General features: G+C 44.7%; 1 protein-coding gene across 1 annotated transcript; it reads left to right on the top strand.

The window, feature by feature from the left end:
• The first annotated feature begins 64227 nt into the window (after positions 1–64227).
• On the top strand, positions 64228–71815 carry IL1B (interleukin 1 beta). The gene is made up of 7 exons (XM_030837387.3): positions 64228–64360; positions 64860–64921; positions 65457–65505; positions 67591–67789; positions 68584–68745; positions 70168–70298; positions 71021–71815. The coding sequence occupies exons 2-7, from the start codon at positions 64875–64877 to the stop codon at positions 71231–71233; spliced, it is 801 nt and encodes a 266-aa protein (XP_030693247.2). The 5' UTR covers positions 64228–64360; positions 64860–64874; the 3' UTR covers positions 71234–71815.
• Positions 71816–72089: the final 274 nt, after the last annotated feature.

Genomic DNA, 72089 nt, shown 5'->3' with positions numbered 1-72089 from the left:
TAGTATAGCCATTTTCACATTATCGATTCTTCCAATCCAAGAACATGGTATATCTCTCCATCTGTTGGTATCATCTTTAATTTCTTTCATCAGTGTCTTATCGTTTTCTGCATACAGGTCTTTTGTCTCCCTAGGTAGGTTTATTCCTTGGTATTTTATTCTTTTTGTTGCAATGGTAAGTGGGAGTGTTTCCTTAAATTCTCTTTCAGATTTTTCATCATCAGTGTATAGGAATGCAAGAGATTTCTATGCATTAATTTTGTATCCTGCAACTTTACCAAATTCATTGATTAGCTCTAGTAGTTTTCTGGTGGCATCTTTACGATTCTCTATGTATAGTATCATGTCATCTGCAAACAGTGACATTTTACTTTTCTTTTCCAATTTGTATTCCTTTTATTTCTTTTTCTTCTCTGATTGCCGTGGCTAGGACTTCCAAAACTATGTTGAATAATAGCAGTGAGAGTGGACATCCTTGTCTTGTTCCTGATCTTAGAGGAAATGGCTTCAGTTTTTCACCATTGAGAATGTTAGCTGTGGGTTTCTCGTATATGGCCTTTATTATGTTGAGGTAGGTTCCCTGTATGCCCACTTTCTGGAGAGTTTTTATCATAAATTGGTGTTGAATTTTGTCAAACACTTTTTCTGTATCTATTGAGATGATCATATGGTTTTTATTCTTCAATTTGTTAATATGGTGTATCACATTGATTGATTTGCATATATTGAAGAATCCTTGCATCCCTGGGATAAATCCCACTTGATCATGGTGTATGTTCCTTTTAATGTGTTGTTGGATTCTGTTTGCTAGTATTTTGTTGAGGATTTTTGCATGTATATTCATCAGTGATATTGGTCTGTAATTTCCTCTTTTTGTAGTATCTTTTTCTGGTTTTGGTATCAGGGTGATGGTGGCCTCGTAGAATGAGCTTAGAAGTGTTCCTCCCTCTACTATACTTTGGAAGAGTTTGCGAAGGATAGGTGTTAGCTCTTCTCTAAATGTTTGATAGAAATCGCCTGTGAAGCCATCTGGTCCTGGGCTTTTGTTTGTTGCAAGATTTTTAATCACAGTCTCAATTTCAGTGCTTGTGATTGGTCTGTTTATATTTTCTATTTCTGCCTGGTTCAGTCTCAGAAGGTTGTGCTTTTCTAAGAATTTGTCTATTTCTTCCAGGTTGCCCATTTTATTGACATATTTTGTATGCATATTTTATTGGCATATATTGTAGTAAGCTCTCATGATCCTTTGTATTTCTGTGGTGTCAGTTGTTGCTTCTTTTGCATTTCCAATTCTATTGACTTGAGTCTTCTCCCTTTTTTTCTTGATGAGTCTGGCTAATGGTTTATCAATTTTGTTTATCTTCTCAAAGAACCAGCTTTTAGTTTTATTGATCTTTGCTATCGTTTCCTTCATTTCTTTTTCATTTATTTCTGCTCTGATCTTTATCATTTCTTTCCTTCTGCTAACTTTGGCGTTTTTTTGTTCTTCTTTCTCTAATTGCTTTAGGTATAAGGCTAGATTGTTTATGTGAGATGTTTCTTGTTTCTTGAGGTAAGATTTTTTTGCTATAAACTTCCCTCTCAGAACTGCTTTTGCTGCATCCCTTAGGTTTTGGGTAGTTGTGTTGTCATTTGTTTCTAAGTATTTTTTGATTTCCTTTTTGATTTCTTCAGTGATCTCTTGGTTATTTAGTAACGTAGTGTTTAGCCTCCATGTGTTTGTGTTTTATACGTTTTTTCCCCTCTAATTCATTTCTAATCTCATAGTGTTGTGGTCAGAAAAGATGCTTGATATGATTTCAATTTTCTTAAATCTCCTGAGGCTTGATTTGTGACCCAAGATATGATCTATCCTGGAGAATGTTCCATGTGCACTTGAGAAGAAAGTGTAATCTGCTGGTTTTGGATGGAATATCCTATAAATATCAATTAAATCTATCTGGTCTATTGTGTCAATTAAAGCTTCTGTTTCCTTATTTATTTTCATTTTGGATGATCTGTCCATTGTTGTAAGTGAGGTGTTAAAGTTCCCCACTATTATTGTGTTACTGCTGATTTCCTCTTTTACAGCTGTTAGCAGATGCCTTATGTATTGTGGTGCTCCTATGTTGGGTGCATATATATTTATAATTGTTATATCTTCTTCTTGGATTGATCCCTTGATCATTATGTAGTGTCCTTCCTTGTCTCTTGTAACATTCTTTATTTTAAATTCTATTTTATCTGTTATGAGTATTGCTACTCCAGCTTTCTTTTGATTTCCATTTACATGGAATATTTTTCCATCCCCTCACTTTCAGTCTGTATGTGTCCCTAGGTCTGAAGTGGGTCTCTTGTAGACAGCATATAGATGGGTCTTGTTCTTGTATCCATTCAGCAATCCTGTGTCTTTTGGTTGGAGTATTTATTTAATCCATTCACGTTTAAGGTAATTATCGATATGTATGTTCTTATGACCATTTTCTTAATTGTTTTGGGTTTGTTTTTGTAGGTCCTTTTCTTCTCTTCTGTTTCCCACTTAGAGAAGTTCCTTTAGCATTTGTTGTAAAGCTGGTTTGGTGGTGCTGAATTCTCTTAGCTTTTGCTTGTCTGTAAAGCTTTTGATTTCTCCATCGAATCTGAATCAGATCCTTGCCGGGTAGAGTAATCTTGGTTGTAGGTTCCTCCCTTTCATCACTTTAAGTATATCATGCCACTCCCTTCTGGCTTGTAGAGTTTGTGCTGAGAAATCAGCTGTTAACCTTAAGGGAGTTCCCTTGTATGTTATTTGTTGTTTTTCCCTTGTTGCTTTCAATAATTTTTTCTTTGTCTTTAATTTTTGCCAATTTGATTACTATGTGTCTTGGTGTGTTTCTCCTTGAGTTTGTCCTGTATGGGAGTCACTGCGCTTCCTGGACTTGGGTGGCTATTTCCTTTCCCATGTTAGGGAAGTTTTCGACTAAAATCTCTTCAACTATTTTCTCAAGTCCTTTCTCTCTCTCTTCTCCTTCTGGGACCCCTATAATGTGCATGCTGTTGCATTTAATGTTGTCCCAGAGGTCTCTTAGGCTGTCTTCATTTCTTTTCATTCTTTTTTCTTTATTCTGTTCTGCAGCACCAAATTCCACCATTCTGTCTTCTGGGTCACTTATCCGTTCTTCTGCCTCAGTTATTCTGCTATTGATTCCTTCTAGTGTAGCTTTCATTTCAGTTATTGTATTGTTCATCTCTGTTTGTTTGTTCTTTAATTCTTCTAAGCGTTTGTTCTTTAATTCTTCTAGGTCTTTGTTAAACATTTCTTGCATCTTCTCAATCTTTGCCTCCATTCTTTTTCCAAGGTCCTGGAACATCTTCACTATCATTATTCTGAATTCTTTTTCTGGAAGGTTACCTATCTCCACTTCATTTAGTTGTTTTTCTGGGGTTTTATCTTGTTCCTTCATCTGGTATATAGCTCTCTGCCTTTTCATTTTGTCTATCTTTCTGTGAATGTGGTTTTCATTCTACAGGCTGCAGGACTGTAGTTCTTCTTGCTTCTGCTGTCTGCCCTCTGGTGGATGAGGCTGTCTAAGAGGCTTGTGCAAGTTTCCTGATGGGAGCGACTGGTGGTGGGTGGAGCTGACTGTTGCTCTGGTGGGCAGAGCTCAGTAAAACTTTAATCTACTCGACTGCTGATGGGTGGGGCTGGATTCCCTCCCTGTTGGTTGTTTGGCCTGGGGCAACCCAACACTGGAGCCTACCTGGACTCTTTGGTGGGGCTAATGACCGACTCCAGGAGGGCTCACACCAAGGAGTACTTCCCAGAACTTCTGCTGCCAGTATCCTTATCCCCATGGTGAGCCACAGCCACCCCCCACCTCTGCAGGAGGCCCTCCAACACTAGCAGGTAGGTCTGGTTCAGGCTCCCCTGGGGTCACTGCTCCTTCCCCCTGCGTCCCAGTGAGCAGACTACTTTGTGTGTGCCCTCCGAGAGTGGAGTGTCTGTTTCTCCCAGTCCTGTCGAAGTCCTGCAATCAAATCCCAGTAGCCTTCAAAGTTTGATTCTCTAGGAATTCCTCCTCCCGTTGCTGGACCCCCAGGTTGGGAAACCTGACGTTGGGCTCAGAACCTTCACTCCAGTGGGTGGACTTTTGTGGTATAAGTGTTCTCCAGTCTGTGAGTCACCCACCCAGCAATTATGGGATTAGATTTTGCTGTCATTGCACCCCTCCTACCGTCTCATTGTGGCTTCTCCTTTGTCTTTGGATGTGGGGTATCTTTTTTGGTGAGTTCCAGTGTCTTCCTGTCGATGATTGTCCAGCAGCTAGTTGCGATTCTGGTGTTCTCACAAGAGGGAGTGAGAGCACGTCCTTCTACTCCGCTGTCTTGGTTCAGGCTCCAGAAGTTTATTTTAAAGCAAAAGTTTTTTGTTTGTTTGTTTTGGCCACGTGGCTTGTGGGATTTTAGTTTCCTGAACAGGGATCAAACCTGAGCCCTTGGCAATGAGAGCTTGGAGTCCTATCCACTGGGCCACCAGGGAATTCCCTAAAACAAAGTTTTAAAACACAAAGGCATACATATACATCTTTCATTAGCCATCAAAGCAATGACATCATCACATGTCATGTGGCTTCTGGACAGCTCTACTGAACACACTTAAAAAATGAGAGCGAAGAAAGCAAATAATGTCAGTACTGTTATAAAAATAGTTTTGACTTCACGGACCTCCTGATGCTACCTTAGACTTAAGTTTTCCACGCCAAGCTATTGCCCTCTACACCCCTCTGCCCCCAACAGTGCACGTGCGGGGACACACACACACACACACACACACACACACACACACTGTCATCCCCACCACACCTAGGGGAGGAATCACAACCATTGGCTCTCAGTCAGTACAAGGCAACCAAACTGCACATAGCTTGATAGACTCAATGATCATTATAAAGAGACGGGGCTGACATTTGCCTCAGCTCTGTCTGCTTGAAACATGAAAGATTTGCAAAATAAATGAATAGTGTAAACAAGATTGCAAGATTGGCATGGGCAAATAAACTGTTTTTACGCACCATCAGGCTCTTTGGAAACAGACTAGACACTGAGCACATAGTTGCTTGACCAATCACCCATCACCTGCAGGACCCATAATGACAAGGCACTCTCAGACAACCCAGCTAAATATCAAAGGTTGCAAATTGGCCACCCTTGGGAAAGATCAGTGCCCCAGACCAGTTCATTTGGCCCACACAGAATAATTTTAAAGTACCAATTGGTTCCCAACATGAAAAGCCAGGAGATTTCACATAAAAATCTGAATTTCTGGCTTTTCTTAAAATCTGGCAATACTAGGACTGTTTCAACAGCATGCTCGATAAGAGTGGTAAATGCCCCCTTCAGATGGTGCTTGGTTTCCTTTTGTTTCCCTAACCCACTTCTCTCAATTATATCACCTGCCACACCCACTAGATAGTGTATTTGGTGTTATATAATCTCAGAGCTAACACTACAGCCTTTGTTTTGAAAGTTCCTGGCTAGACTCACTTCATTTACACAAAGGTCAGGTTTGCTATAACCTCTACCATCCAGAAGCTCCTCTGGGAGCTGATGGGCATGAAGAAGACCTCCAAGAAGCCAAGAGAATGAGCAAAAAGTCAATGCAACCTCCTCTGGGTAAAGGCATCACACTAGGTTAATTTACTTCTATTTTATGCACAATTCTAAAAGCTTTTTTCAAATCAGATATTATAGTCCAAAGAGGACAATAATTAGAAGAAAAATATTCCACCTTCTGAACATAAGGAGGAATCCCTTCCCCTTCAGCCCCACTCAAAACACACACACACACACACACACACACACACACACACACACACACACACACAGTATAAGTAATTTTTAAATCAATATTAATGGTGGAAATAGGAGTAAACACTCTTCCCAATGTTGAGACTTATAGCTACAATAATCAAGAAAAATGGTATCGGTAGAGGAATAGACACATAGGTAAATGGAACAAAATGGAAAACCCAAAAATAGACCCACACAAGTATGCCCAATTCATTTTTGATAAAGGAGCTAAAGCAATTCAATGGAGGAAAGATATCCTTTTCAATAAATAGTGCTGGACAACTAGACATTCATAGGCAAAAAATTAACCTCAACCTAGACCTCAAACCATACACAAAAATTAACTCAAAACAGATCATGGACATAAATGTAAAACATAAAACTTTATATTAACCTTCTAGGAAAAAAAAAACTGGAGAAATTCTATGACACCTAGGACTATGCAATGAGTTATTAAACTCAACACCAAAAGCATGATTCAAAAAAGGAAAAATTGATCATTTGGACCTCATCAAAATTAAAAATATTTGCTCTGCAAAAGACCCTATTAAAAGAATGAAATATGAAATTACAGACAGGGAGAAAGTATTTGCAAATCATTTATCTGACAAAGAACTTATATCTAGAAGACATTAGGAACTCTCAAAACTCAGCATTTAAAAAACAAACCATGCAATTAGAAAATAGGCAAAAGACATGGACAGACCTTTCACCAAAGATGATATGCAGATGACAAACAAACACAAGAAAAGATAGTCAACATCGTTAGCCATTAGAAAAATGCAAATTAAAACCACACTATCACCCCCATACCTTTCAGAATGACTAGAATGAAAAAATGGTGATAACATCAAAGGCTAGCAAAGATGTGGAGAAACTGAATCACTCATACACTGCAGTGGAAACAAAATGGCAACAGCCACTCTGCAAAATAGTACGGCAGTTCTTTTTAAAACGAAAAATGAATCTGCATATGACCCAGGAATTGCACTCTTAAGCATATGTCCCAGAGAAATGAAGATTTAAGTTCACACAAAAACCTATAGTAGGGCTTCCCTGGTGGCGCAGTGGTTGAGAGTCCGCCTGCCGATGCAGGGGTCACGGGTTCGTGCCCTGGTCCAGGAGGATCCCGCATGCCGCGGAGCGGCTGGGCCCGTGAGCCATGGCCGCTGGGCCTGCGCTTCTGGAGCCTGTGCTCCGCGACGGGGGAGGCCACAGCAGTGAGAGGCCTGTGTACCACAAAAAAAACAAAAAACAAAAAACCCTATAGTACACAGATGTTTTATGGCCATTTTATTCATAATGGAAAACTATGAAACTGGAAACTATCCAAATATCTTTCAAGGGGGTACATCTATAGAATGGAATACTATGCAGCAGTAAAAAGGAAAGAACTACTGATACGTCCAACAACTTAGATAAGCCTCAAGTAAATTATGATGAGTGAAGAAAAGCCAATCTCAAAAGGATACCTACTTCATGATTCCATTTATATAGCACTCATTAAATAACATAGAGATGGAAAACAGATTAGTGGTTGCCAGGCGTTAGGGATGAGGGAATAAGGTGGGCGTGTCTATAACAGGGTAGCAAGAGGGAGTGGTGTGGGGATGATACTGTTGGTATCGTGATCATAGTGGTTACATGAAGCTACATGTGTAATAAAATTATGCAGAGCTACACACACACACACACACAAGTGAATGCATGTAGAACTGATGAAATCTAAATAAACTCTGTGGATTGTACCAATGTCAGTTTCCTGTTTTTGATATTGTCCTATAATAATGCAAGATGTTAACCTTGGGAGAAGCCGGCTGAAGTGTGCTCAGGACGCCCCTGTACATTCCTTTGCACCTTCCGGTGAATCTGTGATTATTTCAAAATAAAAAGTTTTTTAAGCCTACATCATTTTAACATTAGAAGACCCCTTTTACTGTTGGAACTCACATTTTTATAGTGATCAAGATGCAGCACCAGTGGTCCCTGGCCTCCCAGAGCTCACAGTTCCTGCTGATTTCTTGCATAACCCTGGCCAAATAACATCTCTCCTATGGTGCTCAATCTCCCATCTTCAAAATGAATAACTGTTAAAACTCTTGCATTCTTGAGATGAAGAGCCTCACCTAGACTGGGGAGGATGCCACGTAATATAAATGTGGGTTTTTCACTCAGTCAACCCTAGGAGACAGAGGGAAAATACCAGGATATGGCAACCAAGGAGACAATACACAAATGAGGACCACTAGACCCTGCAGCCCAACTGGTATGGCCAGCTGATGGAGGATGAAGAAATGGGAGCTTCTAGAAAAGATGGGAGTGGAGCTAAGGAGGGAGGAATGAAGAACACGTCAGGGCAGTGCCAGTCGCCGCTTGATCCAGCCACACGTACATGTGGGTATGAAAGACTCAGCCTGCAAGCTAAGCACCACCCTTCCCTCTTCAGTTCCTGTCAGCTGGCAAGATTTCATCATGGTCTTACCGCCTAAACTGGTGCCCGGGTACCAGCCTATTTAGGGCATCTCATCCAGTTCCATGGTTTCCAATATTATCTATTAGCCAATAACGTCCATAGTTCCATCTTTAGTCCTCACCTCTCCCATGAAATTGACACTTGTTTATCTAATTGCCAACAACACTGACACTTGGCATCTCAAACCTCAAATGGCCAAAACTCTTGCCTCCTTGTCACCCAAATTTTCTTCTTCCCCAATTTTCCTCCTCTGGAATCAGCACCCCTGACCCTCCATCCCTCCACAATCCCAGTGACTCCACCTCCAAGATATATTCCAAGTCTGTCCACTTCCCTCCACCCCCATTGCTACCACCAGCCCCAAGGCATCTTTTCTCCTCTGGGCCAGAGTCTCTGCTTCACCTCTGAATGATCCTTCTACTTCCCTGGTGGTCCAGTGGTTAAGAATACGTCTTGCAATGCAGGGGATGCAACTTTGATCCCTGGTTGGGGAACTAAGATCCTACATGCTGCGGGGCAACTAAGCCCACGTGCCACAACTAGAGAGAAGCCTGTGCACGAAACGAAAGCCTGCGCATGCCACAGTGAAAGATCCTGTGTGCCACAACTAAGACCCGACGCGGCCAAATAATAAATAAATAATTTTTTTGTTTAAATAATCTTTCTACAGCGTAAGCAGTGTAAGTTAGATCCGGTCACCGCCCCCCCCCCGCCCCCCGCCAGCTTAAAGCCCTCCAATGGCTTGCCACCTCACTTAAAACAAAATCCAAATTCGTCACCCTGGGGAATAAGGCCCCTTTTACCTCTCTGACGTCATCCCCTCCACTCCCCTTCTTGCCCACTCACTGTGCTGCATGGGGCTTCCTTTGGTTCCTCAGACACCACAGGGCCTTTGCACATACTGTTGCCTCTGCCCGGACTGGAAGCTCCTCCCCAGGTCTTCTCACACCTGGGTCCTTCTCATGGGCACCCCTCAGAGACCTTCTCTGACCAATCTTTCTCAGTTTACATGCCTGCCACCCTCTCCCACGTCACCTGTTTCATTTTCTTCAGACTGTGTGTCACTATCAGAACATTTTCTTAACTTATTATTCAGAGCTGGTCCCTTGCCTGTCTCCACCACGGGAACACAGGCAATGTGTGAATAGGTGCCCATAACATACCCTGGTACACAGGAAATGCTCAATAGTATTTGTTAAATGAGTGAATTACAGGGAAGCAGCCCCCTGTACCTCCCTGGCTGTGTACATAAGTTTGTCCAGGTTACCTGACAGTTCTCCCACTGCAGCCCTGCCTTGATTTATTGGACTGAAACGTAACCTCCAAGCTCACTCTTAGTTTCTTCCTCTTGGAGCTGAATCATAGTCTCTAAACCTCCAGCAAACCGCCGAGACCCAGTTTCCAACCAGATGGACTGCACTGAGATCCCAGCTCCATCTGTCGTGGTCCTCAGGGTCCACCAAGGTGCTCCCAGCTCATCGCTCAGGTCCCAGCTTCAATGTCAGTTCTTTGAGGAAAGCTGTCCTCATTCTGCCCCAACTGCCCTCCCTGAAGAGAGGAAGCTCCTCAGCAGTCATCACATCCTGCCTCCCCCACCACTGGGAGAAGTTGCTCATCTGATGCTCGGACATGCACTGGGGTACCAGGGACCAGGGAGCAGGCTAATAGCCCACAGCTGTGTGCATGTCCACTCACTCCCTGTGCCCAGGCAGAGTGGGCTCCCTTGCCCTGTGGCAGGACTCTGAGAAAGGTCATGGTTCCTAAGACAGATTCTGGCCATACTCTCCCTCTTGAGAAAAGTCCCAGCCATCCCCCTTTCTTCTCTCTGCTTCATGCTTCCAGGTAGTTAATTAATGCACCTGGTCAGAACCTTCTGGAAGGAGGCCCAGGCTAGTCATCACACTTTCTCCATAACAACTCTCATCCACGAGGCTGGCCTGTGAGTACTATTTCACATACCTAACCATCTAGATTCAGAGGGTAGGAAACTTGAGAGCGTTCCTTCTCTAGCCTTGAGCCGATCCATGGGCCCCCCCAACAGAGATACCAGAGAAGCCCTATGTCGGGGTGTCATTGGATGCTTGACACGTTATTCACAGAGCTAGTCCTCTGCTCCCTGCTGAGCTATTGTAATTTGCACTTACAGTTTCCTTTATAGGGAACCTAGAGGGAAGGAGACAGATGTGATGAATTCAGCCACCAAATCCTAGCCCGAAACCTCCCAGTAAGTAAGAGACGCGGCACGTGGTGTGTTCTCAACGCATAGTCATTGATTGATTGAGTTCGATCGGAGAGGACAGCACAACCTAAAATCCTAGAAGTGGGAAGACCCCAGGCTTGGTTAGGGAGACCGCAAGTGGGCTTCGTGGCTGAGAAAGTCTCACTCAGAACTCTAGGGGTAACAGTAGAAAGTCACCCCAAGAAATCTAGAGGTTGCTATTTCATTGCACTACTCTGCAGACCAACCCCCCACCCCCAGGGTCTTTCAGGCAGGAGAGCATTGCTTCAAGTGTTTCCTTTTACAGTGTTTCCTTTCATGCAGTGTGAAAGCCCGATCTGGGCAGAGAAGGGCTGAACTGGGAGATGAGATAGAAGGCAGAAGCCAAGGACGATATAGGATGGATAAACAACAAGGTCCTACTGTATAGCACGGGGAACTATATTCAATATCCTGGGATAAACCATAATGGAAAAGAATATGAAAAAGGATATATATGTATAAGTGTATCACTTTGCTATACAGTAGAAATTAACACAACACTGTAAATCAACTATACGCCAATAAAATTTAAAAAAAAAAAAGAAGAAAATCTTTACAACCTTGGGTTAGGCAAAGACTTCTGAAATGTGAAACAAAAATGCATGAAAATTAAGTAAAGGAAAAAGAACGCATGAGTTGGACTTCATAAAAATTAATACTCGTAATAGCTCAAAATGGAAACAACCTATGTGTCAATCACCAGGTGAATAAATAAACACAGTATGACATTTAAAAAAAAAAAGAAGCCAAACGTGATGACGGACAGCTGAACTTGGGCAGGTCCGGGGCCTGGAGAGAAGCAGGCATCTTCCTAGGAAGATTCCTAAGTAGAATCTAGGTAGTTGTTACAGACCTTTCCTTACCTCTGGACAGGAACAAGCCATCAGCACCAAGACAAAGGAGGAAAAACAAACCAAGACAGAGATGTGCATGGGACAAACCCTGGAAGCGTGTGGAGCCAGTGGTAGACAGTGTGACACTGAATACAACCAGAAAAAATGTAAACCTAACATTCACATAGTGCTCACTAGGGACGCTCACCTAAATAGAAGAAATAATGAGCCAGCATCTTAAATTCACTAGATTCTAGTTTTCTGGGTTTTGTTTTACATCAAATTGCTAAAGTATCAAATAAGAACAAAATGAAGAAATTAACAGAAGGGCAGGTATGGGCCCCAAATATCCCACCATGTGGACACACTGAAGTCTGATGGGCCAACGCCTCCACCGTGTGTTTGGCTGTGTGAAATGTCTTCAGTGATTCTCTACTGTAATACAAGGACAACTCTGTAGAAATTAATATATCTCGAAGGTGTTGGGGACCCTCACTCTGCAGTCTTCTCTCTGAGGGTTCACAGGCCAAATCCAAATATCGATACTTCAAAGACCATTGCTCGCAATCATGCAAATCAGGGCAGAAAAGAAACTTTTAAAAAGCCCAGAAATTACACCCTATGTGAGAAAACAAGGAGGATTTGGGGTAATGGAATTTTTTCCCCCCTCTATGGTGTTTCCAAATTTCCTCAATGAGCATTAAAATGCTTTTAAAGTAAGGGAACGAACAACCATTATATTTATGAGAAGTCAAGGTCGTGAAGAAGAAGGTATTTTGCCAGACGTTTCATTTCCATGAATTCGTGTTAACAGAAGCGGTAGTAATAAGACCAGAGAGACACCATTGTTGCACAATCAAGGAAACCCACATCACACTGCCTCTTGGCTTCCCAGGCCAGTGTCACAACTGAAAATACACATTGTAGTCAACCGCATGTCACAAATCAGAATGACGTGGTGAGAAAAGACAAACAAGAAGCCCCCTGATTGATTCATGGCAGCCGGCCCAGGTGGCTCCACCATGCTGGTCTTCAAAGGAAGGAAGAAGCAAACAGCTTCTGTGACCACAACAGGAAGGACTTTATGCCCTTAATGAACGACATCGAAATTATCCTACCCCATTTGCAAAGCTCTTGCCGCTCCTTACCTTATCTGACCGGACTTCTGAGGAGATGAGACAGATATCATCAAATCTGACAAAGAAATTGTATACAAAATACATAAAGAAGAAAAAGTAAATATGGAACTCTTCTGCAATGATTCTAAGACCCAGTTACAATGGCAGGGGGGTGTTCACACATATACCCACCAAGCAATTCTCTGCCACACAAGCTGGGTGTCCTGCGATTCAGCTCAGTTCTAACACTATCTCCCCAAGACAGCACCAGACTCCACAGGTTAAGGGCTCAGTCCCACAAGATGCTCCCACCCCACTTCAGATGCCCATCGCAAGTCGTAGGTCCCCAGGTCGCCCTCAACTTCTGTCCGACTTGGTTACACATCAGGGGTTCCCACGACCCCCTCCTCGGTTTCGGTTCAATTCATTTGCTAGAGCGGCTCACAGAACTCAGGGAAACACTTATTTATACTTACGAGCTTACTAAAGGATACAGATGAGCGGCCAGATGCGGAGATACATAGAGCGAGGTCTGAGAGGGTCCCGAGTGCAGAAGCTTCTGTCCCTGTGGAGTTGGGATGAGTCACCCTCCTGGGGTAGATGTGTTCGTCCATCTGGAAGCCCTCTGAACCCGTACCATTGGCGTTTCATGGAGGTTTCCCCAATGTGGGCATGATCAATTATGAACTCCATTTCCAGTGCCTCTCCCCTCTCTGGAGGATGGGGTGGGGCTGAAAATCATAGCCTCTAATCACAGTTTGATCTTTCCAGTGATCAGTCCTCATCCGAGAGTCACCCAGAGTCGCCTTAATAGAACAAAGAGACACTCCTAGTGCCCTTACCACTTAGGAACTTACAAGGGTTTTAGGAGCTCTGTACCAGGAATCGGGGGCAGAGAGCAGTATAAATATTTCCCATTATCCCACATCTTCCAACACAATAAGACAAACACCAATTTTTTTTTTAACGGGCAAAAGATTTGAACAGAAACTATCTACAAAAGAAGATATGTGAATGGTCCATAAGCACATGAACAAATGCTCGACATTGTTAGTCATCAGGAAAAAGAAAATTAGAACCGCAGTGAGATGCCTCTATATACTCACTTAGATTAGTCTAACATTCAATAAAACAAAGAGTATTGGCAAAGATGTAAGCAACTGAAACTCTCACACGTTCCTGGAGGGAATACAAAACGGCATCACCATCATAAAGACCTCTGGCAGCTTCTTACAAACTGCGAAATGTATACTTACCATATGACCCAGCAATTCCAGTCCTAGCTACTTAAACAAGAGAAACGAAAACATAAGTCCCCACAAAGACCTGTACACGGATGTTCATACTAGCTCTATTGGTAACTGTCAAAAACTGGAAACAAATCAATTGTCCATCAGAAGCCAAATGGATATGCAAATTTATGGTACATCTATACAATGGAAAACCACTCAACAATAGAAAGGAATGAGCTACTGTACTGACAAACACAAAAACATAGCCGAATCTCAGAAACATTAGGCTGGGCAAAAGAAGCCAGCTATAAAACACTACATCACGTATGATTCCATTTATATGAAATTAGACAAGGGGGCAATTGAAGCTGCAGTGGTAGAAAGTAGGTAAGTGGTTGCCTGGGGTGGGAGAGGGACGCTGGCTGCAAAGGGGCATAAGGGAACTTTAGGGGGTGATGAACATACTCTAAGACTTGGTTGAGGTATTCATTTCACAAGTCTTTTTATTTGTCAAAACTCTTCAAGGTGTACATTTAAAAATGGATTTTTGGGGACTTCCCTGGAGGTCCAGTAGTTAAGCCTCTGTGCTTTCCACTATAGGGGGCAGGGGCTCGATCCCTGATGGCGGAACTAAGATCCCGCATGTCACGGGGCCCCCCTCAAAAAAAACCCAGTTTTTTCTTGTATGTAAATTATAATTCAGTAAGGTTGATTTTTTAAAAGAAAACAATATAACAAAGTGTGACTTCATTTAGGCAAATTAAAACAAAAGAGTGTAGGGCTTCCCTGGTGACGCAGTGGTTGAGAGAGAGTCCGCCTGCCGATGCAGGGGACAAGGGTTCATGCCCCGGTCCGGGGGAATCCCACATGCCACGGAGCGGCGAGCCATGGCCCCTGAGCCTGCGCGTCCGGAGCCTGTGCGACGCAACGGGAGAGGCCACAGCAGTGAGAGGCCAGCGTATCGCAAAAAAAAAAAAAAAAAAGAGTGTATGTGTGTATACTTGCAAAGAATGCCAACCAACCGAGGGCAAGGTCACCTCAGATCAGGGAGTGCATTTGGAAGTGAGGCACTGTAAACCAGGACTTGGACCTTTTCTTCTACACGTTCTGTGCTGTTTGAACTGTGTGGAAAAACAACTTAGAAGAAGACGCAACTTAAGTGATTTGTCCAGGAAACACCAGAGTCATGGGATTCAAGTCCAAGCTTTCTGATTCCATGTATGGGAATGACCCAGCTCCCAAGAGGGAGATCAAAAGGAAGATGTTCTCCATCACCTGCTGCTCATTTTGACAGCACGCAAAACCATGTCCAAATGCCACTTAGAAAATTCCTAATCATGGAAAACATTGCTCAGTTTCAGCAGAAACACTTAATGCTGTGATTTCCGATTTCAATTGTTAAATAAATATTTATGTCTTTTTTACCAAAAACTTCTTCTCAGGAGTAGAAAAAGCTGTCCCTCTGCTTCCTCATCCTCAGCTGTCACTTTGGCACAGACAGTACTCACAGACTCACCTGTCAATGCTCTCCACCAAGCCCACAGCTCAGCCCTTCCTGGTCCCATCAGAAATAGTTCTCTGAGCATTCTAGAATGCTATAACCTAGACCTCAAAAAATTCTGCACGTTACTTCCAAAAACATGAATCATGGCAAATTTTACATCAACCATCTTTTAATGCCCCCGGATTGGGCACATCTATAAATCTATTTTCAATTTTAGAATAGTGCCTGGTACATATAGCATATTTAAGGAAGCAACAGATAGACATAGAGGTGAAAAACAAATGTCAGATTTCTCTTATGACACTTTTGTGGGGAGGGTTTGATTTTCTCCCTATTTCTTTTTTTAACATTTTTTTGGAGTATAACTGCTTTACAATGTTGTGTTAGTTTCTGCTGAAAAACAAAGTGAATCAGCTATATGTACACATATATCCGTATATCTCCTCCCTTTTGAGCCTCCCTCCCACCCTCCCTATCCCACCCCTCTAGGTGGTCAAAAAGCATCGAGCTGATCTCCCTGTGCTATGCAGCTGCTTCCCACTAGCTATCTATTTTACATTTGGTAGTGTATGTATGTCCATGCTATTCTCTCACTGCGTCCCAGCTTACCCTTCCCACTCCTCATGTTCTCAAGTTCATTCTCTACATCTGTGTCTCTATTCCTTTCCTGCCCCTCGCCAGCAATCCCACTACTGGGCATATACCCAGAGAAAACCATAAGTCAAAAAGAGGCATGTACCACAATGTTCACTGCAGCTCTATTTATAATAGCCAGGACACAGAAGCAACCTAAGTGTCCATCGACAGATGAATGGATAAAGAAGATGTGGCACATATATACAATGGAATATTACTCAGCCATAAAAAGAAACGAAATTGAGTTATTTGTAGTGAGGTGGATGGACCTAGAGTCTGTCATACAGAGTGAAGTAAGTCAGAAAGAGAAAAACAAATACTGTATGCTAACACATATATATGGAATCTCCCTATTTCTTTACTGAGTTTAGCTTTTCTCTGCCAAAGTCTGTAACAGACCCCAGACTGGTGAACTCAGAGGCGCTCCCCAGAGCTGTGGGTACATGACCACTAGGTGGCGGGAGAGTTCCTTGCCGGGGACTTGGGGGCGTGGGGTGTAAACATCCATACTGCTGCCCTCCATGGAGTGACTGTTTGGGGCTTTCTGACCCACAACTTTCTAGGAAACGCAGAATCTGTTTGTGAAAGCCTCCAGAACATGCGTATCTAATGATGAAAATACTATATATTCTTCAGAAGAAAACCATGGCAAACTCATTTTAAAAGATGTTTCCAACTTAAGGTTTTGAAGGCAGACACTTTTCCAGCAAGGCAGTCTTTTATGGCTCTGGTGAGACTTGCTTTGCTTTGCCTGCAAACACACTGTTCGTCAATCAGACTAGAGCCAACACCTAGCTCACCCTTCAACTGCTGTGTGATATGAAGGATTTATCTCTCATTGCTTCCTGGTAGCTTATCTCTCTATGGAGAGAAATAGCTGATAGGATGGCCATTAGCCCAAATCTGGGAATGGGGAACAGGGAAGCCTTTGTGGCAGGGTAGAATTTGAGAATTTAGCTAAGGGATGACTTCTACACACGCCCACTTCGCATTTTCTTCTGCCTTTTCTCGACTGCTTTCTACAAACCCCTCCGCTTCCCGCCTTCCAAAACAACCCCAGGAAAAACTGGTTTGTGGACTTAAGGAGATCCAGGTGACAGTGTCAGTGGGACAGCTTTCTAAGGGATTTCCAAGGTTAACCTTCATTCTACGTGAGATTTGTCTGACCCCAACCTACACCTGCTCAAACCTGCAACTCTACATTCAAGGGCCAGACAACCTTCCCGCTAGACTAGACTCTAGGAGGAAGAAGAGGGTCCAGGGAGAGCCTGTCCTTCTCCAGGCTGAGCCCTGCGGTGCGTGGGTGACGAACACGCAGATCCGTTTAGACATCTAAGAGAGCCCAAGGAAGCCGCAAGCCTTACAGAAACTAGACATGACAAAAACAGTAGCAAGAAAAGTCTAAACAGAAGCCAGTCTGCAGACAGACACACAGTTTCCAGGAAAGTTCAGGAAAATGTCCAGAAGCTGCCTTTACTCCATATCTCAGCAGTGACAGGGGCCTGCGGGCCTGAACGTGGATGGTTGGGAGAAGAAAGACACAAAGCATCCTGCAGCGGGAACCATGGGAAGCAAGGCCAACGACCAGAGACCAGACAGGGCCAGACGCAGCTCAGCAGTTCCCATGAAGCACCACAGACCCGCTGCCCACTCCCCACCAACAGCTCTATGCTGTGAAACCCCTCCACATGTTGGGCACCCTCACGGAAGAAAGAGGAGGAGCAGTGGAACCCTGACCTGGCTGAGTTTAAACCTAAAATGACCATGAAATTTTTGAATTGCCTGAGTTTGCCTGAAAGAAAAAAAAAAAAAAATGACGGCTTCCAACAGAGATGAAGGGGGAGTTACCAAAAAAAAGGAGGAAAGTTCTTATTGTTCTCCCCTGCGTATGTAACCTGTGAAACGTGCTCACTTCCTGGGAAAAGGCCAAAAGCTGAGCAATGGGACATGGGCTGACTTCCATTTCTGGACTTTGCCCAGAGGGCAGGGAAGTCACTGTTCAAAGAAGGAAGTGAGTCCCAGAAACAAGCCCCGTGATCATTCTAAGTTGACATCGCTGCGAGGCGGGTCGTGGGATCCTGTTTTGCAAACGGGGCAGATGAAGCTCAGGGTGGTTAAACAACCTCCCCAAATTCGCTGGTGGAGAATAGAGCTTGAATGTGGACCCAGCAGTTCTACACTTTGAACCTGATCCCTTTTCATCCCATCTCTCTCCTACTTCAGTGTGTGAAATGCTTAACTTCCTTAAATCAAAAATAATAGTAATATCGCCGAGTTTTGGCCTCTATACCCCGGTGCCAGATTAAATCTTGGAGACGAGAGTTTTGGGTGAAGTAGAAAGAAATAGCTTTATTGCTTTGCCAGGCAAGGGGGGCCACAGCGGGCTAATGCCCTCAAAACTGTGTGTCCCAACCTGGAGGGGGTAGTGATAGTTTTACAGTGATGTTCAAAGAGGGCGTGATCGGGTAGTGGACAAGCTTCTGATTGGTTGGTGGTGGGGTAAGTGGGAGTCAGCGTCATCAACCTCCTGGTTCCAAGCAGTCTAAAGTCTGTGTTCTTGTGGTCAGTAGTTTTCATCTAGTGGAGGTCTGCTTCCTGTAAAAACAACTCAGGGATGTGTGTCAGGCCTTTATATCTTTCAGGGAACTCTGAGTTCGGTGATTCTGCCATGTGGTAGATTTCTAGTCTAAATTGTTACCAGTTCCCCAGCCCCACAGCTTTTCTTTGTTTCTACATCTTCACATTTACCAATCATTAACTCTTTTTTTTCCTCCGGTTGTGTCAGGTCTTAGTTGAGGCCGGCAGGCTCCTTAGTTGTAGCCCGTGGTCTCCTTAGTTGCGTCTCACCAGCTCCATAGTTGTGGCATGTGAACTCTTAGTTGTGGCATGCATATATGATCTAGTTCCCTGACCAGGGATCAAACCTGAGACCCCTGCATTGGGAGCTCTGAGTCTCAACCACTGCACCACCTGGGAAGTCCCCAACCATTAACTCTTTTTTTTTTTAATTTTATTTTTTACACAGCAGGTTCTTATTAGTTATCTATTTTATACATATTAGTGTATATATGTCAATCCCAATCCCCCAATTCATCCCACCACCAACAATGCCCCTGCCACTTTTCCCCCTTGGTGTCCATATGTTTGTTCTCTACATCTGTGTTTCTGTTTCTGCCTTGCAAACTGGTTCATCTGTACCATTTTTCTAGATTCCACATATATGCATTAATATACGATATTTGTTTTTCTATTTCTGACTTACTTCACTCTGTATGACAGTCTCTAGGCCCATCTCTACAAATGACCCAGTTTCGTTCCTTCTTATGGCTGAGTAACATTAAATTGTTTACGTGTACCACATCTTCTTTATCCATTCATCTGTTGCAACTTAGGTTGCTTCCATGTCCTGGCTATAGTAAATACTGCTGCAATAAACACTGGGGTGCATCTGTCTTTTTGAATTATGGTTTTCTCTGGATATATGCCCAGTAGTGGGAATGCTGGGTCATATGGTAGTTCTAGTTTTCATTTTTTAACTACCATATGTTCTCCATAGTGGCTGTATCAATTTACATTCCCACCAACAGTGCAAGATGGTACCCTTTTCTCCACACCCTCTCCAGCATTTGTTGTTTGTAGATTTTCTGATGATGCCCATTCTAACCAGTGTAAAGTGATACCTCATTGTAGTTTTGATTTGTATTTCTCTAATAATTAGTGATGTTGAGCAGCTTTTCATGTGTCTCTTGGCCATCTGTATGTCTCCTTTGGAGAAATGTCTATTTAGGTCTTCTGCCCATTTTTGGATTGGGTCGTGGGTTTTTTTGATATTGAGCTGCATGAGCTGCTTGTATATTTTGGAGATTAATCCTTTGTCAGTTGCTTCATCTGCAAATATTTTCTCCCATTCCGAGGGTTGACTTTTCGTCTTCTTTATGGTTTCCTTTGCTGTGCAAAAGTTTTTAAGTTTCATTAGGTCCCATTTGTTTATTTTTGGTTTTGTTTCCATTTCTCTAGGAGATAGGTCAAAAAGGATCTTGCTGTGATTTATGTCATAGAGTGTTCTGCCTAAGTTTTTCTCTAAAAGTTTTATGGTGTCTGGCTTTACATTTAGGTCTTTAATCCCTTTTGAGTTTATTTTTGTGTATGGTGTTAGGGAGTGTTCTAATTAGTGTTCTAATTTCATTCTTTTCCATGTAGCTGTCCAGTTTTCCCAGCACCACTTATTGAGGACGCTGTCTCTTCTCCAGTGTATATTCTTGTCTCCTTTTTCAAAGATAAGGTGACCATATGTGCGTGAGTTTATCTCTGGGCTTTCTATCCTGTTCTATTGATCTATATTTCTCTTTTTGTGCCAGTACCATACTGTCTTGATTACTGTAGCTTTGTAGTATAGTCTAAAGTCAGGGAGCCTGATTCCTCGAACTCTGTTTTTCTTTCTCAAGATTGTTTTCACTATTCAGGGTCTTTTGTGTTTCCATACATATTGCGAAATTTTTTGTTCTAGTTCTGTGAAAAATGCCATTGGTAGTTTGATAGGGATTGCATTGAATCTGTAGATTGCTTTGGGTAGTAAAGTCATTTTCACAATATTGATTCTTCCAATCTAAGAACATGGTATATCTCTCCAGCTGTTTGTGTCATGTTTGAGTTCTTTCATCAGTGTCTTATAGTTTCCTGAATACAGGTCTTTTTCTTGCTTAGGTAGGTTTATTCCTAGGTATTTTATTCTTTTTGTTGGAATGGTGAATGGGATTGTTTCCTTAATTTCTCTTGCTGATCTTTCCTTGTTAGTGTATAGGAATTCAAGAGATTTCTGTGCATTAACTTTGTATCCTGCAACTTCACCAAATTCACTGATTAGCTCTAGTAGTTTCCTGGTGGCATCATTAGGATTTTCTATATATAGTATCACGTCATCTGCAGACAGTGACAGCTTTACTTCTTCTTTTCCAATTTGTATTTCTTTTATTTCTTTTTCTTCTCTGATTGCCGTGGCTAGGACTTCCAAAACTATGTTGAATAATAGTGGCGAGAGTGGACATCTTTGTCTTTTTCCTGATCTTAGAGGAAATGCTTTCAGTTTTTCACCATTGAGAATGATGTTTGCTGTCAGTTTATTGTATATAGCCTCTATTATGTTGAGGTAGGTTCCCTCCATGCCCACTTTCTGGAGAGTTTTTATCATAAATGGGTGTTGAATTTTGTAAAACCTTTCCTGCATCTATTGAGATGATCATATGGTTTTTATTCTTCAATTTTGTTATTATGGTGTATCACACTGATTGATTTGCATATATTGAAGAATCCTTGCATCCCTGGGATAAACCCCACTTGATCATGATGTATGATCCTTTTACTGTGTTGTTGGATTCTGTTTGCTAGTATTTTGTTGAGGATTTTTGCATCTATATTCATCAGTGATATTGGTCTGTAATTTTCTTTTTTTTGTAGTATCTTTGTCTGGTTTTGGTATCAGGGTGATGCTTGCCTCATAGAATGAGTTTGGGAGTGTTCCTTCCTCCGCAATTTTTTGGAAGAGTTTGAGAAGGATGGATGTTAACTCTTCTCTAAATGTTTGATAGAATTCACCTGTGAAGCCATCTGGTTCTGGACTTTTGTTTGTTGGGAGATTTTTAATCAATGTTTCAATTTCTTTACTTGTGATTGGTCTGTTCATATTTCCTATTTCTTCCTGGTTCAGTCTTGGAAGGTTATACCTTTCTAAGAATTTGTCCATTTCTTCCAGGTTGTCCATTTTATTGCCATAGAGTTGCTTGTAGTAGTCTCTTAGGATGCTTTGTATTTCTGCAGTGTCCATTGTAACTTCTCCTTTTTAATTTTTAATTTTATTGATTTGAGTCCTCTCCTTCTTTTTCTTGATGAGTCTGGCTAAAGGTTTATCAATTTTGTTTATCTTCTGAAAGAACCAGCTTTTAGTTTTATTGATCTTTGCTATTGTTTTCTTTGTTTCTATTTCATTTATTTCTGCTCTGATCTTTATGATTTCTTTCCTTCTAATAACTTTGGGTTTTGTTTGTTCTTCTTCCTCTAGTTCCTTTAGGCATAAGATTAGATTGGTTATTTGAGATTTTTCTTGTTTCTTGAGGTAGGATTGTATTGATATAAACTTTCCTTTTAGAACTGCTTTTGCTGCATCCCATAGGTTTTGGGACATCGTGTTTTCATTGTCATTTGTCTCTAGGTAGTTTTTGTTTTCCTCTTTGATTTCTTCAGTGATCTCTTAGCTATTTAGTTTAGCCTCCATGTGTTGGTGTATTTTATGGGTTTTTTTCCCTGTAATTTATTTCTAATCTCATAGCATTGTGGTCAGAAAAGATGCTTGATATGATTTCAATTTTCTTAAATTTACTGAGGTTAATTTGTGGGCCAAGATGTGATCTATCCTGGAGAATGTTCATGTGCACTTGAGAAGAAAGTATAATCTGCTGTTTTCAGATTGAATGTCCTATAAATATCAATTAAATTTATCTAGTCTCTTGTGTCATTTAAAGCTTGTGTTTCCTTATTAATTTTCTGTCTGGATGATCTGTCCATTGGTGTAAGTAAGGTGTTAAAGTCCCCCACTATTATTGTGTTACTGTCAATTTCCTCTTTTATAGCTGTTAGAATTTGCCTTTTGTATTGAGTACTCCTATGTTGCATAAATATTTACAATTGTTATATCTTCTTCTTGGATTGATCCCTTGCTCATTAAGTAGTGCCCTTCCTTGTCTCTTGTAACATTCTTTATTTTAAAGTCTATTTTATCTGATATGAGTATTACTACTCTAACTTTCTTTTGATTTCCATTTGCATGGAGTATCTTTTTCGATCCCCTCACTTTCAGTCCATAAGTGTCCCTAGGTCTGAAGTGGGTCTCTTGTAAACAGTGTAATATGGATCTTGTTTTTTATCCATTCAACAAGCCTGTGTCTTTTGATTGGAGCATTTAATCCATTTACATTTAAGGTAATTATCAATATGTATGTCCCTATTACCATTTTCTTAATTGTTTGGGATTTGTTTTTATAGGTCCTTTTCTTCTCTTGTGTTTCCCACTTAGCGAAGTTCCTTTAGCATTTGTTGTAGAGCTGGTTTGGTGGTGCTGAATTCTCTTAGCTTTTGCTTGTCTGTAAATCTTTTGATTTCTCCATCAAATTTGAATGAGATCCTTGCTGGGTAGAGTAGTCCTGGTTGTAGTTTCATCACTTTAAATATATCGTGCCACTCCCTTCTGGCTTGTAGAGTTTGTGCTGAGAAATCAGCTGTTAACCTTATGGGAGTTCCCTTGTATGTTATTTGTCATTTTTCCCTTGTTGTTTTTAATAACTTTTCTTTGTCTTTAATTTTTGTCAATTTGATTACTATGTGTCTCAGCATGTTCTTCCTTGGCTTTATCTTGCCTGGGACTCTCTGCGCTTCCTGGATTTGGGTGGCTATTCCCTTTCCCATGTTAGGGAATTTTTCGACTATAATCTCTTCCAATATTTTCTTGGGTCCTTTCTCTCTCTCTTCTCCTTCTGGGACCCCTATAATGTGAAGGTTGGTGCATTTAATGTTGTCCCAGAAGTCTCTTAGGCTGCCTTCATTTCTTTTCATTCTTTTTTCTTTATTCTGTTCTGCAGCACCGAATTCCACCATTCTGTCTTCTGGGTCACTTATCCATTCTTCTGCCTCAGTTATTCTGCTATTGATTCCTTCTAGTGTAGTTTTCATTTCAGTTATTGTATTGCTCATCTCTGTTTGTTTGTTCTTTAATTCTTCTAGGTGTTTGTTCTTTAATTCTTCTAGGTCTTTGTTAAACATTTCTTGCATCTTCTCGATCTTTGCCTCCATTCTTTTCATGAGGTCTTGGATCATCTTCACTATCATTATTCTGAATTCTTTTTCTGGAAGGTTGCCTATTTCCATTCATTTAGTTGTTTTTCTGGGGTTTTATCTTGTTCCTTCATCTGGTACATAGTCCTCTGCCTTTTCATTTTGTCTATCTTTCTGTGAATGTGGTTTTCATTCCACAGGCTACAGGGCTGTAGTTCTTCTTGCTTCTGCTCTCTGCCTTCTAGTGGATGAGGCTATCTAAGAGGCTTGTTCAAGCTTCCTGATGGGAGAGACTGGTGGTGGGTATAGCTAGGTGTTGCTCTGCTGGGCAGAGCTCAGTAAAACTTTAATCTGCTTGTCTGCTGATGGGTGGGGCTGAGTTTCCCCCCTGTTGGTTGTTTGGCCTGTGGTGACCCAGCACTGGAGGCTGCAGGCTCTTTGGTGGGGCTAACGGCTGACTCCAGGAGGGCTCATGCCAAGGAGTACTTCCCAGAACTTCTGCTGCCAGTGTCCTTGTCTCCAAGGTGAGCCACAGCCACCCTGCAGGAGACCCTCCAACACTCGCAGATTGGTCTGGTTCAGTCTCGCCTGGGGTCACTGCTCCTTCCCCTGGGTCCCAATATGCACACTGCTTTGTGTGTGCCCTCCAAGAGTGGAATGTCTCTTTCCCCCAGTCCTGTCTAAGTTCTGTAGTCAAATCCCACTAGCCTTCAAAATCTGATTCTCTGGGAATTCCTCCTTCCGTTGCCAGACCCCCAGGTTGGGAAGCCTGACGTGGGGCTCAGAACCTTCACTCCAGGGGGTAGGCTTCTGTGGTATAATTGTTCCCCAGTTTGTAAGTCACCCACCCAGTGATTATGGGATTTGATATTATTGTGATTGCATCCCTCCTACCATCTCATTGCAACTTCTCCTTTGTCTTTGGATGCGGGGTATCGTCCCCCTTACCATCTCATTGCAACTTCTCCTTTGTCTTTGGATGTGGGGTATCTTTTTTGGTGAGTTCCAGTGTCTTCCTGTCAATGATTGTTCAGCAGTTAGTTGTGATTCCTGTGCTCTCGCAAGAGGGAGTGAGTGCACATCCTCCTACTCCATCATCTTGAACCAATCTTCCCCAATCATTAACTTTTGAGTCATCCTTTTACTTCAAAAGACAAGGACACAGAGTCTTGTACAATATTATTATTATTTAGGCATAACAACCCCTATCTCATCTTACTTCTTGCTGATATTTTCAACACTCCATGCCACGGTAAATTTCAAGCCCTTAAGAGTTAGCCATGGCCTTGACGTGCAACAACCATCCTTCCAGGAATATTTTTCCATTTCTTTTTTTGTAGACCTGCACTGTCCACTCCCCACACATGGCTCTTGAGCATCTGGAACATAAAGTATAAAACACACCCCTAAAAACACAGACCTACTAGAGAATGGACTTGAGGATACAGGGAGGGGAAGGGTAAGCTGGGACAAAGTGAGAGAGTGGCATGGACATATACACACTACCAAACATAAACTAGATAGCTAGTGGGAAGCAGCCGCATAGCACAGGGAGATCAGCTCGGTGCTCTGTGACCACCTAGAGGGGTGGGATAGGGAGGGTGGGAGGGAGACACAAGAGGGAGGAGATATGGGGATTTATGTATATGTATAGCTGATTCACTTTGTTATAAAGGAGAAACTAACACACCATTGTAAAGCAATTATACTCCAATAAAGATGTTAAAAAAAACCCCAACTATCACAGATGAAATAGTTTATATTCTTTATTATGAAATAAGGAACGTAAAATATCTCACTGGTTATTTTTATATTGATTACGTGTTCAAATAATAATATGTTGGATATAGTGGGTTAAATAAAATTCATTAAAGTTCATTTTACCACATTCTTTTTACTCTTTTAAATTCTGTATGTGGCTCATATGTGCAGCTTACAATTAAATTTCTCTCAGATGGCTCTGCTCAATGAAATGAATCTGATGTCTATTCTTACGCGATCCTTCATTGATCACTTTCCAAAGTTTCCAAAGTCAGTGATTCAACAGAAGGACAAAAGGTTCCTGAGACCAAGGTTTTGCCTGAGTTTATTTTTGCTGGTGGTGTTTCTTCCTTATGCTTTCATGTTGCTGTGTTCCAGTGGCGATTAGGAGAGCCAGAAGACAAAACTTGAGAAAGTGCAGAAGTTTTGAAGACGTGAGACCCTGGTTCATGTCCTGGCTCTGCTACTTACTATTTATGGGACCTAGAGCCAGTTACTTAACTCCTCTAAGCCTGGTTTATACCCTGCAAGGAGGGAAGGAGAAGAATAACAGATGCTTAATAATGGTATAAGGATAAAATGAAATAATAAATATGAAGTGGCTGATAACCCCCTTTTTTTTTAATACAGCTTTGCCAGACTCCCTGGCTGTCCTCATCCTCATTTTGTGTTCACTCCTTAAGCTGTGTTGAAAATTCACTTTGTAAAAGCAATCGATGCATGTGAAGAAATTTGAAAACGCTGTTAAAAAAAAAAAAAGCAGGGATGGGGAACTGTGCTTACAGAAGTGAACTTCTACCTGGTTTGGGAAAGCACGGTAATTTGTTTGGGGTGCCTCAGTTTCCCCATCCATGAAAAAGGGAGAAGGTTATATGGCAGTAACATTTGGAGGCCCTAAGGTGGGGCAGGCTGTGGGCTTGGAGGAAATCTCCAGGGTGATCCTGCCTCGTCCACTGAAGACCGAGCAGAGGTGGGCGGGAGTGGACACAGCAAAGGGACATCACTGGGCTCTGATGGGGACTGGGTCCATGACGTGGCGGTCTCTTTCACATGGGTTTCTCCCATTGATTTCCATTCCTTTTCGGTTTCTGCAGGAACAGCCTCCAGCCCTTGGGTCCCCAGGGTGCCCACAGCTGGCACTCCCATCTGTCACACAGATATTCAATCCATGATAACTGCTGTTGTCCGGTTCACATTAGAAGTAACAAATGAGGGTTTCCCTGGTGGCGCAGTGGTTGAGAGTCTGCCTGCCGATGCAGGGGACACGGGTTCGTGCCCCGGTCCAGGAAGATCCCACATGCCGCAGAGCGGCTGGGCCCGTGAGCCATGGCCGCTGAGCCTGCGCGTCCGGAGCCTGTGCTCTGCAATGGGAGAAGCCACAACAGTGAGAGGCCTGTGTACCGCAAAAAAAAAAAAAAGAAGAAGTAACAAATGAGACAGGCATGTGAAAGACTTAAGCAGGAAAGCATCCCACAAACTGAGATGATACAGCTGGTTGTGGTGGTGAGTCTGGGGCCCAGTATCCTTCTGTTCCCAGATGGGTCGTTCCAGGAAGGCCAATGCATCTCAGATGCCCTTCCTCCTCCATGGGACTGGACACCCCAGGCCCCGGCCAATACCGAAATCCTTTCTTTCTGACACTTCATTACTTTTTTTGTAATGAAAATAATCAAATAAGCCTTCTGTTTCCTACGGTTCAAAACTAGCTACAGAACTAACCCCACAAATATCTAAATCAATCAAACCAAGAAAATATTTATTGTGTGTTTCTCCACTGTTGAAACTCCTATCTTAGCAACATAAAAAATGACCAAACCACAAGCCTTCATCTTCCTATGGATGAACAAGCCTTCTTGTGTGGCCTTGTCAGTCATATGTAAATAATTTCCATCTTGCCAGTGGTAGCCGATCGGGTAGGCCACTCAGGCATTGCAGTTACACTCTTAATTTATGATTTCCTGTGTGTCTGGTACATTCCTGCTGCAGCTCAAATGACGAAGCAAGACGAGAACAGCCTCTGACGCCCGAGAAACCTTTGGAGCTCCAAGAACCTCAGACTCAGGCAACAGGCGAACGTGCCCCAACATTTTCTCCAGTAACCAAATGAGAGACTCAGGTGTTTGCTTTGCTTTGGATACAAAGACCGGTGGTTTTACTTGAATCTTCCTTTAGCCAGAACTGCCCCTTCGTGGATGCCCCAACATCCGTGGTCCCTACTAGGTCCCTACTTGGGTCCCTACTTCCACCATTCTTGCCGACTTGGAAATGTCACTGGCATTTGTTAAGCTGCTTATTTTTGTCAATTCTTGGTGTTCAGGTGGGTATGCACATATCCTCTCTCTCCCTTAAGACAAACTCCCCCCACCTCCAACTCCCCCCACACCCGCCACCGGGGCCTGGCGCTTCCACTCCCCCTCCCAGCCTTCCCAGCCACATCTAGTGTGGGATGGGAGGGGCTGAGGCAAGGGGGAGGTGATGATACCAGGAGGACAGGCCCTCTCTCCCCAGAGATGAGGGGCTTCGCCCTCAACTGTGGAAGTTAAGTCCCAGCCTTGGGGTCTGGCTCACATTTTTGGGGGGCACAACCCGTGTGGCTTGTGGGATCTTCCCTGACCAGGGACCAAACTCGGGCCCATGGCAGTGAGAGCACAGAGTCCTAGCCACTGGACCACCAGGGAATTTCCCCTGGTTCACATTTCTAGAACAGACAAGATGCAGAACAGATGCTCTTCTGCAAGATGCCGGGCCTCTCCCTCAGGCCCAGCTGTGGAATCAAGTCCCAGCTCTGTGACCTCTGTCTCCCCTCCTGGACCATCAGCACAAATTCCTCACCCCTCTTGCCCAATTTGCATAAACTGAAAGTAACGAGCCCCAGACTCCTCCTGTCACAGGAAACGGGGTTTTTCAGGATTAAACAGAGATGAGTCAACACAATAAGGATCTAACGCACGGGCCATGAGTCAAGGCTGGTGTTTCTCTGGTCGGGTGTTTGGGGCCCCTTGGAAGGGCTCCTTCTTTTTTTTTTTTTTTTTTCTGGCGGTATGCGGGCCTCTCACTGCTGTGGCCTCTCCCGTTGCGGAGCACAGGCTCCGGACGTGCAGGCTCAGCAGCCATGGCTCACGGGCCCAGCCACTCCGCGGCATGTGGGATCTTCCCAGACCGGGGCATGAACCCGTGTCCCCTGCATCGGCAGGCGGACTCTCAACCACTGCGCCACCACGGAAGCCCCCCCTTTTTTTTTTAATTTTTATTGGAGTATAGTTGACTTACAATGTTATGTTAGTTTCTGCAGTACAGCAAAGTGAATCAGTTATACATATACCTATATCCACTCTTTTTTAGATTCTTTTTCCATATATACCGTTACAGAGTACTGAGTAGAGTTCCCTGTGCTCTATAGGTCGGAAGGGCCCCTTCTTCTTTTTTTTTTTTTAATAGTTATGTATTTATTTGGCTGCATCGGCTCTTAGTTGTGCCACGCGGGATCTTCGTTGCCATGTGTGGGATCTTTAGTTGCGGCACAAGGACTCTTTAGTCATGGCATGTGGGATCTAGTTCCCTGACCAGGGGTCGAACCCAGGCCCCCTGCATTGGGAGCGCAGACTCTTAGCCACTGGACCACCAGGGAAGTCCCAAGGGCTCCTTCTTGAATCTTCCATTCAGCCTCCCTTCTTCCATGGCGTGTCCAGCTTTGAGGACAGTCAGAAAATGGCTTTGGGGGTCAGATGACATGCAGACCCTTCCCATGTGCCAAGGGAAATGCCGTTTAGATAACTTGTTGTTGTCCACTTTTTCCAACAGTCACTGCTCCTTGTGAAGGCCTGGGGCCTCCACTTGCTAGAGGCAGAGAGGATGGAGGCAAGAGGGAGCCCTTCATTAGCTGGAGGGCGTCACATGTGGGTAAAAGACCACAAGCTTGCCTGGAGGCCCAGACTTAGAAGAGCAGACATATGTTGACATCTGCGGCCAGACACAGGATGGATGGGCTCCCCAGGGATAGCCTGTTTTCCCACATGACAGAGCCAAGTCAGCCTGGCCAGGGTCCTGGTGCCAAAGCGGGCAAGCAACATGCCTGTCGGTGCACGCTTGTGTGCTTGCATTCCTGCAAGATTGCGTGGTGAGCTCTGCACAGCCTCTCCGACTGGTTCGCTCTCAACTGCTGTGCTCAGATCCAGCTGCAAAGATCCAGGCACTGGATGAGACGTGACCCTAACACCCTCAGCATCAGTGGTGGCCTGACTCACAGGTGGCCTCATTTCCTCTCTCATTTGATCAGTCATCGAGGGCTCCCCGGCTGGGAGTCCAATAAAACAAATCTGATTCAGTAGCAGTCTGCATGTCCGTCCTTCAGCCAATCTGTCTGTCTATCTGCTGCTGCCAGCTGAGGCACCAGCTGCCGGTCGTCTGCTGTGAGAGCCCAAAATGCATATCCAGAAAGCAAAGCAGCATGGTCAGGTCACCAGCCCCGCATTTCCCCGCATCTCTGCACCCACAGTTGCCACCAGGACCCCCTAATTTAGCTTTTGCTGCCCAGCCCCCCAATGGGGTTTCCTACAACCCATCAACTTCCTGGCCTCTGATCCCTGCCTTTGCTCTCTTGCCTGGGAGCCAACAGCTCCTGGGGGCATCGCATCTACTGGGCAAAGGAGCATGTGGCCCAAAGCCAAAAACCTGTTCCTCCCTAACCTCTGGGTCTAGAAGACCCCAAAGCGCCAACAGTCCTTCCTTCCTAAGAGCCTCAGGGGACCTGGTTTCTTCGACAGACTTTCCAGGTAACCTAGGATGATAAGCGGGCTCCAGAGAACTCCATGCCAGCCTTCTCCTCGCGGCTGACCCCAACCGCAGGGCATACTGAGCCCAACGTAGGCACACAAGCAAAAGGGACAGCAGCTAGAGAGCCCCGCGGGAAACATCCCCACTGCGTGTGTGTCTATATTTGTGAGGCGGCCGTGCCTCAATCCACAACAATGATTTTCTGAGATCCAGCCTAGTGTCAAGCTTCCAAAGCTATATACCCATAAAACTACCGAAATAGAAAGAGAAAATCACTATTGATGGCAGGAAGATCTGGGCTAACGTATCTGCCTCTGAGCACAGACAGTTTTACTTTTCACAGCGAACACTTCCGCGCTGTCTGATTTCTTACCCTATGCTTGTATACTTTTTAAAAACTAATAAAAAGTTCTAGAAATCTCCATATTATAGTCTCCAACTTATATATCCTAGAATTCCAGCAGCAGTACAAAAATCCTGTATCAACTATGCTGTAACATGCATATATATTATATAATATATATACGTATACACATCCATATCTATAAAATACAGCCATGGGGCTTCCCTGGTGGCGCAGTGGTTGAGAGTCCGCCTGCCGATGCAGGGGACACGGGTTCATGCCCCGGTCCGGGAGGATCCCACATGCCACAGAGCGTCTGGGCCCGTGAGCCATGGCCGCTGAGCCTGCACGTCCGGAGCCTGTGCTCCACAACGGGAGAGGCCACAACAGTGAGAGGCCCGCGTACCGAAAAAAAAAAAAAAAAAAAATACAGCCATGATGCTTATAGCCAATGTCAGTCCGCGAGCATTCTCTCACTTGCCCACCACACACTCAGCTCTGTGCCGCGGATCCGGAAGCAGCATAGGGTCCAGGGCCCGTCCTTAAGGAATTCACTGAGTATGCAGGGGCCAGACACACACGAGCCCCACCGCTACCCACCCCCAGCGGGCTGTTCCACCTCATCTCTTTTGTGGTACTTCCTTTTCTATCCACTCCCCTCAGGGTGTCCCCTCCTCCCACTCGTCCATCCCCGCAGCTCCAAACACCAAACGCTGCATCTCTAGTCCTTACCTCCTTCCGCATCCTGTATCCACCTCGCTCCCTAAAGGAACTTAGAGCCCAGATCCGAGACGGATATGAGTAGGACTTTTTTTTTTTTTTTTTTTTTTTTGCGGTACGCGGGCCTCTCATTGTTGTGGCCTCTCCCGTTGCGGAGCACAGGCTCCGGACGCGCAGGCTCAGCGGCCATGGCTCACAGGCCCAGCCGCTCCGCGGCATGCGAGATCCTCCCGGACCGGGACACGAACCCATGTGCCCTGCATCGGCAGGCTGACTCTCAACCACTGCGCCACCAGGGAAGCCCAGCGCCAATCTTTTGTACTGAGTTTAATCGCATCAGAACATTTTGAAACAACCATTAAGTTCTTAAGCTTAGACCCAACTGCCTTTTCACCTCACAGCCCCACGCACCCCCATGCCACACACACCACCACCCCATTACCACCAAATACATGGAGGTTTCCTGGCCAGAGTTCCTTAATATCACACAGGATTGATGAGGGAATTAAAGGGGATGGGTGAAGTAGAAATTCTTAGACCCCTGTGGGTATGGCTATCCTGCCAGTTCAAGCTTTCCTGGAGGGCTCAAGGCTCAAGAATTGGGTATTTTCTCTGAGAATATATTCCCAACTTGTCTCAGAGAAAAGCTACATGCACTCACTTTTTTCCACCCTCACCTCCACCTGGGAGATCCTCTGACCCGCTGAACTGTTCCCTGGTCTAGCCACCTCTTCCCAAGCACAGCTGTTCAAGGAAAGTAAAACTCTAAGAAGCTTTTTAAAAGCTACACCCCAGCCTTCATATGCTCAGGGCACATAATGAAGCCATCTCGCGGGAGCCGGGAGCTCACCCATTGCTCTCCCTCACCTGCAGCCCCCAATCTGGTCCTCAGAATGGGAGCCAACAAGCCAGAGCCATTTCACCAGGACCTTGGTGGGAAGCCAGAGGCCCTTGTCCAGCCAGCTCAGTGCTTCTGATCTGTCTGGATTAGGTGGATTCGGAAACCCAGACACAGGGTGAGTCACCCCCAACTCACTGCTGTCATCCTTTTATATAAATCTGGAATTGTGGAAATGCCAGTATTTTTCCCCAGAATTTCTCTCCAGGCTGGGAGAGTTTTATTTGTTTTGTTTTGTTTTCAGAAGAATCAACTCTTTTATTAACCTCAAAGCCCACATCAGTAAATCCACCTCCATGTGTAAAGAAAAGAGTTCAAGGGTTAAGAACCCAGAAGATTTTAGTGCAAAATATACCTAACAGGGAAAAAAAAAAAAGAATTGCAAAGAAATGTTCTCTTAAAAATTTACTCTATAAAAGATCCTTTTTCTTAAATTTTCTAATAACTTATTATTTTCAAATATCTACTTTTCACATTCTCCTGTCCTTGTTTTTGAAAATGATAATTCCTTAAGTATTCGATTTTTCTTAAACTAATATCGGGGGTAATTCAAGCCAGGAGAATTTTAAACGTTTCCCACACAGGCTGTCACCAGGACCTCCTTTATATTCCTCGTCACTGAGAAATGTTGAAAACTTCCCAGATTCGATCATTATGTGGGTTTTTCTGAACCTCAAAAGCTATCAGAAGAGACAGAGCGCCAGAAAGACAAATATAGGAGATCGTGGGCCAGGAGATTGTGCGGCTACCTGGGAGCACTTTCTTCCTCAGATCAGGCTTGGGGTAAGATAATGACAGCAAGCCAAGCAGCGTGACTTCTCTTACAGTCTCTTAAGACCCTTCCTTCCATGCACTGCAGGCTCCAGGCCCTGAGGGGCTGTGACTCTCTGGGGATGACCGTGGTGCCGGTGGCTTGGTGTGTGGTTCCCTGCAGGGTAGGTACCAAGAAAGGAGGAGGAGAAACGCTGATGCAGGGGCTCATAAGATGGGCTCGCAGAGCTCCCTCAGAGGGGTTCCCTCAACTCTCTGCAGCCTGCTTTCCTTAGTCAACCCTGTTGAGATTCCTAGAACCACCCTGATCCTCACTTTAAAAAAAAATTATAATCTTCGTCTTAGTGGATCCTTATGACCACATGGCTCAGACCCTGTTCAATCCCATTACCACCCCCTCTTCGATCTTGCTTGGTCCTGTCCCAGGCTGTGCTGGTCTCCCCAGCCTCCAAAGCCCTCAGCCGTCCCTCTGCAGTCTGCATTCACATCTGCCCTCTGGGGTTCTACCTGTCAATGACTCACAGGGGACAAGCTTTGTTGGTTTGTTTTTTTGTTGTTTTTTGTTTTCTGGTACGCGGACCTCTCACTGATGTGGCCTCTCCCCTTGCGAAGCACAGGCTCCGGACGCGCAGGCTCAGCGGCCATGGCTCACGGGCCCAGCCGCTCCGCAGCATGTGGGATCTTCCCGGACCGGGACACGAACCCGCGTCCCCTGCATCAGCAGGCGGACTCTCAACCACTGCGCCACCAGGGAAGCCCTGTTGGTTTGTTTTTAATTTGGGTCCCAAAGTTTCCCCCAGTGGCATCTTCCTTAGGGAACAAATTACGGTAATATTTATCAAGCACTTATCACGTTCTTGCTGTATGCCAGGTCCTGTATAAAGTACCTTAAGTAGTTTATTACTTTTACTTCTAACAGCATGTTTTACGAGGCTGAGGCTCTTGTCTTCATTTCCCAGAGAGAGACTTGCTCCAGTTGTGGGTGCCACGTTCCACGTATATCCATGCAGTCAGGCTTGTGATTTCCCTACTGATGTGGGTCTATGCTGTCTATCAGTTACTAAGAGATGTACAGTAAAATTTCCCACTGTAACAGTGGCTTTGTCAGTGGCTTCTTGTTGATCTGTCATTTTTGCTTTATATATTTTTGTATACTATTAGTGCACACATGTTTAAAATTTTATCTTTGTAGTTTTTTAATCAACATGAGTGACTTTATCTTTAGTAATGCTATTTGTCTTAATGCTTATTCTTCTGTTATTAATCAACAGCTTTATCCTGTTTAAAACTTGCCTAATATATATTCTTTTCATTGTTTTGTTTTCAGCCTTTTTTTTTCAAATTTATTTATTTATTTTGGCTGTGTTGGGTCTTCTTTGCTGTGCACAGGCTCTCTCTAGTTGCGGCGAGGGGGGGGCTACTCTTCGTTGCGGTGGGCAGGCTTCTCATTGTGGTAGCTTCTCTTGTTGTGGAGCACGGGATCCAGGTGCATGAGCTTCAATGGTTATGGCACGCAGGCTTCAGTAGTTGTGGCTCACGGGCTCCAGTGTGCAGGCTCAGTAGTTGTGGTGCACGGGCTTAGTTGCTCCGGGCATGTGGGATCTTCCTGGCCCAGGGCTTGGACCCGTATCCCCTGCATTGGCAGGCAGATTCTTAAGCACTGCTCCACCAGGGAAGCCCGTTTTCAGCCTTTTTGTATCCTTATATTAAGTGTGTCTATGGTAAAATTGAGCTCTGTTTTTTTTAATCTAGTCTGACAATCTTTGCCTTTTAACTACCAAGTTTAGCTCACTTACTTTGGTGGTGCTTTTTCATATATGTAGATTCACTTCTACCATCTTATTTTGGGCAATTTGTCCCCTTTTTCCATTTCTTGTTTTTCTCTTTTCTTAGGTGGTTTTTGTTTCATTTTGTTTTCATTATTCCATTAATGTTTGTTCACTAGTTTAAAGAAATTATATGTTTTGTGTCTATTATTCTCACACTTAACCTCCAAGAACTTTTAACATCATATCTAATGAAATAAAATCTAAAATTTATCAGAATTTACCCCTTCCTCTCAAACAGAAAAGAACCTCAGAATGCTTTAAATCCAATCTCTCTCCTCCCCAAACCTACTGTTACCCAGAATTATAGTTCCCTCGCAAATAATATTAATATTTGTTAATATTTGTTTAGCTTTATTCAAACCTTGAGCATGTTGTTGGCCCACCATCCCTTCTTACATCCCAGGCCTTCCTAGTGGGTTCATTTTCCCCTCCCTGTAGTACAGCCTTTGGAAGTTGCTTTAATAAAGGCCTCTGGGTATGAAGCCTCTCACCACCAACATCTTTGCATGGGTTTTTTGTTCTTGAAAGATGGTTTTTATGGGGCCCACAATTCTAAGTTGAAGGCATTTGCTTACCATACTGTGAAAATATTTGTCCTGTTTTCTGGCTTTCACTATCACTGTTGAAGAGTTTCCCATCATTCTAATTGTGCCTCTGTAACTAACCAACTTCTCTTTGCTATATCCTGTGCTTAACCTCAACTGTGGAATAATTTTCTTATTACATCTGGCCTCAAATTATTTCTCTCATCAGCCAAGTCATGCTTTTAAAAATATCTTAATGAAAACTAATTTATCCTGATTTTCCAGATGTCTTCTACTGGGAAAAACTGTTCTATACAACAGTCATCTATGTGGCTAGAAATGAAAAGCCTATTTATTATTATTATTTAGTTTCTTCTCTATATATTCACCTATTCATACAACAAATATTTGCCGAGAGCCTTCTAATTGGGAGACATGGTACTAGGTGCTGGGTGTATACTGGAGCATAAAATAGACGTGATCTTGCCCTTTGGAACTTACAGCTCAATAGGAGAGAGATTCAATAAATAAGAAAACGAATACATATGAGCACAGAGCATGGCCAGAAGTTGAAAGAAGCTAAAACGTTGTCATATGAAGAGTTGAAGGACTTAGGAAGGTTTGGCCTTCTCTGTAGAAGGCTCAGAAGAATTTTTTTTAAGCCTTTTTATTTTTTAATCCACTTCATCTGGCTCACTTCTGGTCCCACCACTCCACTGAAGCTACTTTGGTGAAACTCTTCTAATTGCCAAACCAAATGGACTCGGCCCATGTCTTAGGCACAATTGGCCGCTTCCATTTCCTTCTCTCTTTGTCCTCTGAGTCACCTGGTTTTTCTTCTGACCTCTGACTCCTCAGTCTCTTGTACTGACAATTCTTGTACTACCTGCTCTCAGATGGTACCTGTCCTACATATATTCCTTTTTTTTTTTAATCATCTTTATTGGAGTATAATTGCTTTACATTTTTGTGTTAGTTGCAGCTGTATAATGAAGTGAATCAGCTGTACATATACATTTATCCCCATATCCCCTCCCTCTTGCATCTCCCTCCCACCCTCCCAATCCCACCCCTCTAGGTGGTCACAAAGCACCAAGTTGATCTCCCTGTGCTATGCAGCTTCTTCCCACCAGGTATCTATTTTACATTTGGTAGTGTATATATGTCAATGCTACTCTCTCACTTTGTCTCAGCTTACAATTCCCCCTCCCTGTGTCCTCAATTCCATTCTCTAGGTCTGCATCTTTATTCCTGTATTGCCCCTAGGTTCTTCAGAACCTTTTCTTTTTTTTAGATGCCATATATGTGTGTTAGCATACAGTATTTGTTTTTCTCTTTCTGACTTACTTCACTCTGTATGACAGACTCTAGGTCCATCCACCTCACTACAAATAACTCAATTTCGTTTCTTTTTATGGCTGAGTAATATTCCATTGTATATATATGCCGCATCTTCTTTATCCATTCATCTGTCGATAGACACTTAGGTTGCTTCCATATCCTGGTTATTGTAAATAGAACTGCAATGAACATTGTAGTACATGGCTCTTTTTGAATTATGGTTTTCTCTGGGTATCTGTCCAGTAGTGGGATTGCTGGGTCGTATGGTAGTTCTATTTTTAGTTTTTAAGGAACCTCCATACTCTTCTCCATTGTGGTTGTATCAATTTATAATCCCACCAACAATGCAAGAGGGTTCCCTTTTCTCCACACCCTCTCCAGCATTTATTGTTTGTATATTTTTTGATGATGGTCATTCTGATCCGTGTGAGGTGATTGTAGTTTTGATTTGCATTTCTCTAATGATTAGTGATGTTGAGCATCCTTTCAACATGTTTGTTGGCAATCTGTATATCTTCTTTGGAGAAATGTCTATTTAGGTTTTCTGCCCATTTTTGGATTGGGTTGTTTGTTTTTTTGATATTGAGCTGCATGAGCTGCTTGTATATTTTGGAGATTAATCCTTTGTCAGTTGCTTCATCTGCAAATATTTTCGCCCATTCTGAGGTTTGACTTTTCGTCTTCTTTATTGTTTCCTTTGCTGTGCAAAAGCTTTGAAGTTTCATTAGTTCCCATTTGTTTATTTTTTGTTTTTATTTCCATTTCTGTAGGAGGTGGGTCAAAAAGGATCTTGCTGTGATTTATGTTATAGAGTGTTCTGCCTATGCTTTCCTCTAAGAGTTTTATGGTGTCTGGCCTTACATTTAGGTCTTTAATCCATTTTGAGTTTATTTTTGTGTATGGTGTTACAGAGTGTTCTAATTTCATTCTTTTCCATGTAGCTGTCCAGTTTTCCCAGCACCACTTATGCAAGAGGCTGGCTTTTCTCCAGTGTATATTCTTGCCTCCTTTATCAAAGATAAGGTCACCATATGTGCATGGGTTTATCTCTGGGCTTTCTATCCTGTTCCATTGATCTATATTTTTGTGCTCATGCCAGTACCATACTGTCTTGATTACTGTAGTTTTTTAGTGTAGTCTGAAGTCAGGGAGCCTGATTCTTCCAGCTCTGTTTTTCTTTCTCAAGTTTGCTTTGGTTATTTGGGGTCTTTTGTGTTTCTGTACAAACTGTGAAATTTTTTGTTCTAGTTCTGTGAAAAACGTCATTGGTAGTTTTATAGGGATTGCATTGAATCTGTAGATTGCTTTGGGTAGTATAGTCATTTTCACAATATTGATTCTTCCAATCCAGGAACATCGTATATCTCACCAACTGTTTGTATCATCTTCACCTTTTCCACTATTTTATCTTGCAGATCACTTATCCTTTCTTCTGACTCAGTTATTCTGCTATTGATTCCTCCTAGAGAACTTTTAATTTCATTTATTGTGTTGTTCATCATTGTTTGTTTGCTCTTTAGCTCTTCTAGTTCCTTGTTAAACGTTTCTTGTATTTTCTCCATTCTATTTCCAAGATTTTGGGTCATCTTTACTATCGTTACTCTGAATTCTTTTTCAGGTAGGCTGCCTATTTCCTCTTCATTTGTTTGGTCTGATGAGTTTTTACCTTGCTCCTTCATCTGCTGTGTGTTCTCTGTCTTCTCATTTTGCTTAACTTACTGTGTTTGGGGTCTCCTTTCCACGGGCTGCATGTTCGTAGTTCCCGTTGTTTTTGGTGTCTGTCCCCAGTGGGTAAGGCTGGTTCAGTGGGTTGTGTAGGCTTCCTGGTGGAGGGGACTGGTGCCTGTGTTCTGGTGGATGAGACTGGATCTTATCTTTCTGGTGAGCAGGACCATGTCTGGTGATGTGTTTTGGGTTGTCTGTGAACTTAGTATGATTTTAGGCAGCCTCTCTGCTAATGGGTGGGATTGTGTTCCTGTCTTCCTAGTTGTTTGGCATGGGGTGTCCAGCACTGGAGCTTTCTGGTCGTTGAGTGGAGCTGGGTCTTAGCATTGAGACGGAAATCTCTGGGAGAGCTCTCACCAATTGATATTACATGGGACTGGGAGGTCTCTGGTGGTCCAGTGTGCTGAACTGGGCTCTCCCGCTCAGAGGCTCAGGCCTGACACCCAACCAGAACATCAAGACCCTGTCAGTCACACGGCTTCAAATCCTTTTCAATGTGTTCTTTGAGTTAGTTTTCAGTCTGTTGGATCAAGGAGTTGTCCTTCTTCATATTTTACAAATAATTCTCCCTTTTTTTTCCCCTTTGTTCTTTCTACTTTCACTCGCTCATTTGTTGCTGGGCGCAGAGGCCTCACACCTGGCTCTTCAGGCCAGAGTCCATAGTGAAAAATGGCTGCTGACACCTCAGTTCCCATATATTCTTTTTGAACTCCCAGATCCTCTATTACCCTCCTCTATCCCACTCTGGTCTCTAGGAGGCTGACCCACATGGACTGCATCCACTGGGCTCCCTGGCTGTCCAGCTTTCAGTTGGGTTTAGCCTGCAAGAGGAAAGGAGATGAAACCAGAAGGCAGAAGGTGTGAGAAGTGAGAGCATTTATTCCCTGAGCTCCTCACCCAGCTGGAGGGTTGCCCTCTGCATTCAACTATTCTAAGTTCTGGGAAATAGGATGACCTCTACTAACTATGCATCACCAGCCAAATTGTTCTTTTTGTGTCCTTATCCCAAACAGTTTTCTGGGGTTATTTACCTACAAATACCAAAGGCCTAACAAATTCATTTATCCAAGCTTTAATGAAGTAACTCCTCTTATATCAATCTCCCTAAAGGAAACAAACAAGCTAAGCTGATCACCCCCTTGGTTGACTGGCGGTGTTAAGTAATGCCTCTTCAGTGGGTCAACCTAGAGGTCTCAGAGTTAGCCTCAACTTTGCTTCCTCAATCCCCACTCATATCTAAAAGTCACTAAGTCCATTCTGATTCTACTTTGGGAATATCTCAACTCTATCCCTTCCACTCTCTCCCCACCACCACTGGCTTATTTTAGGACTTCATCACTTCCCCCTAGACTATCTGTCTCCCTGCTTCAAACCTTGCCCAACTCCAGCCGTTTCTACACTACAGTGCAAAAATAAACTTGCTAAAATGCAAATCTGATGTGTCACTCAGATCTCCTTTGCCTAGTACACAAGGTCCTTCCTAATGTGGTCTCTGCCTACTTTCCCAATCTCATCTCTCACCACTTCCCTTCAAAGACTCTACCTGAAGGCCTTTTGCCTGACACCTCCCATGCCCCCTGAGTACTACTACTCATATAAGACTCAGTGCAAGCAGCAGCTGCTCATGACTATGTTCTCCCATGCTCCTAGAATCAGTCAACTGGCCCTCCTCTTCGTCTCTGGCACAGACCTCCATCAGAGCATCTGTAACACTTTACCATACTTATCAAATATTTTGGTCTGTCTTCCCCCAAAACCTGCGAGCCTCTTGCAACCAGAGACCACTTGTTACTCAACCTCATTTTTCCAATGCTTATCATAGTGCCCTTCCTGGAGGAAGATTAATAAATGCACACCCCTCTTCCTTGGTCCAACCTCCCTTATGTTGTAGGTCAACCAGGTCATGCATAGCTCAGCACCTACTTAACTCGCCTCTTCCCCTTCTCTCTATACCTCAGCTGCCAGTCAGGAAAGAGGTAGATGTCAATAGTATCCATCTCTAAACTAGTTCAAATTATCTCTCACACTTACTTCCTCCAGGTGAATGATTCAGTACTTCTCAGTATTATACAATACAACGTTTTTGGAGGATGCAGACTATTTCACAACAAAATTAGGTATAGCTTTGAAATAAGTCAAATCACTAAGGGCAACAGACTACTCTCCCTATATTATAGATCTATCAGTTTATCCAATTAACAGTCCATCTAAAACACAGAAAAGTTTTCTTTAAAAATGTAAATTGATATTAACTCTTATTTTAGTCAGTTCATAAGAGTTTAGGTCAGTTGGAACAGTGTCCTGATGGATAGATGATTTCCAACAGAGTAAATGAAGCAGAGATTGCTTTGTTCCAACCATTTTCTTAGTAAAGTACACTTTACTCATCTGATTTCATTTTGGGGACAAGCCAGGTTCCTATTCTGCTGTAAAGGACAGAAGGATAAGTGTTTTCTACACAAAGATGATATGATTTTACTATCTAGGATATTTCACAACCTAAGGCAGGCCTCCAGAAGCAAAAGGCCATGCTGTTTAAGTATCATTAGAAATAATAGCTTCAAAATAACTTTTCTAAGACCAAAGCCATCATTTATGAGGACATCCCAAATATTCGGTCAGCTTACAACTACCAAGTTAGATAAGTGTTAAACGAATGCAAAATAAAATTCTTCAAAAACTACATAATAGAAATTCTCTGAATATTGGCTTCACTATCAAGAGTTGGCATCAGCTTTATTCCTGTCCTCAGTTCCCTACACAGGAGATAAATCCATATCTGGGTAAACACTGTCATAAAACACCAGCGATAACTACATGATAAAATGCCACCTGAGTGTGATGAGTGCCACATCCTTACATTGCTCTAAAAGTGGAAAGTTTTGTTTTTGCATCTTCCCATGCTCTTTTTCAGGAGCCAGGGAGGATTCATGCATTTCTACCTGGCACAGTCCTGCCTTTATGTGGTTCCCCATCTCCTGGTTATGCTAGAAAGGAACTATGCAGTGGTCCAAGAGACAATTAGATATGGAACATGCCCATTTAAATAAAACTCAGTTGAAGTCCATAACCATTCATTAAACACTCACTGTGCTGTGGGAAACAAGTAAACAACAACAAAAAGTTGATTTAAACCTCCAGGAGCTCTCGGGATCAGGAAAGAAGAAAGGCAGACACAAAGTAAAAAACTGGCACAAATCAAACGTGATAAATAACATAATGGAGGCGTAAAAAGATAATCTAGGAATATGGGAGGAGAGAGAATGACCCCCAATGAACAATGTCTTGGCGTAGATGGGATACTAAGGTAAGAATTCAATAAGTGAATGTGTACAAAGCAGTTATCCCAGGCAGAGAAAATTATTTAGGCTGAGAGAGCATGGAATTTGTATCAAGATTAGCAGGTAGTAGAGGGTACACATTGGGGTTTGGTGGCGGATAAAGCTGGAAGGGTGGAGGGCTTTGGATTCCTGGCCAGGAGTTGTGTTTTATGCTGCATCATGTCAATTCTTTATGGTGTAGGCACCTGGTCCATTTTTGTAAATGTTCCACATGAACTTGAGACTCGTATGTATTCTCTAATTCTTGGGTAGAGTACTCTACATATGTTCACCAAATCAAGTAAACTGCATGGTTTGTTTTACCAATTTTGTTCTCAGTCTGTTTGACCTTTAAATAATTGAAATAGATAAGTTGAAATCTCCCACTGTGGTGATGGACTTGTAAATTTTCACTGTTGTCGTACTAGTTTGTCATATTTGTTTTAAAGCTATTTTATTAGGTGCATACAAGTTTAGAATTATTGTGTCTTTCTGGTGAATAAAACCTTTCATCATTAAGTAGTGACCCTCACAACAATTCTTATCTTAGAACACGTCCTGACTAGCACCCCTAGAGTTGTTGTTGTTGTTATTTCTCTGTCTTTTAATGGTGAGTTTAGTACATTGCTGATGTTCCTGAATTTGTTTCTATTTCTTTCCCACTTTCTATTTGTCCTGATTTTTCTATGTTTTGATTCTCTCCCTCCAAACCCTTTCTTTTTTTTTTTTAATTAAATGAGATGCTTATCGGTTATTTTTCTTGTTCCATGTTTTTCCCTTAACTGTTTCAGAATTTACACCCTCTACTTCTATTATTTTATGATTACCTTAAAGTTTTACACTATATAATTAACAGAGTCAGAAATTGTTATCTTTACGCCCTGGAGAACAAGAGAAGGATCCTAGATCTTTAACTTCCAAATAACTCCTGAATATTTTACATGCTTTAATTGTCTAGTGTTTTAACTCTGTCTTTTTCTTTAATCCCACAAACTATTAATAGCATCATTATCAGTATTAGTAGTAGTAGTAATAGTAGTAGTAGCAGTAGTAATAGTATTTCTACAGGCAATGGGTTTTTTTTTTAATTTACCTACAATTTTAACAACTTTTTTGTTCATCATTCCTTTTTGTACCTCAGACCTTCTATGTGAGATTATTTTCCTTTTTCTTGAAAAGTTCCTTTACAGATCCCTTCAGTGAATCCTTGTTGGGGGTAAACTCTGAGGGTTTGTTTATATAAAAACGTTTTTATATTACCTACATTTCTTTGTGTTGTGGTTATTTTCTGTAAGGCAGAATGGGTCTCTTACCAAAGCATCACCTTCACCCTCATTCTTCAAAGATAGATTGACGCTCTCAGCATTTTGAAGATATTATTCCATTGATTTTTCTTCTGTTGTTGTATTGAGAAGGCTGCCATTCCAATTGCCATTTCTTTGTAAGAAATCTGCCCTTTTTTTTTCTCTGATTGATTTTAAGATCTTCTCGTTGACTTTGTTCAGGAGTTCCACTACAATTTGTGGTGTTTATTTATCCTCCCCTATGTACGTTGGGCTTCCTTTATCTGGGGAGTCATAGCTTACATTAGTTCTGGAAAATTCTCAGGCATCTCCTTCAATATTGCTTCTTCTCTACTCTCTATTCTCTTCTTCCAAAACTCCAATTAGACAACAAATGTTAGCTCTCATTCTACCTTCCCTATCACTAACCTCTCTTTTATAATTCTCATTTACTTTCTATCTATTCTGAATTCTGGAAAATTTCTTCAGACCTACCTTCCAGTTCATTAATTCTTTCTTCTGCTGTTTAACCATTCACCAAGACACATATTTCAACAATTATGTTTTTTACTTAAAAGAAGATTATTTGGTTCATTTTCAGATCAGCCTTGTTTTATTTTTAAATTCCATCTATTTTTTTCTTTAAACATTTCCACATTCTATCAACTCCTCCCCTAAGTATAGGCAAGTGGCTCACTTTCTTTGCATCTCAGTTTCCTCATCTGTAAAATGGGGGTGATTACTGTACCTCCCTCATAGAACTGTAAAGATTAAATGAGTTACTATATACATACCTGCCAATGTCCCATCAGGAACTAAAAATCAGACGAGGTATTTCAATCAGAGAGGGATTTAAATACAGGGAAGTCAGTTTCAAAATTATTGGAACGGCTGGAGGAATAAAAGGGAGAAGGTGGTGTGATCCAAAGAGCAGGAACTATGGAAAATCACTACCGTCATGCCAAGGCTCCTCTGAGCCCACAATGCAGTGTTTCCACAGAGCCATGCAGCCCCTGCCCATCTGCTGACCACTGTCCCTTCAAGGACCTTGCACCTAAGTCTTTGCGTCAGTCCAAGCCCCACACTGCCAGGAGCCACTACAAGAGCCAGCACTCATCTGTGACTACCACTGCTACTGTCCATTTTGCTGTGGCTGCCAGAGGCCAAGAGCAGAAGAGCTGCCATCTTCTTGCCATCTTTTAATCCCGTGCAAATTAGAAGGATGTTGGAGGGTGAGCCTGGAGTTGAGTCACAGTACCTGGCACCATGTGTGTAGTGCTTATAACAGGGCTGGCTGCATGGTAAGTAGTGAATTAAATGTTCACTCTGGGGGTAGTTATTGAATATATTCTAAATATTCAGTAATTCCAAGAGCTGAAGTCTGGGAGAGTCCCAACGCTTGTGTGTTGTTTCTGTTGACTCTCATTCATGTCGCTCATGGTTTGTGGCTCTGTGTATTTGTTGACTTTTGATTGTGAGCTCATTCACAGTTGATATTAGCTTGTGGGGATTGTAATCTATGGTAAATTGGAGTGCTGTCTCCAGAGAGGATGTGTGTTTCTCTCTGCTGGGAGGCCGAGGAAGTGTAAAGGACCTGGAACCCACTATAGCATGCTTTGAAGGTCCCAGGTTGAGACAGGACCCTTGCAAGTATCCCCGCCCCCCCCACCCCCACACCTTGCTACTGGCCCTGAGTTCTGGTTCAGAGGCTCCCATCAGTTGCAATGCTAATATAGGTGTTTTCCCTCTGAGAGGAAGCCTGACTTTGAAGCATGTTTACCTGCTGCTGTTCACCACCAAGAGTGGTGGTGAACAGAACCACTGCCCCTTAAGCTCACTTTGGGGGGCGGGGGGGAACACAGAAGGAGGAATTTAGAGATTTCCTTTCCTTTCTAGGAGTCCAAAAAATGTGTTTATCTCTGTTTTATCTAAGACATTTTTTTTGAGGCAGGAAGACCCTGAAGAGTCTATACTCAGTCATATTGCCAAAAGCAGAAATCTGTATTTCATCCAGTAGAAAACGGGAAGACCTTAAGGAACGGAGGCCAGGGAATTGAGGTTTTAGAAAGAAAACTGGCAATAAAGTAATCTGATGGGAACATGTCTTCTAATATTAGGGGCTAGAGAATCATTGTCCCCAGAAATGTATGTCAACGGCAATCAAAAATTTGGATTTTCTAGGAAAATCCAAATTTCAAATATTCAGCCCAATAGTTCTCTCCTATGTTGTGTATTTGTCAGAACTCTAATCTTCACATGGACTTGACTACATGCAATCACCATAAATATGGCCTTTACCATAAATGTATCAATAATACATTGGCGTCAGGACTTGCATGGTGGCGCAGTGGTTAAGAATCTGCCTGCCAATGCAGGGGTCACGGGTTCGATCCCTGGTCTGGGAAGATCCCACCTGCCGTGGCACAACTAAGCCCAGTGCAACACAACTACTGAGCCTGCTCTCTAGAGCCCTTGAGCCGCAACTACTGAAGCCCACGCACTCTAGTGCCCGTGTGCTGCAACTACTGAGCCCGCGTGCTGCAACTACTGAAGCCCGTGTACCTAGAGCCCATGCTCCACAACAAGAGAAGCCACTTCAATGAGACGCCCATGTACCACGACGAAGAGTAGCCCCTGCTCGCTGCAACTAGAGAAAGCCCGTGTGCAGCAATGAAGACCCAATGCAGCCAAATAAATAAATATAATACATTGGTGCTCTAGCTTCATAATCAACCCCTGTGAATCTGATTCTTGTTAATTGTTAACAATCAAGGAACTCTTGGGCCAAGCATCTGAACCTTGGTGACTCCACCAAAGGGCAGAGTTTCCCCAAGGCGGCCACCAAAGCTCCTTAACAGAAACCTGGAGGCATGCTGAGCTCCCTCTAAGAATGTGATTCCATGAGTCATGCTCCGTGGGCACACCCTGAAGTTCTATTTGTTTGGGAAAACTCAATTACTTTTCACCAAGATTAACGCCCATAGATGATAGCGAGAGTAATTCAAGCTGAGCGTTCAGAAACAGTAACTTACTACCAGGGCTATCAGCAGATTTTGTCAACTAATAATGTCTGTTAGTTGGCAAGAGAAGAAACATGGCCTATTTTCAGATATAAATATAAAATGTTTAAGGAAGAATAATGTGTAAGTATAACCCCACCCAGTTATACTGGTTACATTTTAAATCTCCTGGTTGCATTTAGGGCGTACCTGTCTTGACAAGCAGCGCAGGCCCTTGGAGAGACTCGGAAGAAGGATGAGAGGTGGTTGGAATGAACTGGCAACACACAGGCAGGATCTATGTCAGAAGTAGAGCCTGCCAAAAGCTCTGATGGAGTGGATGGGGTAACAGAACAGGGATAGGGAAGAATCCAGGACTAGTACTAAGACTTTTACTTAATCAATCGGGTCGTTGGAGTACCATCTAGTGAGAGCTGGGAGACGAGGGATGGGTTGAGCAGGAATACCAAGGTTCTGTTTAGGACATGGTAAATTGAAGATGCTCTGGGACAGCCACTTGACTGTGCCAGGTGTGCAAAGGTCCAGGCCTGGAGCTCATCCTAATCCACTTCCTGTACCAACACAGAACTTCCAGGCCACTTGCTTGAGTTTCCATTGTTATTATATCAATAACCTGTGAACTGGAACACCAGATATAAAGCGCACTACATGACTTTTAAAGACCATCTAAAAGGCTTGGCACTTTAGGAAGCTCAGTACAGCTGCCTGCTTCCACCACCCTCCACGCCATTCTTCACGGAAATACTTCCTACCTGACCTGAGGTAGAGTCCGGCATCACCCCCAAGCCCCTCCCGAGCCCCAGTATTCCTCCTCTTGGGACCGAAACTTCATCCTCTGCTTCCATCCTGGCATTCTGCTCCCCTGACTTCCCCCAACACGGCCTCCACTCTTTTTCTATATACCAGCTCTGTTCTGTTCTGTTCCTGAACCGAGGAAGAGGAAGAGAGAACCCAGAACCCTTGCTCACTTATGGCTGAGCTGAGAATTTGGGAGGAGCGCTGCGTCCATGGGAGCCCCTGAGAAGCCATGCCCTTAGCACCTGGTTGCCCACCTGTCCCCGCTGACAGATGCCCCACTGCTCTCTTCCTTGCACTCTCTACCTGTGCTAACTGGCCCCTCTCCCCAGCATGTCTTCCCTCCCCTTCCCCTTTAAATGTCATGTTTCTTCTACCTGAACTGCCCTTCTCTCCCAAGCACCACACGTTTACACCCAGCCATCAGGGGCTAGCTCAAATGCCACCTCCGCCTTGAAAAGGAATAAACAAACAAGCAAACGAAAGCTACAAAGTATGAAGGACACCCTTCATTCCGCGAGCATGTTTATCTCCTCTAACTGTCGTGATCACCACAGCAGGCAGGTGTTATTATGCCCATTCTGTAGGTGAGGAGACAGGCTCAGAGTGTAAAGCACACAGTGACAGGCTGAAATTCAAACCCAAGTCTGTTAAACCCCTACATCTCTTCCCTCGACCACAGCATTATTTTACCCCCACATCCAGTGGCTCTCAGCCCTGACACTTCACGGGGACCATCTGGTGCCCAGATGGTGCCTCTAACCAATTACAAAATGATCTCTTGTGGTGGAGCCCTCCACAGTAAATACTTTTTAATGCTCCCCAGGGAATTCCAGTGTGGACCCAGGATTGAGAACCACGATCCTACTTTATCTCCTTCATCTTTTCAAAGGTATCTCTTGCTCTCTCTGAATTCCCATAGCAGTTTGTTTCTACCTTCAATCATTTAATTTTTTTGTTCAGTCCCTGATGCCTTATTGGGTACCATTGACTACACAGGGCTCTGGGGATCAGAATGAAACAAGACTGATGCCTTACATCCTCCTGCAGCTTCTCTCCAGCAGAGGAGGCAGCCAATTAAATGGAATAAAGACCCAAATGTGAAAAGCAAAACTTCAAAACTTTTAGAACAAAATAGAGGAGACTATCTTTGTGGCTCTGGGCAGGGAGACGTTTCTTAAACAAGACACCAAAGGCATAAACCATACATAGAAAACTGATTGATTTGACCTCATTTTAAATGTTAAACTTCTTTCATTAAAAGATACCATTAAAACCTGAAAAGACAAGCCACAACCTGGAATATGATATTTGCAACATACACATCTTGCAAAGGATTGGTATTCGGAAGATATAAAGAATGCCTACAAATAAATTTTAAAAATAATAGCCGGCAGGGAAAAGTATAAGCATTTCATAGAAGAATAAACACAAATGGCTAGAAAACATTTGTGTTTTAAAATTAACATTAAATTAAACATTAAAAATTAGAGAAATGGAAATTAAGTTATACTACGATACCATTTTCCACCAAATAGATTGCCAATTTTTTAGAAGTCTGGCTGCATCAAGTGTTCCCAGGAATGTGGAGTGATGGGGATACTGATACTGACAGCGGGTGTGCAAACTGGTACTGCAAACAATCACAATAAAATGTAATCAGTATATAATAGGCGGAGCAGGTAGTGACCAGGACCAAATGCCAAGTAAGGCAGGAAAGGGTCCATGAAAGTTGAGATGTAAGGGATGAATAAGAGTTACCCAGCCAAAGGAAGGGCAGGGTGGTCCAGATAGAGGGAGGGTGAGCATGATACATTTAAGGTTAAAGAGAGGCAGGTCCAAGGGCTAGGTCAGGGGGGCTAGAAACTGTGTCCAGGAGCTTGGACTCTAAGAGCCATGGGAAACTATTGGGTTTTAGGCAAGGACATAACATTCATTCATTCAACAAAACAGTCACAGGCACCTGCCATAGACCAAGCCCCACATGGACTCTGGCTCTACAGGACTGCATGTGTTCTGGAAATATCATTCCGGCTGTAGGGTAGACAACGGGTTGGAGGGTCACATGACGAGAAGTAGGCAGACAACCGAGGTGAGCTAGGGGTCATCATCTGGACTAGGGAGCAACAGAGGCAGAGAACGTCATAAACGGAAGAAACCAAACCGGGTGGTCGATTAGATGTGGGGCTAGAGTAGTGAACGAGAGGAAGGACTCAAGGTGATGCTCTAGGTATCCGCGTGGACGGTGAGACTTTCATGGGCTAGGAATTAAAGAAGAGGGAAGGAAGTGGACAATACGGGCAGGTTGGCAGAGTTAAGGGATGGACAGAAGAAGACTGTATGGGAGACCAGGAAAGGGATGGCCAGAGGAAAACCGGTGTGGCATTGCCGAAAGAGGGGCAGAAAGGGTTTGTAGCTGAAGAAGGAAAGAAAATGGTCAGTAGTGTGAAATGTGGCTGAGAAGTCAAGTTTAAAAGGGCGGGGTGTGCCTAAAATGGTCCATTACCTGTGAGGCACAAGGATGGCCTTTATGAGAAAAGTTTCCATCAAGGGGCGGGGTGAAGCAAACTGTTGAGGGTGGAGGAATGGGGGGGGAAGCAAGGGAAGGCACTCTTTCAAGAGAAGCAAAGAAGTAGAGAGGGAAGATGTTGTCTTCGTTTTGTTTCATTTTGTTTTAGAAAAGCAAGACATGGGTGGGTCTGGTGAGAAGGAACCAGCAGAGAGCAAATGATTGAAGATGAGAGGGAGAAATCAAAACGGCAAAGTCTTTGAGAAGATGGGTTTTCCATTTCAACCCCAACTGGGTGTACTTCAGGTCAACTCTAGCAACAACCACCCAGAGTCAGCGCAGACCCCACGAGCTAAAAGGCAGCATCCCTTACCTCAGATGCCAGCCACACTTCAGGGGTCCCCTGACCACCCACACTTCCGACTGACTGGCTATAAATTCAGAAGTTCCCATGACCCCCTCAGATTTGATCATTCACGAGAAAGACTCACAGAACTCAGGAAAGTGCTATTATATTATAATTTTATATTACGATATAAATTACTATAATTTTATTATATAGGACACACATCAGGAGGATGAACTCAGGAAAGTGCTATTATATTATAATTTTATATTATGATATAAATTACTGTAATTTTATTATATAGGACACGCATCAGGAGGATGACCCAAATGACAAGACATTTAAGACGAGGTCTAGGAGGGACCACAGAGCTTCCGTGCCCTCTCCCTGTGGAGTCAGGGTGCCTCACCTGCCCAGCACATCACTGTGTGCTTCCAACCAAGAAGTTTCTCCAAGCTCCAGTGTCCAGAGTTTGGGGGGATTTAACACACAAGTGTGATGGATTAAACATTGGCCACATGATTGAACGCAGTCTCCAGCCCCCCTCCCCTCCCAGGAAGCCGGGAGGAAGATCTGATATCGAGTGTCTCCAAGCCCCAACCGTTTATCTAGTTGATCTTTCTGATGACCAGGCACCAGCATGAAGCTATCTAGATACCCTGCCATGAGTCAGATCGTTATCTGTCACTGAGGAAATTCCAAGGGTTTCAGAAGCTCCCAGCCAGAAATCTGGGACAAAGATCAGATATTTTTTTTTTTTTTGCCGTACGCGGGCCTCTCACTGTTGTGGCTTCTCCCGTTGAGGAGCACCAGCTCCGGACGCACAGGCTCAGCGGCCATGGCTCACGGGCCCAGCCGCTCTGCGGCATGTGGGATCTTCCCGGACTGGGGCACAAACCCTTGTCCCCTGCATCGGCAGGCGGACTCTCAACCACTGCGCCACCAGGGAAGCCCAATCAGATAAATTGTTAAATTATATAACAACGAGTCAGGAGGCTCAGGACCTGGAGGAAAGGAAGAGCCTCTACCGCTCCAGCAATAAGAGAATGGCAGGGCTAGTGGGGTGTAGTTGGAAGTGTGGTGGGAGATGCTGAGCAGGCTTTCCTAGGATGAGTTCTGTTTTCAAGGACGGCGCATGGGAGCGATGGGGTCGGGATATTGTTGCCGTGCACAAACGCCTAGGAAAGCTTCGTAGCACTGCTGAGCAGTGCGAGAGCTCAGTGGTGGTGGTGCGCGTGCGTCCAGGTGGCAGCCGTCTATAAGGCTGGGTGATTTTCTCCAACAGCCCCTAGCAGCCCCTATGGAGATACAGACCATCAATGCAACGAGGCCTGGGGCTTTATCTAATGAGCGCTAGGGAAGAAAAGAGAGAAAGCCTGTGAGAACACCAGCAAGAAAATGGCCGAAAGGATGGAGCATAGAAATTAAACTGGATGGATAAGGAAGCGAAAGCAGAGGGGCAGACAGAGAGTGAGGATGTCCATGGGCTAGAGGTCCTGATAGTGGTGAAGAACCGGTGCTTTGAGAGTATGGGAGTGAGAAAGCAGCAAGGCTGTGGTCAGAGAGGGGGAAGTCTGCAGGCACGATTGCTGAAATGGAGCCTTTCCAAGAGGCATCCGGCCTCGGGGGTGGCCAGGGGCATGCCTCTTCTACCCGGAGTATTAATTCCTTGTTTTCAAGATAAGTTCCCTGAAGAGAGGTTCCATGTTGAATCCATCTTTGTGTTCCTAGCAGGACTGAAAATACTACATGGAAGGTAATGCTACCCTTTGGGAAGGGAGGATGCTAAAGTGTGAAGGATGCAGGATAACTCAGGAAGCCCCTGTGTGGTGAACCTCAGGGAACCAATGAGACAAATGGGCAGCGAGGCACACTGGGGAGCAGGGCTCCCCAAGTTCACTGCAGCCCCAGGCCAAATGAGCTCTTTAGAAATAAGTGTTGGCAGTTAACATTTTCCAGTCTTAAACTCACACGTACTCACTCACGACCAGTTATCCCTGTTGGATTATCTCTTCCATCAGAGATTCAATGGCAACAGTGGAAATGATGTCACTCTCATTAGGAAGGGAGTGACTTCCAGAGACAGGGCAACAAGGGCAGAACTTCATCTGATCCCCTCTTTGGTCTTCCTGACTCACCCACTCAGTGCCTCCTGGAATCCTTTATTCAGTGATAATTTGACCCATTCATCAAGTGACTACCCTAAGCAAGGTGTCACAGGAGAAGGCGAGGTAGACAATTTTGTCACGGTCCCCTAGGCGCTTACAGGCTGGTGGGGAAGGTCACCTGTGCCCCCAAACCGCCACACGCAAAGCACCTCCCCACTAACCAACGAGGAGGCTTGTCACCTGGGGAGACTAAGGTGAAAGGTTCTGTTCCGGATATCAACGTGATGAGTTTGTTTGCTCGTTTGTAGGACTGCTTTCTTCGTGACTAGAACTTAAAAGAAGTAAGAGCAAATTTCCCTCTCCAGTGACAAAGGGAAACCGGGGTGAATCCGATCGTACTCTCGATACTTTAAAATAATGTCTCCTAGGAAATCAACCTCTGGAAAGAAAGAGTTAAGGAACTTGCTGGAGTTCACAGAGGCCAGCTCACTCCTGAGAGCCAGTTATCTGTAGGATAATGTAAGAGCTCAGTGGTCTGACAATCGAACCACCTGTGCTCAGCCAGCAAGGCTGCCGTGGGTTCAGAGGAAATGTTGAGAACTTATTCCCTTTTCCCTCCATCTCCACTCACACTGGGCTAGTCCCCTTGTCGATGAAGCCATTCGTAAAAAGACAACAGGCAGGGGCCCAATTCTCAGCGGCAGGAACTGTGTGTAGAACGTGGCCCCTGGCTGATGATGAGGTTTCATAGTCCTGGGGTTTCCCAGGGGCACAGTGGAGCACCCCACTCTCTCTCCATCTGAACACCCAGCGTGGGTGGGAGGAACTCGAGCTGGAAGTTGGGTACCTGCGTGGGAGCCTGTGCCCTGCTGGATCTGCAGCTGGACCCTGGGCCAGGCTGCTCCCTCAGCCATCAGCCGCCCTGGGTGGCTCAGGAGGAGATATCTGAGCAGTAGGTCTCCGTTCCTTAAGCCCCTGTGATGCAGGACCCTCTCGGGTAAGATCACTCTCTGGACTGAGCAAGTGATTTCAGAAGGAACACCCATGCGGAAGTGAGAGAGGCAGAGAAACTTGCCCTGTCAGCCAGAGCAGCGCAACCTCCCAGGCGGGACGCAGGGACGTGAGCCACCCCCCCAAGGGCCCTGAACTGAACGACTCTAACTCTCTCATCCTTTGGAGAGAACGTGGAGTGAGACCTAAGACGAGAGCCAGAAAGAGTCAGCCATCAGGGACTCGCAAGGGACAGTCCGATCCGTCTCCAGTTGACCAACCATTGTTCATCATACACTCTGGTCCGGGGACACATGTGAATACAACCTGTTTCGATTGTCTGTAAAGAGCAGATAAGAGATCACTGCAGACGGTGAGAAGAAAATCCACAGGAACAATGGGCTAAAGAGTGGCTGGAACTAGAGGGAGGGGGGTGAGGGATGGGGGGTCGGGGAGACCTTCATGAGAAACAGATAAACCAACTTGGCCCTCAGTTCAGAGCAAGACTGACATAGGCAAGGATCAGACAGGAGACCTGTGTGCTGCATGTACTGAGCAAAAAGAAGGCTGAGCGTTGAGAGCTCACCTAAACTAACCCACGACATTGCAGTGGAGCGAGCTGAGCTCGTGGACTTCTACCGAGGGTGCCTCCCAAGCCCAGCTCTGAACCCATGCTCCCCAGTTCACAAGCATTCTGCACCCACAGACACGGACAGATCCCCAGCTGGAGGCAAACGATATCAGCCACCTAGACCGGCCTGGGATGAGCCACCAGGCACTCAGGGCCCTCCCGCGATCTCCTGATGTACAAACCGTCTCTCCCCTTCAAATCCTGTCTCAGTGCGGGGGCCCCAACACCCAGTTCTTTATGCCTCCCTCTGCACGTACAGTACCTTCCAGGTGCCCAGCTAAGGCAGACTTCCAGAAGCAGGGAATTTAAAGTTGGGTTCCTCCACAGGGAAAAACCCCAGTGGTGAGGATTCTGGAGGGGCAGAAAATGCCTCCCTTCCTCCCTTCTAGGTTTTTGGGTCTAATAATAAAATTGACATCAGACGGATTAACAGGAGAAAAGCACATTTGATTTTGCACGTAAATTAAATAAAAATATGAGACTCAAAGGCAGTCAGGCAGTTGAGGCTTCTGTGACATCCTGAGCTAGGGGTGGGAGAGGGGCCCGGGGCTTCAAAGGGGATAGGGGAAATTCACAGGAAGATAAGAAGAGCAGATGACGGGTCATCATGTTTGCCCTGCTATGCAGATAAATCTGTCAGTTAAAAGAGTCATTTCTGGCAATATCTCTCCTGCTGATAGATGCCCCCTGTCCGAATTCCTTTACGTAGTTAAGGAGGCGGTTAAACCTTCTCCCGAATCAGGTGGGCCTCGACTGCCTTCAGCTCAAAAGAATCCACATGCTGAAGTGACAAGTTCTGCCGCCCTTCCATTCATTAAACGCATGCCCACGCTCGGGTTTCAGTTGACGGTAAATTTGCCTGACATCTAGTAATGAGGACAGAGACGTGTCGCCAGGGACTTCTGAGAGTCCCCAGGGCACGGTCTCAGCAGCCTCCCCCTGGCCTCCACGTCAGGCTGCCACCGCCGCACCTGCTGCAGGTGACCTGCATCCATTCATTCAAGTCCATCAAACTGTCCTGAGCACCGGCGACGGTGGGACACTGCTCTGGCGTCTGGGGAAAGTGCAAAGGCACCCAAGTCCCTGGTCTCGGGGACCCTGCATGAGGTGTCTGCCCTGCCGGCCATAGGATGACCGTAGCTGCTTCTGCCACATCAGCCCTGGAGAGGGGACCTTGCTCGCCCCTAAATCTCTGAGGCCACCTTCCTGCCTTCAACAGAGCTCTTCTGAAGGTGTGAGGACGAGGGGAGGCCCCTCCCAGGTCCGCGGTCCAGGCCCACCTTCTCCTCTCCTCCCAGGGGGGTTCCCAACGTGACAAGAAACAGCTCACTGCCCCCCCGCCCCGCCCCCCCTGCCCACCCCCCAGGTGGGCTCCAGGCAGGTCCCAAGCTACCATGAGGCTAACCGAGAAAGAAGTTTCCCCCGTGCCCACCAGGGCCCTCCTCCTGCCCCAGCGCGCCCTCTCCCCGGCATGTCTGACGGTACCTCTCCATCCCCTTCAGGGTCCCAAGCCAGTGACTGTGGCCACGTGGGGACAGCAGGGCGCCAAGGCCAGCTCCGCTGTTCCTCACAATCCCTTGTCCAGAGTGAGGAGATGCTCACCCCACGCCTTTCCTGGCGCTCTCAGGTCCTCAGCTCTGCCCTGCCGGAAACAAGCCTTCCCCCCAGAGCCCACGATTTCCCCAAAAGCAGCCCAGCATGCAGCCTAGAGCATTCACAGTCTACAGAGAGCTGGACCACGTTGCTCTCCCTCTTCTGGCCTAGTCATGTCCCCAAGTGTGGAGAGGAAAGGGAGACGGCCCCTTGGAGGAAGTTTACATCTGCCCCGGTACTTGCCATGTTCCATCTTAAATTCTGGACGTTTGCAGAACCTCCTTGAGGACAGCTACCATGTCTTGTGTAGTTTTGTTACCCTCCCCCTGCTTGTACACACACACACACACACACACACACATATACACACCTCAAACTGGGTGCCTGTGCTGAATGAATGATGGACATTACCTTGCCTGACCTGCCCAGCTAACCTTACTTACCATGACATGCCATCACCTCTGACTTTGTCTTTCTAGAATTCCTACATTGTCAGAGGAATTTGGAAAGCCCTCAAGAAACGCTTCAAAATTGCCATACTGGAGAGACGGGAGCATCTTTCCAGGAATTTGCCTCCAGGGTATTTCTGGTGAGACCCAGGTCAGGAGAACACCCCCCCTCCTGGTTATAGTGGGAGCCCCTATCACCTCCCTGTCCCCAAAAAAAACTTCATAAAAGGCTCAGAATTCCCCAGACAAGCAGGTGGACACTGCTCTGACTCAAGCCAGAGCAACAAGTTGTCCACAGTGCCTTCGTGGCAGGAGCTGCGCTTCTGCAAGAGGATAAGACCCCTGACCGGGCCAGAGCTACTCTCCTGCTCTAAGCGTCTGGGGGGCCTATTTGCTGCTGAGGAGTTTGTTCTGAGCTGGACATTGTACTTCTGGTGAGTCTCTGCTTTTCGCGCAAAGATATTCTTTTCTAAGGAAACATTTCCCTGTCAGTGGGGGTTAGCTCAGGATGGAAGCAGTGAGAGTGGTGTGGCGTGATCACTCCTGGCTTTCGTGCATGTGGTCAGCCAACATTTGTGGAGCACCGTTATGTGCCAGGCATGGAGATCAGAGCTATCATCCGAAGCCTGCGACAGGTACATTAACAGGAAGGGAGACGAGCAAATAAAACACAATGAAGGAGGTTTGCAGAGGGTGTTAGAGGCGCACCACAGAGAGGAAGGGTACCTACCACCCAGCTTGGGAAGGGGCTTGTCATGGAGGAGGCAAAGCCTGAGCTGAGTCTTGAAGCACCAGGAGTTGGCCAAGGTACAAAGAGGAGAAGTAGGTTCCAGGCCAGAAACGACAGGTTGTGCAGAAGCACAGAAAGATCGTGGGCTAGGAGAGGAAAGCAGAAGATTCCATGGCGAGACTTGCTTGCCCAGATCAGGAGCTTGGACTCACCCAGAAAGGGGATGGAGAGCCAGTGATGGGATTGGAGCAAGGGCTTTGTGTCACCAGATTTACTTTGTGGAGAGATCTCTGTGGCTGGTGGGTGGGGAATGGATGGATGGAGTTTCCATGGCAGCAAGCGAACCAATTAGGACATGACTGAAATAACCTAGGTGAGAAGGCAGGAAGGCTTGAACGGCAATGAAGTATGGGGATGAAAAGAAATCTGCAGATCCCAGCCATTTAGGGAACACTCAAGAAAGACCTTTCCACAAACTGATGGTGGGTCATGAATGGATGGAGGGGTGAGTCCTTGGGTGGTAGAGACTGTGATACTTTCTGGTTGAATGCCTTAACCAGTGAGAGAGGGAGTGGGGAAGGGAGAGTGGAGGGCTTTTATTCTAAATACCTTTGTGTTATTTGATACTTTGAAAATGAGCATTATATTAACAAAAAGCCTAAGAAGGGTGTTGTTTAAATCACTACTAGTTCTAACATATAACTTTCTGCCTGTGCACATCGTAAGTTAACTTCGATAGATCATTTCTGGAACCATCACACCAAACATCACTCTCTGTAAAAATCTATTTTGAAACATGGGTCCTATGTGACAGCTTCATTGATTCTTTATGAGATGTTGGAAGATTTTCTAACCCTCTAATATCAGGGAGAGAAAGAAACTCCAGGTCAGAGGTTAGTGAATTCTGTAATATCTACCCATTGTATTGAAGTTTGGGCAGAATTTTCCTAACACCTTTACACACTCAGGCATCCTCATTCAGTAACTGGGGGAGATAACCTCCCAGAGTCTGGGTACCAGACTTGACCACTGCACCCAACAAATCCTGAGTGGCCTTGGTGAGAACTTCCTCTCCCAGAAAATAGAAAACTCAGTTCCAGCCAATAAGGAGGAAGTGAGTAAAGAAGTGAAATTAACGAAGCCATGGAAGGAAATGGTCAAATCACCTTCGATTATGTAACAACCAGCGAGTAGATGCAGACACAGCAGACAGTTTAGGAGAGAAGCGTTTCATCAGAGACTCTAGGAGAGAAGTATTTTTTAGCATCATTTTAAAAAGCATAAGAGGGCTTCCCTGGCGGCGCAGTGGTTGAGAGTCCGCCTGACGATGCAGGGGACACGGGTTCATGCCCCGGTCCGGGAAGATCCCACATGCCGCGGAGCGGCTGGGCCCGTGAGCCATGGCCGCTGAGCCTGCGCGTCCGGAGACTGTGCTCCGCAACGGGAGAGGCCACGACAGTGAAAGGCCCGCGTACCGCAAAAAAAAAAAAAAAAAAAAAAAAGCATAAGATTCCAGGGAACAGAAACCCTAAAGGGATTCCTTTGACAGTGCTATAACAAAGTCTTAAGGAAAAAGGAAAGGGCAAAGGAACTCAGGCAACAGAGCCACCAGGAGCAGGTGAGAAAGTGAAGATGAATAAGGAAGAAACTCAGAAAAGGGAAGAGAGAGAACTAAGAACCGAATTGGAAAGTCCCCGGGCAGCCCTGAAAGAAGGAGAAAGAAGCAAACTCACACAGCTTGTCACAGCCAGGTGGGAAAGGAGGGCAGGCAAGGGAGACAATGTAGAAATGCTTGGGGACAGATACGTGATCCTCCAGGCCAATGTCCTTTAGAATATAACCGCATCACTGAGGAAGGAGTCTACAGATGGGCACTGTGGACTGCACAGGATGGGGGCAAGAAACGTTCGTAACAATAAAAAGTGGTTAAAACAAAAAGGTTCTGGTTTGGGTTCAGCGAACCCATATCTGAGTCATGATTCCAACATTTACTAGTTGCGTGGTCTCAGGTACGTTACTTCTGTTGGCCTCAGTTTCCTCATTGGTGAAATGGGTGCTATTTACCTCAAAGTTTACTGTGAAGATTAAATAAGATAATGAGAAAAAGCTGCCTAGTACTTAGTAGGTGCTCAATAAAGGACAGCCTTTTTTTAAAAAACTTTTTTTTCACATTGACTTTTCTTTGAGTTATAGTTGATGTAAAATATTATGTGAGTTATGGGTGTCCAATATAGTTATTCACAGTTTTTAAAGGTTATACTCCATTTATGGCTATTATGAAATATTGGCTATGTTCCCTGTGTTGTACAAAATATCCTTGTAGCTTACTTTACACATACTAGTTTATATCTCTTAATCTCCTACTCCTATGTTACCCCTCTCCCATCCCCTCTCCCCACTGGTAACCACTAGTTTGTCCTCTATATCTGTGAGTCTGTTCCTTTTTTCTTATATTCACTAGTTTGTTGTATTTTTTAGATTCCACATATAAGTAATTGCATACAGTATTGTCTTTCTCTGTCTGACTTATTTCACTAATCATAATACCCTCCAAGTCTATCCATGTTGCTGCAATGGCATCATTTCATTCTTTTTATGGCTGAGTAGTATTCCATTATACATATATACCACGTCTTCTGTATCCATTCATCTATTGATGGACACTTAGGTTGCTCCCATATCTTGGCAATTGTAAATAATGCTGCTATGAACATTGAGGCTGCGTGTATCTTTTCGAATTAGTGTTTTTGTTTTTGTTCTGTTTTTTTGGATATATACCCAGGAGTGGAATTGCTGAGTCGTATGGTAGTTCTATTTTTAGTTTTTTGAGAAACGTGCATACCGTTTTCCACAGTGGCTGCACCAATTTACAGTCCCACCAACAGTGTAGGAGGGTTCCCTCTTCTTGCCAACATTTGTTATATGTGTTCTTTTTTTTTTTTAAAAGGCCAATTCCTTTTTTAATAGCAAGATACAAGTAAGATATGTGTTTTTTTGATGATACCATTCTGACAGGTATGAGGTGATATCTCTTTGTGGTTTTGATTTGCATTTCTCTGATGATTAGCGATGTTGAGCACCTGGTCATGTGCCTGTTGGCCATCTGCATTCCATCTTTGGAAAAATGTTCAGATCTTCTACCATCTTTTTCATCTGGTTGTTTGTTTCTTTTTGATGTTGAATTCTATGAGCAAGGACAGTTTTTTTAAAAGTACTGTTTCTAAATTTCTATCCAATAAAAATGGTGTGATGGGACTTCCCTCGTGGTTCGGTGGTTGAGACTTTGCCTTCCAATGTAGGGGGTGCAGGTTCAATCCCTGGTCGGGGAGCTAAGATCCCACATGCCTCGGGGCCAAAAAACTAAAACATAAAACAGAAGCAACATTGTAAAAAATTCAGTAAAAGACTTTAAAAAATGGTCCATATCCCAAAAATATCTTTTTAAAAAAATGGTGTAATATAATGGGATATGACAGGCACTTGGCTCCTTCAACCTGCAGGCCATACCCAGTTAAGTCCGTCCATTTACATATTACCCATGGCTGCTTTCTCGCAACAGTGGTAAAGTTGAGTGGTTGCAACAAAGCCTAAATTATTTGCTATCTGGCTCTTTTATACATAATGTTTCCAGGCCCCTGGTACAAGTTGTATCAGAGTACTATGTCTGAGGCCGACTCTCCTGTACACACGATGTGTACGAAAAGATATAGAGCACAAAGCCCTTGATATCCACCTTACCCACCCAGGGCTTTTCTGTTGGATCCAAAGGAAGGGCAAGTCTTCACTGGGCTCTCAGAGGTGAAATAACGACTGAGCCTATGGGGAGAGGCCACTGGAGACCATATACCTCGCTGCACCAAACCTCCTGCTTATATATCTAAGCCCTCCTTGTTCTAGACCTAGAGGAAGAATGGAATATTCCTGGAGTCTGTCTGTCGCCTCTCTGAGTACCTGGGCCCAGGGGGGTAGGAAGCAGGCCCAAATGAGATGATGCTGTGAGAGGAAGAGCAGAGGTCTCAAAACTAAAAATCAGACTGCCCATTCCCAAATAATTCCCGAAGCAGGAGGAAAAGGAGTCGGGTATTCATGGAGACAGGTGTGGCTACACAAGACGTTGTTTACACATTCAGGTACCAGAAAGACCCATGGAAATAATGGAAGGAAAATGCAGACTCTTATGAACAATGTTAGGAAGTCAATGCCAAGGATGAGAAGGGACGTGGGGAAAATGGGAGGGATGGTTGTACCTTAGTTCTGTTCTGAGCAAGGGAGTGAACCAGGAAGGAATAGCCCGCAGCGGAGAGCAGTCATCACTACATGTATCACAATGATATAAGAAGTAACCCATGATTATTTTGCTGGTCTTCTTGTTCAAAGTGATCGAAGACCATTTCAGTGAGGCCAACCTTGATGAGAGAGGTTCAACGCCCAAGATTAGGCGTAAGATGGTACCAGGGCACTTGCTGCTCTGAATCAGTGCCAGGATCCTGTCTCAGAGGAATGACCTAGCAGGGTAGAGGGCAACTTGCAGCTGAGAAGGGCTTGGGTGACTCAGCAGCTGAAGAATTCCCCAAAAGCTGGAGCTCCCTGTGACGTCCTGGCGTTGCCAACACCTCCCCCGCACTTCTGCTTGGTCCATTTCCCTGGGTGTCTGCATCTCCATCTCCGTCGTCGTCCCTCTTCCAGGCCCTCCCTCCATGCAACTACATCTGTAGTGAGATGTTTTCTGTTTATTGGGAACTGGAAAGAAGTGCTGGGGCCTGAGTGGTTTCCTTGGAAAGACAGGATTTAATACATGCATTGTGCAACCGGCCTGCTTGACACAATAAGAGGTTTCACTTCCTGAGATGGACCGGATGCTGCCAGGTTTTGGGTCTGGGCTACAGGGTCAGGATGAGACATGGCAGAGCTGTAGAGAATACTACGTCAAAAGGCATTGCCCCATGGCTCCAAACTTTCCCTTGAGGAGAAAGAATGAGGGCTCATGCACCCTGGATACTGGTGCATGAAGAGGATGGAGAAGTAGATTCATTCCGGACCTCTATCTCGATTCCCAGAAACAGAATGGATTCATTCAGCAACGACACGGGTCCCTTGCATACCTGCTCTCCTGTCACTGGTTTCCATCCTCCTTCACTCAGCTTGTAATCACATCAGCGACTGAGTGCCTCTCTGTGTTCTCTGTCAGGAGAGCTCACAGAGCTACCAGACCACCGGGTCCTGTGGACCCCCAGCATAAAGAGTCTGAGGAAGGTGGTAGTTCCTTCAGTGAGACTTGAGGACCAGGGGTTCATTTCGAGGGTGGACCTTATGAAAGGAAAACAGAGTCATCCACCAGACTCCCTAGGCAGGGCCTCCGGGGAGTCTGCACAAACCAAACACCCAATTTTATGAGGACTTAGGGACTATTGCTCCCCAAACTCCCAAGGAATGGATGCATTGAACAGGATGCAGCTCTTAGATTCTCTCTGAAACATATACCTTCCCAAAGATGGGATTCTTGTGTCTGCCTTCCTGATATCAAGATACTGAGAGCCCAATCAGAAGGCTGGTTGGTGAAGCCACTGCATCATTCTTGCCCACGGTAGAGTCTATTTCCCTCCTGCCTGTGAAAGTCAGGAACTCTCTCCCATGAACCATGTTGTGCAAGCCCAGGACTTGGCACAGAGTAAGCACATCCTTATTTGAGTACAAACACTGTCAAATTCCTGCTCACTAATTCAGGCAGCAAAGCTTTACTGCCTGAACTTGCATGTCACACACTGTGCTAGGTCCAGCTCTAGAAGAGTTCACAGCCTCCTAAGGGAACCAGGTAAGTGAGCCAGGTTTCGATTCGGTGCTATAATAAGTGCTATAATATTGATGTGACAAAGGGGCTAGAGAAGGCACCGTTCCCAGACTCCATGCCCCATTTTTGACCCGGTCATTCATTCCTTCTTCTAGGGCTACCCTGGGGCAGTACCCTGGGCAGGCACTCTTCTGGTGTCTGAGTTAAACAAAGTCTGGTGCATTTCTGTACACTAACAGCAAAATACCCAGAGAGAAATAAAGAAAACAATGCCATTTACAATAACATCGAAATACAAATAAATTTAACCAAGAAGGTGAAATATCTGTACACTGAAAATTATAAGATATTGATGCAAGAAATCAAAGACACAAATAAATGGAAAGGTATCCCATGTTTGGGACTAGAGTAACTAATATTGTTAAACTGTCCATACCACCTAAAGCCGTCTGTAGATGCATTGCAATCCCTATCAAAATTCCAATGGCATATTTCACAGAAATATAACAAACAATCCAAAAATTTGTATGGAATCACCAAAGGCCTTGAAGAGACAAGGCAACCTTAAGAACAGCAGAGCTGGAGGCATCACACTTCCTGATTTCAGACTATATTACAGAGATATATATCTCTATATAGAGGTATACAATATGTATATAAAAGAATATTATTCAGCCATAAAAAAGAAGAAACTCCTGCTGTTTATCACAACGTGGATGAACTTTGAGGGTGTTATGCTAAGTAAAATAAGTGAGAGAAATTCAAATGCTATATGATCTCACCTAGAAGTGGGATCTTAAAAAAAAAAAGCAAAACTCACAGGAACAGAGAAAAGAATAGTGGTTGCCAAGGGCTAGGGGTTGGGAGAAATGGGGAGATGTTGGTCAAAGGGTATATACTTTCAGTTATAAGATGAATAAGTTCTGGGAATCTAATGTACAGTATGGTGATTATTATTAACTATATTGTATCACTGTATCATACGGCGGAAAGTTGCTAAAAGAGTAGATCTTAAATGTTCTCACCACCATATGTATATGTATGTATATGTATATATATGTGTGAGGTTATGGATGTGTTAACTAACCTCATTGTGGTAATCTTTTATATATATATATATATATATATATATATATATATATATATATATATACCAAATCATCATGTTGTACACCTTAAACTTATACAACGTTATATGTGAATTGCACTGCAATAAAGCTAGAGAAAAAAACAAAGTCTAATAACTCTGGACTTACCAAGGGATATAGCCTCAGCTGAATATTCTTCTTTTTTTTTTTTTTTTTTTGTGGTATGTGGGCCTCTCACTGTTGTGGCCTCTCCCGTTGCGGAGCACAGGCTCCGGACGTGCAGGCTCAGCGGCCATGGCTCATGGGCCCAGCCGCTCCGCGGCATGTGGGATCCTCCCGGACCGGGGCACGAACCCATGTCCCCTGCATCGGCAGGCGGACTCTCAACCACCGCGCCACCAGGGAAGCCCTGAATATTCTTATTTGTAAAAATTTTCACTTTTCAGAGTTAACAGAAAAAAATTCTTTCAGGCAAAAAACATCTCTGCATCTTAAAGAGGGAATGTGATCACGAAGCCTGACTTATTCACAATCTTTTCAAATATGTTCTCAATCCAGGCTCGTTTCACCGTTCACCGAACATTGATGGAGATTCCATATGCAATTGGCTAGGGTACCAGCACCTGGTCTGAATGGGTTGGATGAACTTGTCTCCAAGGTTTCCCCAGCCCCATCTGGAGCCTGAACCCCTGCACTACTGTGTTTTCTCTGCTTCATCCTAGCAAGATCAAGTGTCTCCCCAGAGGCTCCCAGTAATTACTCCCCAGTAATTGACCCGGAGCCCCCAAGGTAGAAAACAGCACGCTGGGTGCAGAACTGGCAGGGTTACTGTTACTTCATTAGGCCCATTTATCCATCTCCAAGTGGGAAGGTTCCTAAACTTATGTGCAAAGAGTGAGGGAGCATTTGTATGTGTGTCTCTCCGCGTGTCTTCCACTTTACCCCAGAGATCCTAAATTAAAACGTCCTTCTAACCTAGGAAACCCCAGTATTTTTGATTGACATCATCTGCACAATAGTTGTCAGAAAAAACAACATATATTTGCATAATGACACATTTGCAAAAATATGTCACAGTTTGCTACCACTTGCCCTTCCAAGGATTAGAGAATTTTTTCAGTTTACCCTCTCCCAGAAGTTCCCATCCATCCTCTTTTTTTTTTTTTTTTTTTAACTTGGTTGTGAAATCAGTTAACCAAACCGGGAAATTTCTTAGCTCCTCACTTCTGCTTTTGAAGGCCATAAAATAGTGAGGGAGAAACTGGCAGACAGCATACCTCTTGGAGACACAACAGGCCACTCCGGGATTCTATTCTCTCCAGGCAACCTTCATTGTCCAGGTACCACTTTAATTCTTCCTTATGACTAGGTCCTAAGGGAGTCTCTCTCTCTCTCTCTCTCTCTCTCTCTCTCTCTCTCTCTCTCTCTCTCTCTCCCCCACCCACTCTCTCCCTCTCTCCCTCCCTTCCCCTCTCCCTCCCTCCTTCTCTCGGGGCCTGAGGGCTGGGCTTTTTGCACAAATGCCAGATGTACTATAACGCCATAACTTGCAAAATATTGCGGATTAATACTGCTTATCTCGCAGCTGCTGTCTGAGAGCTCAGCATCAAACCTCTGCCCCAGGTCTCCTAATAAATCCACTCCTGGTTTAGGCTTGATTTAGCAAATGCTCTACTCTGGACCCAAAGGATGACTCTTTCACGCATTCACTTATGCGTTCAAAGACTGCTTCTTTGCATGCCTACCAGGTACTAGATGCTGAGGGCAATTCACGTGTGAAGGCAGCCCTCGTGGGGACTGGCGTGGCAAATGGTCACTCATTTTCTCCTCTCTACACAGGTTTCTGAAGCAGCCATGGCAACGGTACCTGAACCCACCAACGAAGTGATGGCTTACTACAGGTCAGTGGGAAAATTGATACCAGTAATGTGAACAGGGCTCCCCTCTCAAGAGTGGAGTGTGTCATCTGAGCTTGAAGACCAGATTTGCCCCACCAAACTGCCTCTTTCAGTGGCAAGCAGGGTTCCAAGGCAAACCTGGTTTAAAGACTAATTTCCCACTATAAGTCTGGCCTTGGGCCCCATAGGCCATCTAGATGTTGCTGCAGGGACAGCCTGCAGAGGGCAAACAGGAAGGAAAGGTGTCAAGTGGACAATACAGGGGATCCCTTGCAACATTTGGCTTAAATGAGACAGAAAGCTCAGATTTTAACTGGGCTGGAAGTTAGGTCTCAGCATCCAACAGAGAGCAACGTGGGTACCTGCCCTGACTCATTTGCTTTTCTATTGCATATCACCACGGAACCTGGCAGCTTCAGGCAGCCCTAAGGAACATGCTGTTTGCAGTTTCCTATTAACGGTGAAGACTGTTTGCAGAGAAGGAAAAATAATCTTGTCCAGGAGACATAATTGAACAATCTCTCTGTTTTTATTACAGTGACGAGAATGACCTGTTATTTGAGGCTGACGGCCCCAAACAGATGAAGGTGAGTCCGTGGGCTTAGCTCCCAACACATGAAGGGGCTCTGACATGGGAAAGACTCAAGGAAAGGGGTCCACCTTGTTCCTATGGAGTTTTGTGTTCAAATGATTTTCTCCTCTTCCAGTGAGACAGACGCAGGCTGGCCACTACGCAGCTCCCACGTCACCACAGTGGTTCACTGAGGCTTGGTGATGGTGGCCATGCTTGCAGAGGGTGAGGGGGAATTACAGTGGAGATAGCGTTTGCTGTGTCATGTTAGGAAGATGGTCCAGGCTCCAACGCAAATTTGATTCTCCTTTTAGAAGAGGCTTTTAGCCCTCAGAGTGATGAAACTACGTTAATCACTTAAGTCACACTCTGAGACCCAGAGAAGATGATCTTGAGAATGAACGTGTCTGCATCCTTTAAGGGTGGAGTTGCTTTTTGCTCCCTGGGGTGGAGCTTATGATAACAGGGCATAGATGATGTACAGAAAAAGTTTAGTTGGGAGTGGCAAGAAAATTATTCACTTGCCAGTGGATCTTGGTCAAGTCATTTTACCCCTCTGATCTTCATCTGAAAAATAAGGCTCATGAGCTGGATGACGTCAGAGACCCTAGCATCCCGCAACCTTCAGTTCTGAAATATTGTCAGCAGGAGCTAAGTCTATCCCAGCAGAGGAGTATTTCTCTGACTCTTTTTTTTTTTTTTTTTTTTTTGCGGTACGCGGGCCCCTCACTGCTGTGCCCTCTCCCGTTGCGGAGCACAGGCTCCAGATGCGCAGGCTTAGCGGCCATGGCTCACGGGCCCAGCCGCTCCGCGGCATGTGGGATCTTCCCGGACCGGGGCACGAACCCGTGTCCCCTGCATCGGCAGGCGGACTCTCAACCACTGCGCCACCACGGAAGCCCTCTGACTCTTATCTTAACGGAGAGCCTTGCTGATGTTCCAGCTGGCTCTTCTCTTCTGTAAGAGGCCTGATAACTTTCCCAGGGTGTCCAGCCATCAGCCCAGCTAATGCACTTGTACAGATTAGCAGGCAGCTACTTCTCTCTTACTTTTTTAGTTCATGACAGCCTCCTCCAGCCTCCTCATCCAGTCTCAGTCTTGTTAAAAGCACATCTCTTTAAAGGTTTTAAAAACAGCGTAACTGGTTTTCTCTGGCCCTGGGTGGGGTGCGACCCAGCCCTCCTCCACTGTCTCTTCCAGGAGCCTGGCTCTCCCTCATCTGGGGCCTCTGCTCTGGGCAGGAACTTATCTCGCACTCAGCTTTCCTCTGCACTGTTATATGTCTCTTTAGCTGTCCTTCAAGCTTTTAAACCATTATCGTGCCTTGGGAGCAACCTCAGTTAAGCCTTAATGCAGTTAGTTATACAGGTTCTCTGAATAAGGTGGAAATGGGAACCTATTTCAGGAATAGTAACCACTTTTAAAGTATTGGCAGGTTATTTATGAGAGAGCATTTGAGAGAAAAAAAAAACTTGTATAGAATAATTGTTGATTGGGCTTCCCTGGTGGCGCAGTGGTTGAGAGTTCGCCTGCCGATGCAGGGCACACGGGTTCGTGCCCCGGTCTGGGAAGATCCCACATGTCGCGGAGCGGCTTGGCCCGTGAGCCATGGCCACTGAGCCTGCGCGTCCGGAGCCTGTGCTCCACAACGGGAGAGACCACAACAGCAAGAGGCCCGCGTACCGCAAAAAAAAGAGAATAATTGTTGATTGAGCATAGATGTATTGCAAATATTATGATCATCATTGCCGTGAAAAATTAACTACATAGTGTTAGTGCATTAGATTTACAAAAATATCAAAAGTGTAAGAAGGTATAAGTTTATAGTTAGGTGAAGCATGTGTAAAAGAGATAAGGTAGAAATGGTATTTATTCTAGAAGAATGCCATATAGGGCATCAGAAAGCCAACGTTTTAGTTTTGGGTCTGCCTCTCTCTTGCCACGTGCCCTTGGGTAAGCCACTTAACCTCTCTGGGCTGCAGAGAGATGAACGTTTATCCTTAGAAGCTCTGTTACCCCCTCCTTCGTCCTCTCTCATGTCAAAACCAGAGTTTTCTGGCACAAGCACCTTCCCACGCTGACTTCCTTATTCTCTCTACAGTGCTGCGTCCAACACCTGGACCTCAGCTCCACGGGAGATGAGAGCATCCACCTGCAAATCTCCCACCAGCTCTACAACAAAAGCTTCAGGCATGTGGTGTCGGTCATCGTGGCTGTGGAGAAGCTGCAGAAGATCCCCTGCTCACAGACCTTCCAGGATGATGGCCTGAGGAGCATCTTTTCACTCATCTTTGAAGAAGGTACCTAACGAGGGCTGAGGGCAGACACGAGATTGCTGGTCATTTCCTTCTCAGAGGCCGTAACCCAACAGTCAACTAAACTTCCCTAAAGCTGAAACCCTTTAAAAGTAGAAGGCCCAGCAGTGAGAGGCAAACAGAGACACCTAGAAACCCAATTAATCGTCTCTTTAGTTGAAACCATTCTTTTTTTTTTTTGTCTTCCATCAGATCGATTTGTTCACTTAAAAGATTTTTTAAGGAATTCTTCTTTACTGAAAGGATGGTGTAACTGGGTAATAGTGCTATTAATCTTAAGAATGGAAGCTTTTCCAGAATATATTCATGGTCACGCATAAAATGGTACCCAAAATGTAACATCTCAAGACACGACTGTATAAAATCCAATTTGGTGATGGTTTTAGTCTCATTTTTAGTTGTTGAAACTATTCTTAAAATAGGACCTTGATAACTACTGATCTTTGCAAAGCACCCAATCATTCTGAGGGCTTTCACTTATGTATCTTCTGCGAGTGTCAGAATATCCCTGTTGGGCCAGTTCTATTGCCGCTGCCACTTTACATAAGTAACTCTATGGCCCATCCACAGCCAGCAATAGAGCTGAGGCTTGAACCCAAATCTTAGGGTGCCAGGCCCAGTGTTCTGACGCACCCCAGCTTCCTGCCCACCAATGTTATAATCAAACTTTGACTATGCGTGCTCAGATATCCTCGGAGGAACCAAATTCTGCTGCTTCACAGCACCAGGCCTGCCCCTCTGAGTTTCCACCTAAACGACGTCTGTGCTCCACATTTTAGAGCCTGTCATCTTTGAAACGTACGACGATGATCTTCTGTGTGACGCGGCTGTGCAGTCGCTGACCTGCAAACTCCAGGACAGAGACCAAAAGTCCCTGGTGCTGTCTAGCCCGTATGTGCTGAAGGCTCTCCACCTCCTCGCACGGGATATGAACCGAGAAGGTACCTGGGGACACCCTGCTTCTTTTCTTGACCTCCTGGTAGCTTGCTAATTCTCTACACTTTCAACAGAGTAGATGATTAAGGCAAATGATCGACAGCAGTGAAATAACATACAATAAAGGATATGTTTTTGTTTGGGTCCTAGCGTTGACACCAGATCGAGTCCCTTAGCGCATTTATTTTTCAGCAAGAGAGGTGACTCTGAGAAATTAGGGGGCTCAAGCACGCTCAGGACCACTGTTCACTCAAGTCATGTGATGGTAGCGCCACGTCAGTGCTTCTTTTAGAAAGGAGTCATTTGATGGACAAGACCTAACCGCCCGTGGGTTCTTTCTTCCTGTTGTTGCAGTTGAAACTAGAATGGTGAGGAGATAATCTGTTCCCCCGCCTCATGCCCAGCCCCGCCCCCTCGCCCCTAACATCTTTCCGGCCCAATACCAGATGGTTCCTTAGAGGGAAACCTTACTGACAAGCAGGAGCTCATATCTCTCGACTGTCACTGGCAATTGTCTCGAGACTGGGGTCCCACGGGTTGTGGGAATCTGCCCAGCACTTTGCCACCGTGGCTGCGGTCCAGGGGGCAGCTGAAAGAAGCAGGCAGTTCTCTTCCAAGGCTGCTGACCTTGGAGAGAGGCATCACTGTGGGAAAGCTTGCTGGTGTGAGCCAAGACAAGACAGCCCTGTTTCTTTAGAATTGCACTGTGAGGGTGACCTTGGGGCCTCCAAGTCAGACAGCTATGACTAAGGGAGATTAAAATGCATGTCTCGGGCTTCCCTGGTGGCGCAGTGGTTGAGAGTCTGCCTGCCGATGCAGGGCACACGGGTTCGTGCCCCAGTCCGGGAAGATCCCACATGCCGCGGAGCGGCTGGGCCCGTGAGCCATGGCCGCTGAGCCTGCGCGTCCGGAGCCTGTGCTCAGCAGCGGGAGAGGCCGCAACAGTGAGAGGCCCGTGTACCGCCAAAAAAAAATGCATGTCTCTCTTTGCAGCCACTTTTCCCAGCTAAGCTCCTTTCCCAAGTTCTTCCCACTTCCTTCTCTACATTCCCGAAACAGATCCGTGCCCGATGTTTTTCCGGGACCCAGCTTTCTCTCTTTTCTCGCTTTTCACGTTGATCAAATTATTGTGCTCTTGTGGATGGACACATCACCCGTCAGGGACAAGATGACTTTCTGCAGTTTCTAAAAACCAGACCCCCTGATTCTTCATTGCCGCTGTGATGAGGCTCTGAGAAGCCCCTAGACCTTCTTTGGGGAAAAACCTGTTTCAACCAACTGAACCTGCTATGATCTGTGAGAAGCCCCATTACCCTGTCTGTTAAGCCATAGGGACCTCGGTGTGGGTTTCCGCAGAGGATGTTAAATTGTAAGAGTCCCTGCAGTGCTGTGTGTCCCTAACCATGAGACCCCTTTCCTCTCCCCAGTGGTTTTCTGCATGAGCTTCGTGCAAGGAGATGAAAGTAATGACAAGATACCTGTGGCCTTAGGCCTCAAGGAAAAGAATCTATACCTGTCTTGTGTGATGAAAGGCGATAGGCCCATCCTGCAGCTGGAGGTGAGTGGGTACCAGGGGCTGAAGGCCCTTCTCAGGCTCCTCTGAAGGACGCCTAGCCATCACTTTCTTCCAAGACAACTACCTCTTCCCCTTAGAAACTCTGGGAGCAGATCTACTTGATAATTTTGCATAGATGTAAATAAGTTTAATGTAAGTGTTAAATGCATGCAACTTTCACTCCCACCACAGAAAATTAAATCATTATGTAGATGTTCTTGTGTCTTGCCATTGTGACCACCCAACAGATCATACAGTGCTAGGGTTGCTCCACTTGTTAGATGACGTTTTGGGAACTTAATCTGCTCAGGGGACCAGTCACCTGTCATCATTTCCAACCCTCTCCCAAAATCACACCTCCCCTCACCCGCTTTCCCAGCAAAAGCTTCATTTCCAAGCTGAAGTCATTCTAGCCACAGGGCCATGAGGAAAATACAGCAAAGTCCCTGCAAACAGATACGCCTAGGAGCTTTAATCTGATTTTCACTTTTGAAAAACATTCCCACCTAGCATTTGATGCTAAGTTTCAGAAGAGGATAAGGGACACCTTCAGTCACCACATAGAAACCTGGGGTCTCAAAGATAACTCAGGAGTCTGGCTCCTGGGCCTGTGACCTTCGTATCCATTTTCTCTCTAGCCGACCCAGAGAATATCTTTGTCCAGATCAGAGTAGAGCGTCTGTGTCCCTGCCCTCATGAAAATGTTTATTTCTGTTTTGCTGCAGGAGGTAGATCCCAAAACTTACCCAAAGTGGAAGATGGAAAAGCGATTTGTCTTCAACAAGACAGAAATCAAGAATAGCGTCGAATTTGAATCTGCCCTGTACCCCAACTGGTACATCAGCACCTCTCAAGCAGAAGAAAAGCCCATCTTCCTAGGACGTTCCAAAGGCGGCCATGATATAACTGACTTCACCATGGAAATCATCTCTCCCTAAAGGAAGCTGTACCCAGAGTCCATATGGGCTGAATGACCCTGAGGGCTAGCAGAAGGGGAATCGAAGAGCATGGCTGCAGCCTGAACTTCACTGTTGTCTAATCAATGCCCAACTTCCCTCCGTATATTCGTGCTACGAGACCTCCTGCCCACCAGCCGGCGGGAATAACCCCACTCTTCCCACGCTGCTTCTGCGCGTCCTCAGACCCCAACCACTGAGCCAGCCCTCTCTCACCTCTTCCACTCACTCAAAGCCAGCCTGGCAGAAACCATGGCACACTAGGTTCAGAGAAATCCTATGTCCTTTGCACACAGCTTCTGATGAGTGACCATTTAATTATTTATTTATTTATTTATTGATGGGTTAATCTATATAATTTAATTCAAGGGGGCCAAGAAACAGCAGAGTCTGTGAAAAATCCTAGTCTTCTATATCTATGGAACCAATTTCATTTGGGCTAGTGTGCCGTCTTTATATCAAGTCCTTTCACTAAGCCTGAAAATATTTAAGCTCAGATCATTTCAAAAGGAATATTTATGAATGAGGAAGGATGATCAGATTGTTCAATGATTTTGAAATAAAGTTCACTGAAAACAAATGTTTTGCCACGTGGTCATTGACTTGTCTTGGATCTGACATAGAAGAGTCAAGGTAAATGGGGCCATGAGCATCCTCCTTGGGGACTCAGAAGCTCATTCCTCATCACTGAATGCGAGATACTTAGGAACATCACTGGCCAGAAAAGACCAGCCTTGATACCTCTCCCTTTCGTTTCTATTGTTCATCAAAAGTATATCTGGTGGGCTTCCGTGGTGGCGCTGTGGTTGAGAGTCCGCCTGCCGATGCAGGGGACACG

The sequence above is a fragment of the Globicephala melas genome, chromosome 12 (genome assembly GCF_963455315.2).
Source record: "Globicephala melas chromosome 12, mGloMel1.2, whole genome shotgun sequence".
In the NCBI taxonomy this organism is placed as follows: Eukaryota; Metazoa; Chordata; class Mammalia; order Artiodactyla; family Delphinidae; genus Globicephala; species Globicephala melas.
Note: the sequence above shows the minus strand (reverse complement) of the source record. Positions and strands in the feature narration are given on the sequence as shown.

What these genes read in the sequence shown, in the direction of transcription:
- IL1B (XM_030837387.3), top strand. Translation starts at nt 64,875, where the DNA reads ATGGCAACGGTACCTGAACCCACCAACGAAGTGATGGCTTACTACAG. An exon ending in ACGGCCCCAAACAGATGAAG is followed by an intron (nt 65,506 to 67,590) that starts GTGAGTCCGTGG and finishes TTCTCTCTACAG; the next exon opens with TGCTGCGTCCAACACCTGGA. An exon ending in TTCACTCATCTTTGAAGAAG is followed by an intron (nt 67,790 to 68,583) that starts GTACCTAACGAG and finishes TCCACATTTTAG; the next exon opens with AGCCTGTCATCTTTGAAACG.